At 36.3% G+C, this 68,187-nt stretch overlaps 9 protein-coding genes, 1 non-coding gene and 2 pseudogenes across 15 annotated transcripts in view; 9 read left to right on the top strand and 3 right to left on the bottom strand.

The window, feature by feature from the left end:
- The window catches only part of LOC103959910, a 4,607-nt gene extending 3,155 nt beyond the window's left edge, over positions 1–1,452 (top strand). The window contains exon 5 of the mRNA XM_009372288.3: positions 661–1,452. Within this exon, the coding sequence (XP_009370563.2) occupies positions 661–990 (330 nt within the window). The 3' untranslated portion in view covers positions 991–1,452. The remainder of the gene's footprint in view (positions 1–660) is intronic.
- A 4,124-nt stretch (positions 1,453–5,576) lies between these two features.
- LOC103959950 (protein TPX2) lies at positions 5,577–8,435 on the top strand. 2 transcript variants are annotated; one of them, XM_048574483.1, is made up of 7 exons: positions 5,577–5,666; positions 5,839–5,898; positions 7,111–7,140; positions 7,323–7,409; positions 7,502–7,561; positions 7,659–7,753; positions 8,099–8,435. In XM_048574483.1, the coding sequence occupies exons 1-7, from the start codon at positions 5,634–5,636 to the stop codon at positions 8,217–8,219; spliced, it is 486 nt and encodes a 161-aa protein (XP_048430440.1). In that variant the 5' UTR covers positions 5,577–5,633; the 3' UTR covers positions 8,220–8,435. The 2 variants fall into 2 exon arrangements, with proteins under 2 accessions (XP_048430440.1, XP_009370611.2); XM_009372336.3 differs by having other exon boundaries at positions 5,579–5,666; positions 7,311–7,409.
- A 9,394-nt stretch (positions 8,436–17,829) lies between these two features.
- On the top strand, positions 17,830–19,430 carry LOC103959911 (universal stress protein PHOS32). Its single transcript, XM_009372289.3, has 4 exons — positions 17,830–18,301; positions 18,439–18,548; positions 18,903–19,021; positions 19,149–19,430. The coding sequence occupies exons 1-4, from the start codon at positions 18,124–18,126 to the stop codon at positions 19,267–19,269; spliced, it is 528 nt and encodes a 175-aa protein (XP_009370564.2). The 5' UTR covers positions 17,830–18,123; the 3' UTR covers positions 19,270–19,430.
- A 1,407-nt stretch (positions 19,431–20,837) lies between these two features.
- Positions 20,838–20,923, top strand: LOC125472724 (annotated as a pseudogene).
- Positions 20,924–21,082: 159 nt separating this feature from the next.
- On the top strand, positions 21,083–21,186 carry LOC125472723. Its single transcript, XR_007254646.1, has one exon. It is a non-coding gene; the product is annotated as a small nucleolar RNA Z103 (small nucleolar RNA).
- Positions 21,187–23,096: 1,910 nt separating this feature from the next.
- Positions 23,097–30,809, top strand: LOC103959912 (aarF domain-containing protein kinase 1). Of its 2 annotated transcripts, none has more exons than XM_048574474.1 (16): positions 23,097–23,383; positions 23,468–23,551; positions 23,747–23,887; positions 24,006–24,076; positions 24,751–24,844; positions 25,975–26,052; positions 26,825–26,891; positions 27,095–27,180; positions 27,279–27,329; positions 28,311–28,358; positions 28,957–29,077; positions 29,177–29,357; positions 29,555–29,692; positions 29,855–29,967; positions 30,298–30,369; positions 30,470–30,809. In XM_048574474.1, exons 1-16 carry the CDS (start codon positions 23,213–23,215, stop codon positions 30,505–30,507), a joined length of 1,554 nt encoding a protein of 517 aa, XP_048430431.1. In that variant the 5' UTR covers positions 23,097–23,212; the 3' UTR covers positions 30,508–30,809. The 2 variants fall into 2 exon arrangements, with proteins under 2 accessions (XP_048430431.1, XP_009370565.2); XM_009372290.3 differs by having other exon boundaries at positions 23,099–23,383; positions 30,447–30,809.
- A 2,566-nt stretch (positions 30,810–33,375) lies between these two features.
- Positions 33,376–37,660, bottom strand: LOC103959913 (isocitrate dehydrogenase [NADP]). Its single transcript, XM_009372292.3, has 16 exons — positions 37,495–37,660; positions 36,688–36,731; positions 36,462–36,571; positions 36,097–36,134; positions 35,900–35,977; positions 35,746–35,799; positions 35,572–35,673; positions 35,345–35,436; positions 35,143–35,246; positions 34,946–35,014; positions 34,738–34,853; positions 34,608–34,642; positions 34,355–34,497; positions 34,130–34,252; positions 33,894–34,007; positions 33,376–33,644 (listed from the first exon to the last, which is right to left on the bottom strand). Exons 1-15 carry the CDS (start codon positions 37,541–37,543, stop codon positions 33,926–33,928), a joined length of 1,239 nt encoding a protein of 412 aa, XP_009370567.2. The 5' UTR covers positions 37,544–37,660; the 3' UTR covers positions 33,376–33,644; positions 33,894–33,925.
- A 3,672-nt stretch (positions 37,661–41,332) lies between these two features.
- On the top strand, positions 41,333–47,029 carry LOC103959914 (DNA repair protein recA homolog 1, chloroplastic-like). 4 transcript variants are annotated; one of them, XR_007254593.1, is made up of 14 exons: positions 41,333–41,604; positions 41,783–41,874; positions 41,950–42,025; positions 42,980–43,042; positions 43,148–43,277; positions 43,463–43,548; positions 43,630–43,755; positions 44,072–44,176; positions 44,316–44,372; positions 44,948–45,010; positions 45,090–45,166; positions 45,776–45,848; positions 45,998–46,118; positions 46,371–47,029. XR_007254593.1 is itself a non-coding variant. In XM_048574350.1 (13 exons), exons 1-13 carry the CDS (start codon positions 41,362–41,364, stop codon positions 46,476–46,478), a joined length of 1,299 nt encoding a protein of 432 aa, XP_048430307.1. In that variant the 5' UTR covers positions 41,333–41,361; the 3' UTR covers positions 46,479–47,029. The 4 variants fall into 4 exon arrangements, 1 of the variants encoding a protein (XP_048430307.1); XR_007254594.1 differs by lacking the exon at positions 45,998–46,118 and adding an exon at positions 45,377–45,453 and having other exon boundaries at positions 46,371–46,438; XR_007254595.1 differs by lacking the exon at positions 45,998–46,118 and having other exon boundaries at positions 45,090–45,192; positions 46,371–46,439.
- Positions 47,030–48,767: 1,738 nt separating this feature from the next.
- LOC103965640 lies at positions 48,768–50,778 on the bottom strand (annotated as a pseudogene).
- A 1,448-nt stretch (positions 50,779–52,226) lies between these two features.
- LOC103959951 (homeobox-leucine zipper protein HDG11-like) lies at positions 52,227–56,018 on the top strand. Its single transcript, XM_048574398.1, has 10 exons — positions 52,227–52,342; positions 52,839–52,956; positions 53,042–53,233; positions 53,350–53,799; positions 53,909–54,010; positions 54,103–54,309; positions 54,653–54,833; positions 54,995–55,263; positions 55,373–55,462; positions 55,647–56,018. The coding sequence occupies exons 1-10, from the start codon at positions 52,227–52,229 to the stop codon at positions 56,016–56,018; spliced, it is 2,097 nt and encodes a 698-aa protein (XP_048430355.1).
- Positions 56,019–58,061: 2,043 nt separating this feature from the next.
- On the top strand, positions 58,062–61,416 carry LOC103959953 (homeobox-leucine zipper protein HDG11-like). The gene is made up of 10 exons (XM_018650544.2): positions 58,062–58,183; positions 58,494–58,611; positions 58,719–58,910; positions 59,028–59,447; positions 59,554–59,655; positions 59,751–59,957; positions 60,244–60,424; positions 60,537–60,805; positions 60,881–60,970; positions 61,063–61,416. The coding sequence occupies exons 1-10, from the start codon at positions 58,062–58,064 to the stop codon at positions 61,414–61,416; spliced, it is 2,055 nt and encodes a 684-aa protein (XP_018506060.2).
- Positions 61,417–61,936: 520 nt separating this feature from the next.
- On the bottom strand, positions 61,937–67,729 carry LOC103959954 (UTP--glucose-1-phosphate uridylyltransferase). The gene is made up of 21 exons (XM_048574476.1): positions 67,549–67,729; positions 67,399–67,446; positions 67,161–67,252; positions 66,953–67,043; positions 66,545–66,605; positions 66,364–66,441; positions 66,234–66,284; positions 66,045–66,118; positions 65,368–65,440; positions 65,222–65,279; positions 65,033–65,079; positions 64,883–64,948; positions 64,131–64,163; positions 63,884–63,936; positions 63,736–63,811; positions 63,603–63,659; positions 63,394–63,477; positions 63,213–63,311; positions 63,018–63,122; positions 62,653–62,724; positions 61,937–62,550 (listed from the first exon to the last, which is right to left on the bottom strand). The coding sequence occupies exons 1-20, from the start codon at positions 67,605–67,607 to the stop codon at positions 62,653–62,655; spliced, it is 1,377 nt and encodes a 458-aa protein (XP_048430433.1). The 5' UTR covers positions 67,608–67,729; the 3' UTR covers positions 61,937–62,550.
- Between the last annotated feature and the right edge of the window lie 458 nt (positions 67,730–68,187).

Here is a 68,187-nt window from a genome sequence, read left to right as displayed (position 1 = left end):
TAAACTAAATTAAATATGCTTTTAGCTCAATGGCAATTCTTCAATTTCCACTGGAATGTCAAGAATATCAGCATTATGTTTATTCTCCAGCTCAAATCCCAAACTAACATGATTGATTAGCTATCTAGTAGTATTTATAAAATATCAGAAGGATCTTAATGCCCCCAAGTAGCTTGTGTCGTAAGGTTGTCTTTGGTTGTTGGAAAGGCAGCAAGAAGTAAAGGGAAAAAGGGTTAAGCTAGTGTCTTTGGTCTCTTTTTCTTAGTTTGAGCAGAGGTAACTGGAGGGACAAGATCAGAAGGAAAGAAGGGTTGTCTTCACTCTGACAATTCAATTTGCAATTGATATTGTCCCTTCATTTACTAAGGAAATCATCGCTCAATGCTTTCCATTTCTCTCCCGATAAGTTGTTTCCTCCCCCTTTGCGTTAGTGAACATTGTTCAAGTGCCAACACGTATGAATTGGTTAGATTGTCAGAATGTGTTATTCTCGGTAGTTTACGATTGCTAATTATGGATCTTTTGAGCGAGCATATGTGTGAAATTGTGAACCATGGTGTAAATTGAAATTTTGGGAGTTTATCTGTTTGCTATTGAATTGTAAATGCTTATATTTTATATGTTGAATAATTACTGATCAGTGATGTAAATACTCTTCAGAGAATGAAGGAAAGTTGTTCTGAGACCGTAACAACTGCCCCAAAAGTACAAAAACTAGAGAGGTTGCGGACCTTTGAAAAAGAACACAAAGATGCATTGGAAAGAGCTGTCAGTTTGAATGTGCCTCATGCTGTAACGCCCAACGAGGAAGCCCCCGCAGACCAAAAACCGGAGGAGGCTCTAGAGATTGAGAGTAAGAGTGAAGACCCTGCCGATACAAAGTCAAAGTCCACTGGTGGAAGGGCAAGTTGGGATGATGTGGTTGGAAAGCTTTTCAAGAAAGAGTCTGGGCATCTACTGCTAAAAAGAGATTCAAATCCCCCAGAATAGCAACATTCTTTTGTTCATGTAAAGTTTGCTCGATACAAACCAAGAAGGAGATGAAGATACAAGCCAACAGTAATCTATGGTTTAAAAATAGGTGATCCACTCCTATTGCACCGAGATTTTTAAAGATAAAGCCCTACACTTAAGAGCCATTCAACTTAATACCACCCAGGGTATTGGGCTTAGGTGGTTAATTTGGGACACCATCGGCGCATTGCTGGAGTTAGGAGTGGACACTTGCGGACCCGTAACACATTTGTTTCTGAGATTTTACTTTTCTCTGAGGTTTAGGTTCTTGTGAATCATTCATGAGCACGTTTCCCACCCGCTTTAGTATTTGTACATTTTATGGGTAAAAGAGTTGTGCATTACATACTACTACGGGTCCATTACCCATGGGAGAGAATTTGTCAATACAAAAAATACTCCCAACTCCTTGATAAACTTTATCTGGTCTTTCAGTTCCATCTATGCATCAATTTTCTTTTATTCAACAATCAAAAGCCAATGAAATATTCAAGGGAAATGATTTTTGCACTTCTCTTTTCTCCTCAGGTGTCCTTATTATCTAGTCTTAGGATGGACCAAAGAGGAACAGAGGGACAAAAACAAGGCGAGGAGTGCAAAACGAGAGTGAAATTCATAAACCATATTAAATCAATGACAAATTCAAGTATTGATAACTTTAGATAATACTTGCACTGAGGTTTTTGGTATAAATCCTTACGTATTTGTCGTGTTGTGTATGAGATAATATACAAGTTTGGAGACAACATCAATGTGATCAATAGTGAGTCACTCTTAACAAGTCTCACCTATATACATCATCTTATCCTGATGAGCCAATATCGCATAATACTCTTTATTAACAAAAAACACACAAAACTAGTGGCATTTTGACCGTACTTCTATTAAGGTAAAAGAAGGATCAGTAAAACAGGTGATCTTTTGCTTTTCACATAATTTTACCCTAATCTTTTGGTAAACCATGCAATGCTAATTTCACTATTAAGATAATTTCAGTGTGTTAGTTAATTAATTAATTAATTATTCTTGAGTAAATAAACGTTGGACATGGTGCCAATATTTGGGTCCATAAGTAGTATGTAAGAAGCTAATTAATCAAGGAAACCTAAACTTAAACTTTAAGCATGGATGAGATTTGTAGTTTAAATTTGGTGGATTGATGGATGGATGGATGGATCCATGACCTAACTAACTTAATGACATGTTACTTAACTACTCACTAACGAAAATCCAAAAGCTCTAATTGGGGTTTAACTTGCTAATGCAATCAAAGTAGGCATTCTGTCAGTGGTTGCTTAACGGCTCTAAGAAGAAATGCTTGAACGTGTTAACAACCTTTTGGTTACATTTGGTTTTTTGTGCTTTTGCTTTTTGAAAATCCAGTCACGTAAACCAACCCTGCACTGACTTTTATTGTTTGTTACTGTGCATGCAAAACGGTAATAATGTTCATGTAACGGTGTGTACACTGAGAGGTTAGTCAACTGGATAACTCGGGCATTTTTTCACATAATCATATACAACATATACATAGTTTATCTTATTAAACGAGGGTACTTACGTGGTCCACATATTAATTTTCTAACTGGTTAGCTTGAGTAATTGAGGATAGGTACAACAGCGGTTTAGGTCGGTATTCATCTTATATTCATTTTCATAATTATAAAAATTTTATGTAGTTATAACTACAAATTAATCGTAGCTAGGGCATTCCTCATAGGATATGCTTGCATTCTCTCATGCGAGGAGAAGCTCATTTTTCTACATGCAAATAACGTATTTTCACCTTAAATATTTTATAATTGAAACCGTTCAATTTCTTAAACTTCATTTTAAGATCATCCTCATCAAAAATCATTTGAATCAGAGATTGCTTAGTTATCTAAATGTATCAAATAAATGAACGGTTCATTGAATATGTTACTTGGTACTTAAACCATTGATGTCGCTGATATGTTTGAATGACTAAACGAATTCCGATTTAAAATATTTTTTGTAGGAATGATCTTCAGATGAATTTTAAGAAATTAACGGTTCAATTATGAAATTTCTACAATGAAAATGCGTTAATTGCAAACGGTGGAATGAGATAATCCCCAAAAAGAATGAAGTATTATCCTTCATCATAGTTATAGTTATAATCGCTGAGTAATAAATACCATCTGGACGGCTGTATTCATTTCAATAATAATTTTTTTAAATTTTCTCGTAATTAATGAAAAACATTTTGATCACATGATGTAAGCAGTATGTAAGCTATGATTAGAAAAATGAATCACGATCTAATCAACAATCTAACCATAAAACATCCACATTTTTTTTAAGAACAAAATTACTATTATTAAGAGGGAGGGAGAAACGAAGGATTCAAAACTATTACAATAATATAGGGGAGTGAGAGTTTTGAATGGACGTATGGGAAAAATCCAATACCCTATCTACTAGGATATTATACAACATTCAAAACATCCAATAAACAAAAAAATATAGGAGGTTCCGAGTTCGATACTTTGAGCTGATGAATCTGCTTAACTGTGACCACGAGCAAAATGAAATTCCTCATAACCTCTCTGGATCCGAACTTGCCACCAGTGTCTCCTTTTTTGAAAAAAAAAAAAAAAAAAAATCCTTGCTTAAAGTTAAAACTTTTTTGTTAAAGAACAAATAGTCAATAAATATTTGATAATATAAATCCATATAACATTTTAGAAAATATAGAACATTGCCGTTATTGGTACCCTATCCACATAAGTATATCCAAACATGCTTCGAAAAGTTGCAGTTGCCCCCACATTTATCCTTGAAGCCAAGTATTTATATCCTAATCTTTCTGGTAACTGCGGGGATTGAATTTTGCGGATAAAATTGTCATCCCCAGTTCAGAGGTCTCTCAAATAAGCATATTTGAGAGATACTTTTATCATATCTTTTAACAATCAAGATTGTCTATATTGTATTAATCATTCATAGATCATTCTTATAAAAAATTAAAAAAAAAAATTCGAAACTATTAAGACATTCAATTATAGTGAAGAAAATAGATGAATGTGGTGCTTCCAAGAAACACAAAAAAACAAAAAAAAAAAAAAAAAAAAAAAAAAAGAATCCAATGGTCATACAATTTTCGATTTGGTTAATTTTTGTAAAGATGAACTTCGAGGGAAGACTTAAAGGATAGTCAGTTCAGATTATTAAAATACAATGGGGATGGAAGCTTCACTAATACGCACACACAGGAGCATTGGAGTTAAATCGTTAATAACCTAATAAGATGATAAATGCTAGTGTGGACTCACTCCAAAATATTTCTCCTGATCTGAATCATTATTTTTATGCATATATTAATTAAAGATCGTTCTTGGGAAAATTCACTCCAATCGAAAATTATTTAGTTATTAAACCGCCAAATAAAGAGACCAAATAATGAGACGAACGTAGTGTTGTTATCTACATAACAAAATTCAATGGCTGAACGATTTCCAATTTGGATGTATAATTGCAAGAATGTATGACCTATCATAATATTAAATTGTGAAGCGGATCCAAATGAGTGATTAGTAAGTAATTAGTTAGTTTTTGAGCACTCTTTTGTGTGTATCTAAACTACATATTAATAAAATCCTATTTGTCAACTAAAAGATGGTGAAAAGACTATTCAGTCTTCTATCATAACAAAAAAATTAAAGGCAGTAACGTAATTTCACATAATAAAATTTGGCTGTTTTTTATTTAAGCCTCACATACATGTGATTTTAACATCTCTAATTTTAAAAAATAAAAAAAAACCTGTCTCCCGCTTCACGTTCTCTCTCACTCTTTTCCTCTCTCCTTCAATTTTAAAAACAAAAATAATTTCACACACATTTTGTGTGTGGGCATATATATATTAAGTAAAAAAAAATGCTCACATTCTTTCTAGAGCTAGCGATGCGAATGAGTCATCTATATTTTAGGTAATTTTTCAATAGTCATCCCTAAAAGTAACATGATCAATGATAGAAATTCAACAGCAACATAACAATAGTATATTTCTCAATACATGTACGCATGTAGTTTATATATATTATATGTCGATCTCATAATTTTTTGAACACTTGGTCACTATATATTCAGTTAATTTAGGGTTTCGACGTTGAGGTTTGAACAAGACTCGTATACATGTAGTATGTGAGTTTTCAATCACTGAGTCCTATATAATATCAGTTTCGACTCTCTACTGCTAACCTATTAAAGTATTACTCACTACTCATACAATTTATAATATAGAAAAGTTGGTTTAAAAGTCAGTTTATAACCTGAGAACTAATTTAAAATTTTAGTATTAGCACATAATGATGTGAATCGAAGGCAGACTTTTTGGATTTATATTTGTACTAGTTAAAATTTAACCAAGATGAGATTTGAAAGAACTTAAACTTAATAGGGTTTGACAATAATTTGGTACCAGAGAATGATGACAAAGCATGTAAAGTCTTGATGTTGCAACCGAAACAAAGCACTTAAAACAAGCACCAATCTCCCGACAATATTCTATCCAACCCTTATATATATACTCATCTCATGGAGCAATAAGCACCCACAGTTTTTTTCATTTGAGCTCATATCATCTATTTATATTTATGGAGAAGGCACACTCCAAATCTACTCTTAAGGTGAGGGTGCTTCCTAATCATGTCATTAATTTCTTAAATTAGTTTGTTCCTCTTTAATTTCCATGCTCATGAGTGTAATGATAGCTATACACACACACACACGCACACACACACACATATATATCTCTTTCATATTTCTCAGCTTCCCTTCTTCTGTTTTTTTCCAATGAAGTTTGTGAAGAGTGCTTCACAGTCTACAACAGGTTCATGGAGCTCGAATTCTGAAGGAGCGGTGAGATCAGACATATCCACTTCAATATATGAAAACCATATATTTTCTGCCAAGTTAATTAGCATGTGAACATAGTAATTAGTGAAGTTAATATATATGGGGTTAACTAAGTGTTAACAGACTTTATATTATTGTAATTAATCTGGAGAGGTGATGAACATACCTTGGATCGATTAAGGTGGTGAACATAAATGTTCTCATTAATCTCACCATATATGATCTGAGGCCAATTGGTTGTGAACTCAGTCTAGCCTCTTCCTAAAATTAAACTCGAAGCTACTAATTTTATCAACTTATAGGAAAAAAAAAAAAAAAATCTAGTATCTCAATATCCTTTTTTTTCTTTCATTTAGTCTCCGATCTTTTACCTTTTAGTTTTCATCAAATTTTATTTTTCCTTCCTCCTTAATTCCTTGGTTCCTGATTTTTTCTTTTCACAGTCGTGTCTTAGTATTACTTTTTCTTTCTATCATTTAGAACCATATTAAACAAATATTTAGCTTGTAAACCAAGTACTGTACTGAAGACTTCTTTATAAAGTTATCTATGACACTCCAAAAATTCATTTTGCAACTATATTTTGTTTAAAATATAAAAAGCATGAAAAAATGATTTTTTTTATAGTTCCAAAAACGACACCCATGATTTATAGTCTTTTGATAATTGTTTAAACATATAAGTGGCAACACGATATATGTTTCTTTATTCATTTATGAAAATAAATGGAGGAATATATAAGTAAAAGTGCATCTTCAAGGCATTCTAAAGGTGATTCCGTACAATATATCCCTTTGCCATATTAAGTCAGAGGTACGTGATCAGGTCTAGGAAATTATATCCTTCTATGGAAAATTAAAGTTAAGTGGCAAATGAGAGTGTATTAGTTGGTATACATATACTTTACTAATGAAGTTAATGCTAATCATTTGAGTAAACTGGCATGAGGATGGAAAGTGCTTTCCCTTCATACACACTCCATCTTTTACTTATGAGGTTAATGTATATCGTTATTAAAAATGAAAAATCATTGCTAGTTAGTAAAAGCTACATCTATTTTTAGTAAAATTTATCATTTCACATAAATTAACACTATGCTTTCTTGGATTCTTTGCATTACTATATGGACCTTCATGAAGTTGGTAATTAGTCCGGATCATACATAATTACCATATGTATCATTGCCACTAATAGCCTATCTTTCTTAATTTACAGCCAAAAGATGAATTCAAGGACAAATCAAAGGTAAATAAGTAATGTATGAGGTTGTTTTTTATTTTTTTTATTTTTTATAACTTTTAGTGCATTACCATTCGCTGGAGTACAGTAGAATTTTCATCATCTTCCCCCCCCCCCGGGCGCCCGCGGGGGCGTGCGATCTCATGTTAATCATTGTTGTTTATATAATTAACTAGTTTTGTCAAAAGTCTCCAACAAGGGAAAATACCAAAGCTCAAGAAGTTAAACTTCACACTAAAGAAAGAGCTACCAAACGAGCAATGTTCAACTACATGGTGAGTCGTCGTTTTTTCTGTTTGTTCAAATATTTAATTCAGCCTCTATCGGAACTGTTGTTTACCATCAATTAATGGATATATAAATACAGGTTGCAACCAAGCTGAGTATCTTGGAGCACCAGAGAAAACAAGAAGAGAGGTTGCAGAAGGTATATATACACATATATATATGTATACATATAAAAATATTTGAGAAACAATAATATAATTCTTATGGAAGAGTGCTGTAATAAATTAATTGAGCAGATGATAGAAGAGGAAGAGATTCGCTTACTGAGAAAGGAGATGGTTCCAAGGGCTCAGTTGATGCCTCTTTTCGATAGACCTTTCATTCCACAAAGGTAATAACTTAATTTGTGAGTCTAAAACACTTATCACGTGATGTAATATGAGTGAAGATTTATATATTTCATTTTAAAAGTATATATTAATAAAAAATAAATACATGTTAATTTTGAATAAAATTGTAACACCAAGTAGTTTGAATATATTGAAAAATTGCTCCCCAGCTAAATGATTCAGCCTACCCAAAACTTTGGTGGCTGGGTGCCTGGGGGTCCATGGCTGTTAAGAACAATTTGGTCTGCCAATAATCATTCAGATAAATGTACAAAAGATTACCATATGCCTTCGCTTTTTTCTTTGCTTCTTTCTTTTCTTCTTGCTTTAATCTTCTTGTATTGCAGATCAAGCAGGCCCTTGACGATTCCTAGGGAACCAAGTTTCCGCAAGTACTTAAGCTGCAACCCTGGCAGTCAACTCTACAATTTCCAACCGACAACTCGAGCTACGAATCCCATCAAGTAGACCATAATCCTGATATATATATATATATATATATATATATAAATGTAATGCTTCATGCATGATGTATACTGTGAGAAACGCCTTTGTTTCACATCATTTTCTTGCGTAGTTACTAAAATCCCAAAGTTGGATAGCTGTTTAGTTGATCACCCTCAAAGGGGAATTGTTAGTGATGATTCTCCACAGTTTAGAAAATAAAGACAATGCATTTCCTTTTGCTTTTCTGTCCTAGTCTATTTTGTCACACCCATTGTGGCCCGTGCATGTGGTTTACAAACAACAAAAATTGTCACTTAATTGACATGACAAAACTAACATGCATGCAAAAGATGGTTCATATGGAATGTGTTTGTACCATATTTGATTAATCCTTAAACTACGAAGCACCGGTCAATTTCATATCTTTAAGGACCCACTGAAGAGTTCATGTTGAGGCACCCCTACCGAAGCACAAGAGTTTTCCTCCACCCATGAGGTCAATCACAATACGACATGTGTCAACGTCAGAATAAAGCTCCTAGAGTCCCACATCGACCGTGGACGAAACTTGGAGACTCTCCTTAACTATAAAAGAAGACCACTCTCCTACAATTATGGGGGAATGCTATTACTGTGCTTAAACTCATCATTAGAACTCACTAATGATAATTATGCTTGAACCCATGTTTTGTGTAAATCTTTCACTATTAATGAAAACTCCTTTACTATGTGGACATAGCCAAATTTAGGGTGAACCATGTACATCTTGTGTTTGCTTCCCCATCTCTAGCTCTTTACATATCATCATCACTAGGTGACCGGAGCAATCATGCCAAGGTCACAAACTTGACACTTTACGTTGTTTCAAAGTCTCACTAATTTTGTGCATCAACAAAATGTTAAAGAGACGAAGATCTATGAGCTTGAAATCTCAAGGCTTTCTCTAGCTAGAGGACTTGTGTTTCCTGAAAGTGACATGAAAAAAACCGATTTAAATCATTGGATAGATCATACGAGTCAAGGGCGGACCTGCCACAAGGGCTATATGGGACGTATCCCAACCAGCTTGTGTGTTTTGCTGTACAAAACTAGTAATCTCATACATGCTATGCATAATATGAAAGATAGAGGAAGCTAGGAGAAGTAGGTGGAAGAATTTTATTTTATTTTTAAATCAGTACAATTATTTTTATGGGATTTTTTAGTTTAAATATCTTAAGAAATTTTTAGCCAAAATATTATATTTTAGTTTATGTACTAATGGAAAAGTCAACCAGAAATATTATCTTTTCTTTTGATGTCGGATATCTAGGCAACTTTGGAGGTGGTTAGCATGTCAATTTGATACGTCTTTGCTTCCTTTAGGTTCTTTGGTTGTTTTTTTTTTTGGGATGTCTATGTCTGTAAACCCTTTTTTCAAACAGTTGCACAATCTATGGATTTTTGCAAGTCTTTATACTATTTCAACTATTTGGAAGGCTCGAAATTTAGGGTTGTCCAATCTATTTTCATCGTCTTTGCATGTCTATTAATTTGGCAATTGTTCATGGTGGGCAATTTATTCATGGTTATTCTCAGGGTTTTGACACTCGAATCATTTGGGGATCCGACCTATCCCTCGTAAGGCACCTACTATTCTTCTTGTCCTTTGGTCTCCCCATTGGTTTCCTTGGGTTAAGCTTGATACAGATGGTTTGTCTAAAGGAAATCCTGGTCCTGCTGCATTGTGGAGGAGTTTTCAGGAATTGCCATTGTTGTTTTCTTGGAGGTTTCAGTCAATGGATTGGTCATCGCAACTCTTTTTTTGCATAGTTATCAGCAATTATTATTGGTGTAGAGTTTGCGTATCAGCGGGGTTAGCATTGTCTTTGGTTGGAAAGTGATAGTTCTAGTGTTATTTCTTCTCTTCAAACGTCTAATTTTGATCCTCCTTGGCCTTTTTGTACGCAATGATCTATTTGTTTAGATCACATTTGGAAAATGACTTTTTACGCATCTCACATATATCGCAAAGGAAATCTTGTTGCGGACAATTTTGCTAATTAACATGGGCTTGTCTTCTCCATCTATAACATGTCATGATTCTCCTTCGATGGTGGCTCATGCTACTTTGTTTTCAAACTATGTTGGTTTGCCTGGTTACTGCTTCTCAAATTAATGTGCATGTCAGCATCCAAGTTTGTCTCACTCTTTTTTTTGTGCATGTCGGCATCCAAGTTTGTCTCACTCTTTTTTTTTTCTTCTCCTAACCCCCTCCTTTTTCTTTGTTTCATTCTTGTTTTTGTTTCTAGAAGGGTAAGGTTTATGTCCCCCTTTTTTTTTGTGTATACCTTTTTGTTGTCTTTGTTTTTTGAGGGTAAGGTTTATATCCCCCCTTGACTAGGGGTAACTTATTTTTTTCGTTATCAATAAAAATTCCCTCGTACCATTGACGTTTCTCAAAAGAAAAAAAAAATATATCTATATATATACAAACACTAATAATTCAAAATAATTACATGATTGTCACTCCATCCCAACTTTTTTCGGCCACCGGTGATCTATTAGCCAATTTTTTTGGGCGACTAGCCACTTCATTTCATAGATAAATGATTTCAAAAATGTCTTCAATAGAGTATGAACCCAAAATCTCAAAATGAAAGTAACAACTACACCAATAAATACCACTTGTGATATTTATTACCTTAACTAATATTTATACCAAATAAACGTATGATGCAATTTGTTTGCTGAATATAGTCAACTCTCAGGTCACTGTCTAACATTGACTTCCAAAAGATCACTTAAGTGTAAAAGTCCTTTATTTTTTGGTGCATATACATGTGAAAAGCAAGAATTTGTACCCCTACACCAAACAACCACCTGTGATATGAACACCTTCATGAAGAAATAATATGAAATGAAAGGATGTTGTTAATTTGGTAAGTTGACATTGTTTCACTTGTGATGTCACGGCCCACTGGTTCAATTCTCCCAAGTGAGATGTTCATATACAAGCTACCACCGATGCTGGTATCCGCAAATAAAAATGTCTTGTGTTGACGGTTGGTGAAAAAAAAAAAAAGGGGCCAAATTTCGGACGACCAGAAAAATAATTGGCGACCGTTCAGTGAACTTTCCGACGACTGTGCTGGTGGTTTATGGGTTATGTCCAACGAGGGAAAATGTGAATGTATTAATGCTTATCAATGTCTTGGCCCATAGAATGTGGCTTAACCCAATTAGAATGGGTTGTGCTTGGTAGTTTTCCTTAAAATTGATATTTTTTCATCAAATTAATGTGCAACTTGGTATTAAATCTTAATTTACCTGTATTAAAATGAAAATAATATAAATATAAATATGAAATAAATTTTCTATTGAATATAAATAAATTTCATAAAAATCTATGTGCGTGTTCAAATGCTAGCCATCTATACAGTAAAACCTTTATAAATCATAAAGTTAGGGACATGTTATATGTAAGCCACCATCGATGTTGGTGACTGAAAGTAAAAATGTCTTGTGTTAACGGTTGGTGGAAAAAAATATTCGGCTAAATTTCGAACGACTAAAAAATTTTTGGTGACCGTTCGATGAAACTTTCTAGTGATTGTGTTGGTGGTCAATGGGTCATGTTCAACGGGGGGGAAAATGTGACTATATTTATGCTTATCAATGTCTTGGGCCACAAAGTGTGGCTTAATCCAAATAGAATGGGTTGTGGTAGGGGTGGGTAAATGGGTATAAGAGCTGCGGGTCGGAGCGGGTACGGGCCGGTTCCCAGAATAAACGGGGCAAGGCGGGCTCGGCCCTTTTCATTTACAGGGCAAGCCGAGTCCAGATAAGTAGAAAAAAAGGTACTCGAATCGAGCCGTTTCTAATTATAATGAACAGCCGAGATTGAATGATAACCTATCATCCAATCTTAACCATTGGTTTCTACCCGAGTCCAAGGTTCCAGAATTCAGTTCACTTTCTTTGTCTCAGCTGCCTCTCTATCTCCCACGGTCTCTCCTCCTCGAACCTTCTTCTTCTTCTTCTTCTTCTTCAAGTTCTTAATCTTAGCTGGGTTTTCCACAAATCATGCATTTTTAGTTTTAGCCCAAAACCCTAATCTGGGTTTTGCTAATTTTCTCTGCATTTTCACTGCAAAGACTGTACTTGTGAGAGCGTCATTTTCTCGACGCCAAGGAGGTAAAGGCTTTCGTCGAGGATAGGTTTGGGTTTCGATCTCTACATATCCTTGTTGTGCTTGCATAATTGAACCAAACGGAAAACAATTTTGGTTTTGATGATGTTCTGTTTGGGAAATTTCTACCAATTCGAGGCGTGCATGAGTCGAAAAGGGATTCGATTTTTGGGTTTTAGTTTTCTGGATATATGGAAAATTAACCCAGAAACAGATAAATCTCAGTTTTGGTTTTTTGGTTTTCGAGTTGCAACGATAAGGAAATGGACGATCCTTTCCACTCTGCTTATGCTCTGCCTTCTCTCATTCCTCCCCGATCAAGGTACACCTAAGGTTTTTGCATCTCTCAATTAGTTGAATTGTGAACGATGCATTGTTATGAGTAAATGTTTCTGAATTCAAAGTTTGTAACGGAGATTTGATATTGATTAGGGTTTTTTGGCGATCTGTGTTTGTTCAGGTTGGAAATTACAGGCCAATACAGAGGCTAATTCCGACGAGCTCGTGAAGGTTGAGGAGCAGATCGGCGCTGTTCCAAAACTGAAAAAAAAATAAATAAATAAATAAAAGTCATTGGACTCATGGACCTAGGGGTGGGCATGGTTCAATTCAGTGCGGCACGGTTTCAAACAGTTCGGTTCTTAAGAAAAAAACGTACCGTTTAAAATTTATACCTATCTACGCATAAGATAGTGTCATTTTTCAATTTTCTTACAATACATGAATCTATGAACCCATGTCCACAAACAGTACATTGAGTGAGGATATTTTGATAATCTATTTTCATCTAAAATTGGGATACTGTCTGCAGCAAATGCACAGCTCCTAATATCAAATAAGTTTTTTGTCATGAGACAAACTTTTAACCACGTATCAACCATATAATGGACGAAACAAACTAAAAATTGTCAGGCACTAGTTTATGGGGTGTGTGTGGGTGTGTGCGAGAGAGAGAGAGAGCGAGAACTGTTGACAGCAAGCCATTCATTTAAATCTTCTCCAGTTGGAAGCATTCTCTTAGGTTGCCGCTGCCAAGTGTACTAGCGTCAATATGTTTTCTAAGCTGAGCACCCTTGCTCCCTAAAATCAAATAAGTGCAATTATGAGAAGCCAAAAACTTGCAGCAAATGCACAACTCCTACAATCAGTGCATTGAGTGATGAGTGATGAATGATGATATTTTAATGTGGTTGAGTTCATACTAAATATATGAATTCTAACAAATAATCAATTAAAACATGACATCTAATATGGACATTTCATTAAACGTTTATTAATATTTGTGGTGCGGTTTTCAAAAGCCAAAACCAAACCGTTTTCTACATTGCGGTTTGGTTTCAAAACCGAAATTATTTCAAAACTGCAAAACCGAACCGTTCGGTGCGGTCCAATTTGGTTTATGTTTCGGTTCCAAGTGCCCACCCCTACATGGACCCGTCCCGAACCAGCCCATTTGAAATGGGTCAGGTTAGGTCTGGTTCCCAAACTCAAAATCCTTCTACCTGGCCTGGCCCGTTACTTAAATCAAATAGGACTGGGTTCTTCAAATTTAGGCCCAACCAGGCTCGTACCCAGCCCTAGGTTGTGGGGTTATGCTTGGTAGTTTTCCTTAAAAATTGATATTTTTCTTCTTCTTAAAACTCATGTTCAACTTGGTATTTAATCTTAATTTACCTTTATTAAAATGAAATAATTTCATAAAAATCAATGTGTGTGTTGAGATGCTAGCCATCTATACTATTGCTGTAAAACCATTACAAAATCTTAAAGTTTGGACTAAACCAATTTTGTAACTTTATGGAGGTTATTACTTAATAAAGATTTAGTTAAAAACATTATTCATTGACTTATTTACCCTTAATGAATGTTGTATTTCTGGATTCCTTGGGCGCTAAGTATTTTATTTCTTGCTCAAATTTATCCACAAGCTCAAAGACATGACATCAATTCTAAAAATTAAAGCATTATCCTAAACAACTTTTGAGAAATATTATAGTTTTTATCCTAAATTTTTATCTGTGATATTGCATATTTTTGTACTCATTGACAATTATTATGTGGAGACGTGTTTCCTTAACATGAGACTAAGAAAAATTATAACTTATTATTGTGGAGTCTATCTTATACATAACTGGTCTCAAGTTGGGACTAGAATTTTTTATATGACTGGAGGTTTTATAAAGTATAACTTTTAGGAAGGTTTTACTGTGTCAAGAGAAAGGTTGTTTCCAAATTGGATCCAAATCCTTGTTCAAGACTTTTGAGTTTTGATAAATTCTATCTAAATTTACACTAAAATAAAAGATAAATTAATCATCTAAGGGAGTTATTTAGCAAAAGGTCAGTGGAATCTTTACTAATTAGTCATAAGTCCATGAAGCATGTCACATGTGCTTAGGCTATTTAGAAAATAACTATTCTACCTTTCTCTTACTTCAATTTATTGTTTTCCTTCTCTCCTCTTCACTCTCTTTTCCTTATCTACTCCATTCTCTTTTGGCTTTCTCTCACGTCTCTCTCTCCCATTCTTTCCTTACTTTCTCCCGTCATTCTCTCCTCCCCTCTCTCCCATCTTCTCTCCAATGAAGAGGAAGAGGTCGTTGGCGACAACGAGTAGCACCGGATCCCAACACCTCAGTTGATCCGCAACCATGACATTGTGATTGACACGATTCCTTCCAGAACCTTCAATGACCTTCACGAGATCGTGAAGTGGATGGTGGCTGCGGGGTCTGGGAAGGAGTAGTCCACTACTACAAAACTGGCTTATTGTGTCGAAGACTGGTGGCTGTTTTATACAATATATTGTCGGATAAGAAATTTCCGACAGCCTTTTTATATGATGTCGGATGATAAAGCATCACTGTTGCTTATAACCGACATAAACTAAAAATGTCAAATAGCACCGCCCTTTAACATGTTTCCATTGGATAGTTTTTAATGCTTTTAAATAATGGTGTTGGATGAAATGAGAATAGTGACGCTTTTAACCGATATAAAAATTAGTGTCGGTTAAAAAACTATTTCTGACGCTTTCTATCTAACAGGATGTGTTTTAATTTTCAATCTTCCCGCTTGTTTAGCACGCGAAATTGGTGGTATCGGTTGTAACTGACGGGATTGGACAGAGTGATGTCAATTGGTGCAGAGTGGTGTCGGTTTAACCGACACGCTTGCAGGTTGTGTCAGATATTCATTACTGCAGTTTTGTCGGTTTTCAGAGTTGGTGTCGGTTTTTTCCGATGTTATGTACAATTACTAGCGGTTTTATCAGACAGGAATATCAAATACCCTACTTCAAAACCCTCGCGCATCTCTTTCTCCTTCACTATTCCTGCGCCGCTGCACCTCCCTTCTCTTTCCCCTTCCCCGCTGTACTTCCCTCCTCTTTCCCCTTCCCCGATGCACTCATCATCCCATTTTATCTTTCCTTTTTGTGGGATTAATTCGTGGAGTTCTGGTAGAAGTGGGGTTAGAATCTGCTCTGAATGTTTAGTTTGGATAAGAAAATCTTTGGAGAAATTGGGTTTTTTGTGATGTTGGTTTTGTGAAAATTGGAGAAAAGTTGAGTGAAACTTGATGAAGTGTCGGAATATTGATTTGGGGTGATGTGGATTTTGTGATTAAAGTGGAAGAGATGGTTGGAATGGGGAATTCTGGAATTATTTGAGGGTTGCAGCATGAGTTGCAGAGTGAGGAGCGGCGGAAGGGAAGAGAGGGAGCGTGAGCAAGCGGTTTTGAGGGACTATGTAGAGGCTGTTGAGCCGAAGTTGAGCACGCAGAATGGTTTGATTGCTGCCCAGCAGCTGACAATCGACGAGAATTTGCTGGTGGACCCGAAATTGTTGTTTATCGGGGTGAAATTTGGTGAGGGAGCGCATGGGAAGGTTTATGAAGGAAGGTCAGTCTCAATTCCCTTTCAATCAACTCTTACGCTCAAACTTGGTTGCTCTTAACTTTCCTTGCTTTGTATGGTTAAAAAATGTAATGTACTTCTTCGAGTTTAATTCACTGTCGATTAACGTTTTATTTGGATGAATGCAAGCCATGATTATTAGCTGAACAGTTTTATTTGTAAATTTGGGAGAGCTACTAATTTTGGTGTCATCAGATGAATTAGGTTGTGCCATTGTGGTATTGCACGGAATGTTTATGAGTGGTCTGTGTGCTTTGACTGCTTTCATGTTGGTTTCAGTGGAATTCTTAATTAGGTTGTGCCATTGTTAATTATTATTTTATTTAATAAAAAACTGAAATAGGGTTTTTATATTTTTATTATTATTAATGGTTAGTGGTGTCGGTTATGGGCGACATCAAACTGCTGAATTCGACAGCCTTTCTCAGTATATAATGTCGTCTGTATCCGACGTAAGTTTCAATGTCACTTTTATCCGACACTACTATCCTTTTATTTTATTTTATATAGCTTTCCTTTTTCTTGGCGGAAAGGGAACTAATCGACAACAAAAGCCTTTTCATGATGCTAGCAATGGTGTCGGTTCTTTTATCCGACATTACATGAGTTTATGTTGGATTTTTCCAAAACATCCGACATATATGAGTTTTTCTTGTCGCTTTTTAAAATGACACTACTGGGTACTTTTGTAGTAGTGGTCACACATCGGTTGCTGAAGAGATTTTCTAGAAGAAAGCTTGTTGAGGCTAGGGATATAGATATTAAACATAAGTACTATCGATGAGGTTTAGAAGGAACTGAGCGGTTAATCAAATATGGAAAAGTCGTGCTTCGAACTTTAGGCCCTTTTTGCTATTTAATTTTGTTATTGAATTTGTATTTAGAATGGTGGAAGGTAATGCTTGTATCTCTTGCAAACTTGAAGAAAATCCATACGAAAATGGTGCAAGGTAATGCTTGTATCTCTTGGAAACTTGAAGAAAATCCATAGGAAAATAGATTTACAAAAATAAACACTGTATTACAGAGTATGAGTCCAAATGTAAAAGCAGAATAAAAAAACAGACACTACATTGCAATAGTTTGAACCAAATGTAAAAGTAGAACAACAAACAAAGTACTGCATCGCATTGTCTGAATCCAAATGTAAAAGCAAAACAAAAAATAGAGACTACAACTCATAATCTGAATCCAAATGTAGAAGATAAATTAGAAAGAAATGGAAAAAAAAAATTTCTTCCGCGGCTCAGTCATTGTTATACTTTAGAAGTCACAATAAATTAAAAGAATTGTTATTGGTACTCCACAATTCTCATTTTGCACTTTAAATTTTTTATATGTGGAAAGAAAAATACACTTGTGAGGAGTGTAAAATGAAAATTTTACAGCGCAAGTTATAGTTCCATGAATTAAAAATGTGACAAATGACAATTAAAAGTAGGTATATTTTTTTTTTTACAAGAGTATGCATGTTACATGAACTTGTTAGAAACGCCATAGGAAAAGTATATATAAAAGTATCTGCAAATTGGGCATCAGGTAAAGTATTTTCCATGAATACTAAAAGAACGAATCTATGCGTGTTAACTAAAGCAACAAATCCGCGGGCGCACATCGACTAAATGATATTAATGTACGTTAGAACAAGTTGCAGGAGAATTTATGCTAAAATTTTCTGTCTATTTTCCTATTAATTAATATTCTGTAGACTGTATCATCCACAGCAAAAGATCAATGCCCAAGTATTATAGATAAGCCGGATTAACTCGAAGAAAGAAAGGTTAATTAGAGAGAGAGAGAGAGAGAGAGATCTAGAGAGAGAACGGAAGTTGAGATCGATGGGGAAGGCAGGCAGTGTAGGAGTTGGAATGGATTATTCAGCAACAAGCAAATTAGCACTAAGATGGGCAGTCGATAATCTGATCGAACAAGGAGATCGCATCGTATTAATCCACGTTGAGCCAACCACAGCAGCTACCACAAGCAGGAAGCAGCTGTTTGAGAACACTGGATCACGTACGCATGTCTCACTCTCTCTCAACATATATATACTTGTTAATTATCATTAGTTACCTTAGTCATTTAAATTGATGAATTACATATAATTTCTTTTGTTTTTTTTGTTTTTTTGTTTTTTGTGTTTTTTATTGCAGCTTTGATACCTCTGGAAGAACTTGTGGAGACTAATGTCTCAAAGCAGTATGGACTTACAAATGATCCAGAGGTGCTTGATATTCTTGACAAAGTGTCAAAAACTAAAGGGGTATGATAATTTGTTATATATTAATCTCATCTCTAGTTTAATTATTTTGTATGTATACATAGAAGTATAGACTAATAGATACGATTTGCACAACTGCACAGAAAGATGGTAGAACGGTCATGATATATATGTAGTTATCTATCTAGCGATTATCTGGTAATGAATATCGATCTACAGAAGTCTAGTATACTATCAATACGATCAATATAATATTGATATTAATATTGTATATCATACACTGTAGATTGGTAGTCGCCACTCTTCACAAATTAGTTTGCGTGCGTAGAGACATGAATTATTAGATTATAAATTAGAGTATAATTAATTTGTGTGTTGATTCGATATTGTGTATAGGCTAAGGCTGTGGCAAAGGTGTACTGGGGGGATCCAAGAGAAAAGTTGTGTGATGCGGTGCAAGATCTCAAGCTTGATTCGCTTGTCGTTGGAAGCAGGGGCTTAGGCCCTATCAAAAGGTGATCATTATTCGACTAATATTTCCTCATAAAAACATAAAAGAAACGAGAGAAAATAAGAGTTTTTGTGTTTGATTAAATATTTTTCCTGCAAAATGGTTGATTAATATGTGCGATGAATTTGCAGGGTGTTGCTGGGCAGTGTAAGCATCTATGTGGTGACAAATGCTTCATGTCCGGTTACAGTTGTCAAGAGCTCACGCAATCATCCAAACCATAAAAGCTCAAAGAAGCTATCTTTCAAATGATAACTAGTACTTTGAATTATAATGTGTTGAAATTAAAGGAATCAGGCCTTGGGTATATTGTGGGTTTCCATTTTTTTTCTTTTTCTAATTAGGGTGGTATTATCTGCATATAAATTTTTATCTCTTCCACACCTCTTGTTAATTTATATCCTTTGAACTTAGTCGATTCATTAGATCTAACAGTCGGATATTGAGAGGCGGTGTGTGAGAGGTAAAAATAGCTGTGTAGATAACACAATCCTTCTAATTATTATTATTATACTGCAGGCTTTGGTTTGATGGGTATTTGTATGGTTGTTGAAACTTATTGTCATTGATGTAATATGTGCTGTTTGGCAAAGATATTCTTTGTATTTTGGTAAAAGCAAAGATATTCAATTGAATACTTTAATATCTATGGGAAAGTAAAATATCTTGGCCAATAGAAATATTTTGTGTATACAACTTATCAAATATAATTAATTTGTCTTTGATGGAATATGTAGATCGCTAGTCAAATTATAATGGGTTAATGAGCCACATTCTTTAAGAAAGTCCTGGAAGCCCATGTCAATAGGCCCCGGGCTCAATTTATTACAAACAGTCCAAGTCGATTGCCACGAGACTTATGCGCAAATCATCGTAATATGTAATGGGTGTGTAGGTATCACCATCCTTCTAATTATTATTATTATTTTTTATTACCATATGGAATGTGATTCTGCAGGCTTTGGTTTGATGGGTATTTGCACGGTTGTTGAAACTTATTATCATTGATATAATATGTGCTGTTTGGCAACGATATTATTTGTTTTTTTGGTAAAAGCAAAGATAATCAGTTTAATACTTTAATATTTATGGGAAGGTATAAAATCTCGACCAATAGAAACATTTTGTGTATATAAAGTATCAAATATGATTACTTTACCTTTGACGGAATATATAGAGCATTAGTCAAATTATAACGGGCTAATGAGCCACATTCTTTAAGAAAGTCCTAGAAGCCCATGTCAATAGGCCCTGACCCCAATTTATTGCAAACAGTCCGAGTCGATCACCATGCGACTTATGCGCAGTTCACCTTAATATGTAATGGATTTGCTTATTAGTTTTTACCCTGAGAAGACTCTTCGAAGCATATTTTAAAAAAAAAATCCAATGGATGATAACAAACAGTGCCTTATGTTTTATATTCTGAAAAAACCAAATTGATGGGCTTTGTTCGAAACTAGAGTTCATGGGCTTACCTCTAATATTGGGCCTTAGGGTAACTATCACGCTACGGCGCCGTATTGTCATTACTTGAACCGCGCCTAAAATACCCAATGAAATTAGGGTTTCCAAGCGCAGGACGAGTGCCTATATAATTGAATCGCCTCCATGACCCTCCTACTCTATCTCCTCTCCTCCCCAACGCTTCACCTTCTTCGTCACGGTGTCTGATTATTTTTAGGGTTTTAATCCGGGGCTACATAGCCGTTCTTTTTCTGTCAACGGTAGATTTTATTCGGCTCTCTGTTTTTTATTTTCTGTGGTTTTGTTATGTGTTGTTTGAAATTAGGGTTTATGTTTTTGGAGGTGGATTTGGGATTGAAGTGATGCTACTTTCCCCATATGATCGAAGCTGATTCAAACTTGCGCTATTTTTAATTTCCAAGCCAGAACTCTGATCTTTCTCAAATCCCCAAAATCCACCATCTTTATTTATTTTTGGTTTATTAATTTTATTTTAAAAAAATTTCTTCAGGGTGTTTGAATTTTGTGTTTTTGTTTTTATATTTCAATGTTTATGTGTTTTAATTTTGGGTTTTTAGAAAAAGAAAAAGAAAGAAAGATGGAAGTGATGATTATTTCCCCAAATGATCGAAGCTGAAATAACTGAGCGAATTATATCTCTGTATTACACAGAGACCACCAAGCCAGGTGTATCTGATCCATCTTTCTGCACCATATATCAAAAAAAAATATTTATGATTTTTATATACCTTTTGGGTTTCATATGCTGATACATTATGAATTAGAATCATATATTTATTCTGTTCGGCTTCCACCACCGCCGCGGTTAATTCACTATTTGAGCTCTTTTGTGAGCGGCGGGTGGAAGCCGGACGTGGCATAATGCTTCTTTACGGAACTCCCATGCACCATAACCAGTTATTTCAGAATTTATTTGGGACGTTCAGATGTGTACATATACGAAAAACATTCAAAGACAATGCGGGAACAAATTGCAATGACAAATTTTTAACTCGCCACCCACAAAAACCAATGTAAGTTCTTGAATTGCGCTTGAAATTGGATCGAATTTGGGATTTTAGGGTTTGCGATGAGAGCGCTTGTAATCGATTAGTCCCGTATGAAAACAGAACAACTTGTATGGGGTTTAACATCGCAATGATCACGTGAGTTATTGACAAGGAACGTCATGTGACGATGTCCTGTGTAATACAAAACCTTCTCATGAAGCAGGGTGGTTGGCCAGGGGCTAGCTGTTGAGTAAGTGGACCATTGCCCATCCCTTGGATTGCTGAACATGGTTTGGACGATACTGGACCATGTCGAACATGGTTGGTGTCAAATAAAAGGCAAATTAAGAAAATTAAAGCCAACCTACTCTCTTCCTATCATAGTTTTGGCGCTGTTGTGAGTGCTTTAACATATGCATGCTTACGAGCGATGAAATCTTGTGGTGTACTTGCTCTAAAAGCGTTTGTTTATACTCGATATTACACTATTGGCCCATACATTTTAATGATCAATGGGGCGCTGATATGAAAAAATCAAGTTACTCATCAAACAGTTGGAGGAAGAGAATTGGTGTCCACGGCAATTCTAACTTTTGGAATGCTGAGAAATATGAGAAATTTTCATCAATTTTCTTCGGCTCTTCGCATGCTTCCGCCAGTCCCATTGAAACTATGGTTTTTGGTATTGGTTGATCTAGAACGAGAGGGAGATGGAGTTTTAGATTAAGAAAGTTGTGTATTCACACGGAAAGAGTATTATTATTTACAGATTTTTGAGTTTTATTTAGAAGTTTTCGTATATGTGAGTTTATGTCTAAAGTTTAAGACTTGTAGCGGTCCAACTCTTAAAAGACACTAAAACATTTTGGTTATAATGATGATTGTAGCTTCTTTGCGCCCTAATTACAGGGATTTGGATCCCATCCAGATCCAAATTGTGGGGATCCTATGAAATCTTCATATCCTAACCGTTTATCATATATCGTGCGGTCATAAATCATTTTAAATTAAACATAAATAGTAACTAACAAAAATTGACCGTACGATGTACAATAAACGGTTGTGATGTGAGGATCCTTAGGATCCCCACAAAGGGAATCCAGAGAGGATCCTCATCCTAAAAACAGTTCTAACTTTAACATGTTTGTCATATCATCAATTTTACAGATAATTAAATGGTCAAACAAACTGAATTCTTTTTTAAAAAATCTACTATTATTTTGTGAAAAAAAAAGAAGAAAAAAAACTAATGAAAAGAGTTTGAAAATTTTGAGTTTTAATCAAAATGATAAAAAAGTGTTCTAAGTGAATACTAGAAATGTCATTTTCGTTAAAAATGAATAGTTTCAAAAGTGTTTCGTTAAAACTCCAAAAAAATATCCAAACTAGTACCTAATCTAAACTTACTCCAAAGTCTTTTGAATTCTAAATAGAATTTACACCAAATTGATCTACTATAAAATTAAATAAATAAAAAAAAATAACAACAACAACAATTTACGTAAACAAATTCATCATAACTATAACGTTTCTATTTAATAATATAATGATATGTGCACCGGAAACCGCTTCAATATAATTCACAAGAGAATTTTCACCTTTTAGATTGATCCTGAACTTGATTTCCGTTAGTCCGTGTCGGTCACGTGGACATCTTTGCGGGTTTTTAATGGTTGAATAGCTGCGAGTCCAGAAACAAATTAAAAGTCTCAGAAGAAATGCGGAGGGCCAAAACCACTGTCCTCCTCGTCGCTGCAACTGGCCTCACCTTCCACGCCTTCAACTCCGATTTCCTCCCATCCTCCTCCGCCGATTTCCTCCCATCCTTCCCCGAACAACTCCGCACACCAATTCACGGCGTCGTTCGGTCTTCCCGCGCAATCTCCACCGTTTGTTTCTTCCCTCTCTCACATTCTCCAGTTTATTTGTCTATCAATTGCATTTTGTTAGTAATATGTTTCCGGAAATTGCAGATTGCGTTGACCGCCGTTGACTACAAGCTCACTTTGCGCGGAATCCCAGCGGACTCCGATGAGTACCGTCAGAAGCTATCCCAGGTTGGTGTTTTAATTTGCTTTTCTTTTCATATGAATGTTTAACTAATTTGCAGAAGAATTGGAATTTTAATCAAATTGTTAAATTAATTTGCAGAAGAAATAGAATTTTATGTTTGCTTGTAGCCTGATAAGTGAGAATCATATGAAAGTGGTTCACTTCAGTTGTATTGTATGTCTTATGATGATGGCATTTAGGTTCATAGTCGTTCCGCTTCGAGAATTCGGAAGCTGTGTGAGGCCAATAGAGGGTTTTATGTGAAAGCCGGTCAATTTGTGGCCGCTCTGCGGCAGGTTCCGAAAGAGTACTCATCAACCCTTTCCTCATTGCAGGATCAGGTATGAATGAACAATGTGGTTGTATCTATATTTTGATGTGTATACTTTTATTGTTGTATAGTTGGAAATTAATCTAACCCTTATGAAATGGTAACTATCTGGTAACTCATTGGCTTAGGCAGTTCCTTGTCATTTCAAAGCCATTAAAGAAGTGCTGATCCGCAATCTGGGACACAAGCTGTCAGAAGTGTAAGTACTTAATTGCGTTGCAAGTATTACATCACATTGCAGTAGTGGGAACCCAGATAAAATCACAAAATTAAAATATAAAGAAAACGTAAACTCTTAAGACGGGTTCTTAATTACAGGTGAGTTTTTCTGTAACGTAAGGGATTATGAAGGATAGATATAAACTTTGGCATTATATTGGGGTTTCTTAGTTTGTAAACGGGGGAAGATGGAGGGTAAATGGCATATGGTTTCTTCCTTATTTGTTTTACCTCATTTGTTATAGCATGTTTGCTGCTGCCATTTTCCTGGTTTGTATATTTATTTAAAAATTACTGCACCTTCCTTCTGTGATTCTTCAATGGAACTCTAAACTTGAATATAAAAACGCCAGGATGTATGATTTTGGGATCGCAATGTTTGATGAACCACAATATTTGTCCTCAAGTCATACATCATGGCCCTTTTTTTATCTTTTTGTTACTGTTACTCCTTTTTCCTAACTTAGTGAACCGCAATATTTGTCTTATTGTTACTCCTTTTTCTCTCCCAACTGCTTATCAAGCATTGTCCTGGTCATTTTTTTTTGTAACATGTGCCTAAAAACCTTTTTTGTCTTAATGTGTTGCTCCATGGAACTCTGTAATTCAATGTTGAAAATGCAATTATTTTACTGACTTTGGCATTTACCTCAGGTTTCTGTCACTTGATGAGCTTCCCATAGCTGCTGCATCTATTGCTCAAGTACACAAGGGAGTTCTTAAGGATCATCAAGAAGTAGCAATTAAGGTTGGTGAGCAGAGTAACTTCTGTTTTAGTAGTTCACATTTAGTTTCAAAACAAATTAACTTGTAAATGTAATTGGTTAATAGACCAGTAACTCTTCTTTGAAACTCTTATGCAGTGCTATCCTTAGTTTAAATTTGAATTCATTAGGAGAATATAAAAAACAGAAGGAATGTGTCTTGAGAATTCTGGATGGAACTTGTTAATTCTCAGGAAGCGAGAAAAGCTTGGTGGGTGGTTTGACCAAATTCCTGAAGTTTTAGTTCCTTTAGATATTCAAACTTCCTTGAAGCGTGGGAATATAACTTCCATCTCTAACGCTAACATATGCGATTATCATTTAGTCGAATTACTTATATAACACCCAAATTTCATGGATTTTACCAATATAAGATCATGACTTTATGATATCCCTTTTGGCATTTCCTATACAACACACTTTGAGCACAAGTCTAAAACTAACCAAGTTGAGATATAAACTATCCACCTAGAAGAAAAAAAAAGAAAAAAAAGAAACACTAAACTTGCAAAGACACCAAAATACCAAATAACAAGGACACAAAAGTCGGCTGTACAGTAAGTTTAACTCATTAGTGTCAAAAGTGGAAAGCAAGGTAGGGAAGCTAATTGCGATGGAAGGACAGGTCAAATAAACTCTTTCAATCTTTTTTTTAGGGTAGTAAACTCTTTCAATCTTGAAATGCTTTGACAGCATGCCAGAAATATTGAATCTTGCTTGTGAACAGTAAAACATAATCATCGTCAAGAAACAAGTATCCCATGACAATATACTCTCACCCTGAACTAGCCAAAACAAGGACAAGATGGAAAAAATGGTTGGACAATAGCTTAAATTTTATTTTTAAGGAGGAAACTTCTTGGAGGCAAAACAAAGATGAGAAGTGATTTAAGTTTACAACAGTTTCACAAAAAGATTATTTACCTGAATTTCAGGACAGCTGATAAACTTATCCATTCCTCAACCATTTCTTATACTTGAAAAAATGAACATGTGCTTGTCTTTTCTGTGATCACTACTACTTTTTTTTTTACATCTGAAGTTTTTCCTTCTCAAGAAAACAGATTTATATGGCTGCAATGATTATTAATTTGTTTTGTCATTTGGATGATAGGTGCAGTACCCAGGTCTGGAGCAGCACATGAAAATAGATACGGCAACCATGTATTTCCTTTCAAAATCCCTTACATGGGTACACACTGAATCTCATGACACTTTTGAATTCATATTTTCTTGCAGATTGATATAGTGTAGTTGCAGTGATTTTGTAGGTCCTAAAAAGTCGTTCAAGTTTCTAAATAGTAATACTTGACAGAGATGTGATTTGTGGACTTTCTGTGAAATTGTAGCCAATCAAGCACCTTATGCTTGTTCCAGGATTGTTATTCCTTGACCTTCAATTTTGGAGTTGACACTTTGCATGTTTAAACAAACCAGTTTTGCAGGCCAAGCCAAACTAATTTGTTTGATCCCTTGAGTGTGTAGGCTTATTTGCAGCCTTAGGTTTTATGATATTATGCTTAGTGCTATGTTCTGTTATCAATGTATGTCCCAAAATGTGCTTAATTATTAGTTCTTGAGTTGGATCTGTGTATAATGTATACTATGTAAATTCATTTATGTATGTATGTGAGTTTCCACTTTCCGTACATGTAGTATTGATTTGAAGCATTTTTATTTCTTTTAACAATAAATTTAGAATTATATTCTTAGAAAATAAAAGAAAGCCCATTTGCCCTCCTAGTTCTTTCTTTTGGTGTAACTTGGAAAGTAACATTGTGGATATTTTTCTTTTGCTAATGTTCTTACAAGGGGAAATAACTCAATAAGTATATTATCAGGAATAGTGAATTTCAAAAGAAAATGAGTTTGTAATTATGAAACAAACACAATGATTTCCTCGTTGTAATTATGAAACAGACATCCCCAGTTACTTAATGACCTTTCTCTTTTCCATTTCACAGTTTTTCCCGGAATACAGATTTGACTGGCTGGTATCAGAGTTCGTGCATGCTATATCTCTCGAACTTGGTGAGTTGTAGAATGACATCAATAATTAGACAACTGCCATTGGATTAGACTTCATTGATTGCCTACTATTTAAATACTATAATGAGTCTTACTCAAGGAGGGAGCACCGTAGCTATTTTCTTCATAGCATTTTATTTCTTCTCTAATCGTTGTTGAATATACTCTGGACAAAGATGGTTTTCTCCTTTCTGACGGTTGCACAGACTTTATTCAGGAGGCTAGGAATTCTGAGACAACTGCCACTAACTTTGCAAACAACAAATGGGTCAAGATTCCTCGTATATTTTGGGTAATATAGCTGGGATACTCCTCTTTAATATTTATTGGGCCATCTGAAATATCTTTCATTTGTGAATACAACAAGCTGACCACCATATATGTATCCAGGACTTGACCACTACTCAAGTGCTGACAATGGAATTCTGTACAGGACAAAAGGTATAGCCTTTTGAACTTTCTTATGTAGTATGCATCTAGGTATGGTTGTCAGATTCCGGAGTTTATCAAATTTGTTGACAATTTCCAGTTCTCTCTAATTTCTGAAACTTTTTTAGAAATAAATGGTTGGTTAGATAATATTGCTGGAAAAAGATTGAAATTTTCTCTCAATCGCCATGGGACAGCCCAGAGCACTGGTTAACGTAGAGCTTGCATTCTATGATATGTTATATTGAGGCTAAACCAAGTGAGAAAAAAAAGAAGTTGATATGGGGTTTATTTTTTAAATTGTGCCGATAAAGATTCGTTCTGATGCCTCTGAAGTTGCTGAAACTGCAGTGATCTTACTGCAGAAAATCAAATAATGGAATAAAACAATGTAGACTTTAGGCTTCAAAACCAAGACCATAAGTTGTGTTGTACATATAGACATGTTCTCAAACACTTCTGCATTGAATTGAATGCATTTTGTCAATATTTTTGGGCTACTAGTACTAGCTCTCTTAATTCTAACAAGACTCGAGGCTCCAAAATAAAAAAGTGTAAAACGAAATTAAAAGCCCTTAAACTATCATGAATCCTTCGAGCAAATTTTGTTTATGTTCTTTTGGCTAGTCAAAAGTTTAGGGGGAGGGGAGGCTACCCCATCCCAGGGCCAGGGCATACCACAAGCCTCCAATTGCAAGAAGGATGACTCCAGTCACTTAAAATTTTATTGAAGTCAAAGAAAAGTATAACAGTTAATTTTTAATAATATTGTTAATGACAGTAACTAGCCTAAAAAGCCATAAGAAGGACGATGAGCAGATCTTATTATGAATTTGAATCACTTTTTGGTATGGTTTTCATTATTCGTTTTTGTTTTGTAAGTCTGCCTTTCATGATATTTTTAATGAACTTGAACTTGCTGCCTGTATCATTATATCATATTCTGATAACTGTGCTGCTAATTCCGCTAACAATAAGTTCTTTAGAGCTCAGGTTGATGATGTACAGTTTCTGAAGGAAAGGAGAATAAACCCAATGAAGGTTAGTTTTCAGGTTGAGATGCTGATTTTCTGTGTATTGTAATGCCAGCACAAACAAAAACTCTGAACTCCATTATATGTTTTAAAATTCAATTTGAGCTCAGCCTATCTGATATTAGGCTGTTTAAATCATCTGAACTGGAGCTTTTTTGGTGGCTGGCTTTATAGGCGGTTGAGGCAGCAGTCTTCTATGCTTTTATCTACGCATATAACTAAATCTGATGGCCAAGATTAAACAGCAATAGCGAATGAGAATGAGCCAAGTCAAAATACGGTCGGGCATGCTAGAATGTGATTTTGTAATCCAACTGGGCTTCAGAAACTCTAGTTTATGCTAAAAATCTTATTTAAAGTGTGTGCATGTGTGTGCATTGTCACGTAAGGTCATACATTTGCATGCATAGACATTAATGAAGCCTTGTGTAGTTACGATAATGTTTCGTCAAGTGCTTCTCTTTAGTTTGTGTGTGCTAGGCGAAAGTATGGTGGAAGTGTCAGGTCGCTCTTCCTGTTTTCTTTTCTTGTTTGAATTGTCTGAAAGGTCTTAACGGTAAAGCCAAGTGCAGTTAGGAAAACGACTCTTAATATTTGTATTGTAGGTAGCAGAAGTATTGTTGGAAGCGTTTGCTGAAATGATTTTTATCCATGGTTTCCTGCATGGAGATCCACACCCTGGTAACATATTAGTTTCACCAGAAGGTCCCAATGGTTTTTCTTTGGGTATGTGCTGAAAATAAGACGTACGTAGTTGTTTCAGTTAAAATTGTTATTATTTTTGGAGTTTCAATATGATTTACTGTTCATAAATTTGCAATGCAGTTCTTCTAGACCATGGAATATACAAACAATTAGATGAAGGATTCAGGTTGGACTACTGTCAACTCTGGAAGGCTTTAATTCTTCTAGACTCTAAAAAATTGCATCATTTGGGTGAAAGGTTTGGTGTTGGGAAGTATTCTAGGTACTTTCCTGTCATTTTTACGGGAAGAACTATTGACAGGTGATTTTTTTTCCTGTTACTTTTGTCAGTGACGAGCCAATTCTGCTCCCAAGAAATTTATAAGGATTTCCGCTTGATGCTGAATCTATATTTTCTTTTCCCTTTTAATATCATTAATATATCCCTCAATAAAGCATTTATGATTACGCTAACAAACTTCAATATTGAGCTAATTGCACTTTTACCGTGTCTTGCAGTAAATCGGCTCTTGGGAAGACAATGTCAGTTGAAGAAAAAAGTAATCTAAAGCAAGAGTTGAAGTCCCTAACGATGGAGGACATATCTTCATTTATGGAATCCTTGCCATCTGACTTCCTCACAATATTGCGTACTGAGTAAGTAGAAGAATGAAACCTTTCCAGATTTGAAAACTTCTGATGTACCTTGCTTTCATTTTGCCTCTATCTTTATCTCCATATCCAGTGTGCTACTGGGTTCTGCCGTTACGAATTTGTTTGTTCAAATCCCTTATTGCTGTATTTTATCTCCCTATCCAGTGGGCTACTTAGGTCCATCGTTAGCAAGTTGGGTGCTCCACAAAGAGTGAGATTACTAGCCTATGGAAAATGTGCATTATATGGTCTTTCTCCAAAGCTGAATCCTGAATCTGGTAAATTTTGCATATCGTACGATTTGTACTTTGACAATTGCATTTCATTTTAACTTTTTCGGGGGCACTTTTAAGTTTTAGCGTTAAGATGGAAACTCGGTTGCTGGCGTAGAACTGAATTCTAATCAGTTGAAGGAAAGCTCTTTGAAAAATAACAAATTTTGTTCAAATACAAATACTGAACTTCAACTTGGGAATTTTAAACACACATGCGTCATGTTAACTATTTATTCTGAACATTTCATGCATAGTCCACTATTCTAGACCACGATTCTAGAGCGAGTTTCCGACCATATCATCCTCTCATTCTGATTTCTGATTTGCTTTCAGATTTTTCTGTGAAAGTGAAGTTATCGCGATTGAAGGCAAAAGTGAGCTACCTTTGGTTAAGGCTTATTCTCGGTAAGAACATTTACTCATCCAATGCTAACAATCTAGTCAAGAAAATCGAAATGACTCGAATACTGATCAAATTTCAGCGGTAATCGAGCTCCGTTTGCAGTTGGGAAAGGTCAAGCTTCTTCTGCACACTTTGTATGAAAAGATGGGTGGTGCTATGAGGAGAATTTTGCTTGTTTCCTCTTGATAGTGTAATTTGAACCTAAATATGTTCTCATGGTTCCAACTTTTCTGTTAAGACTTGAGCGAGCGGACGCATTGCCTCCTTGTACAGGAATTTTTTTAATTTTTTCGTTCTTATATTATTTGCCTTTTTTTTTGTTTTTGGCTTCTTTTGGCATACCCGTTTGGTGTGCATCTGATGATTTTGATATAATGATATGTTTACACATTAAGGGAGAGACAATAAATTGCTTACGAACTCGTCATTTTCGATATTCTAACTTAAAACCTCTCAATTATAAGTGAAGAGGAATATCAATTGGTCGTAGTATATCTGATTATTTGTATTGAAATTTCCATCTGCCCGAAAATTAGGTTAGAGGGGAAATGTGTGGAGAAATGAAAGAATTATGTGCTTGAAAAAGAAGATTATTTGAAATTGTTTTTCTCTAAATTTGTCTAAAACTGAAAACAGACATTTAATAAACGGGTGTTACCAAATGGAAAAGAGAGTACTATTAAGCTGAGAACTAATTGAAAGATATAAGTTCGAATTTACACTCATCCCCATTGAACGAAAAGGAGGATGCTTGGTGATCACAGGTACCGTTTGGTACGTGGGACGGGACGGAACAGAGTGGGACAAGGCGTTCCGTCCCACGTTTGGTGCGCCTAAAACGGGTGGAACGAGCTGTTCCACGGGACGAGTTTTGGGTGAATTTTCGTTCCACCTCACCCCCCTGGAACGACTCGTTCCACATCCGTGGAACACAAAATTATAACCACTCCGTCTCCTTCTTCTTCCTCCTTGTTTCCATCCGAGGGCATCTTTGCTCCCGCTCCGTTCCGTTCCGTCCTGTCTCGTCCCGTCCCGTCCCATCCCGTTCCGTCCTGTCCCGTCTGCATACCAAACGATACCACAATGATTAAGGGCTAATTAGATAACATCTTTTCTTTTAATTTGGTACAGCCAAACCATAACTTAGTTGGTGAATCAAAGCCACCTACTTTTCTTTTATTGTTATATAACGATATTGAGGATATGAGGAGTTCAAATCTTCTGCAACAAAATTTTTTGTGACTTATATTATTTGTTGATACTTGTCTATTTATTTATATTTCACTTAACAATGTGAATTTTTCAAATTATTTATTAATAAAAAAAAAATAAAAAACTAAAGATAAATTAAGTTAAAAAGCCATATGTCACCCAAGTAGAAAGGCAAAAGAGGTCACAAAAGATTTTGGATGCAGAAAATTTAAACTCAAATATGATTCAAGCTAAACTTCACCCCTCTCATTTCCATACTCTCCTCATGCCCTCTTGTGATGTGTGGTCACGGTTAAGCCACGTCAACATTTTATATTAATTTTTTATAGAAATAATAAAACAAAAATTAACAGGAATATAAAATGTTGACATGACTTAACCGTAACCACACAAACAGGAGGACATGAGGAAAGTATGGAAATGGGACGGCAGACAATCCACCTCCAAACTTCACACCAAGTCTGCATAATTAGTGAAGAATAACACTATATTGTAATTAAGGCAACTAAGAATTTAATCATGAAAAGATGTGGCAGTTGTGATTGATGAGTTACTGTGATTGACTATATATCTAGGGAACTGTTATTAACACTTTAAAAATCATATTCTACACTTCTCATAAGTGTATTTTTCTTTCTAATTATAAAAAGTTTGGAGTGTCAAATGAGATTTTTAAAGTGCTAATAACAACTCTATATATCTCAGCCAACTAACTGTCTGTGACAGGTGTCTTGAGTCATCATGTGACTTGCTTTTTTTTATTATTTTATTATTTTTATTTTTTTTAATTTTAAATAGATAAATAAATAAAAGTATCAGATTCGTAGGGTATCCCTTCGTAGAGAAAAGATCAGAGACTACTATCTCCATCAAGAATAATGTGAATTCGAATGAAACCTCCTCAAAATAAATATCATCATAAGCAGGGTAGGTGCGGTTGATTTTAACCTCACAATAAACGGGCACGGGTTCAACAACCTCAACTAACACTAGCATTAAACCTCAACTCATTTTTATATATTTATATATGAATAATGCGGAAGATCAAATTCATAAACTAAATTTGTAAACCAAATAATGTATCACCAATAAGAAATAAACATGTTAATCAACACTTAAGTAATAATCCAATCATCGACTTTCATATCATTTAGTTTACAAATTTGGTCTTCCTAGCATTGCTCTTTATAAATTCTACAATAGTCTAAGTGAGTTTGATACCTATACGTAAGAAAGGCACCATGAGTTTAATTTGTACTACACTATTGTCATCCTGTGAGTTTGATACGAATGAGTTTTATATATTTATGTAAGACCCATCTACTTTCTATTTTTCTCTATTTTATGATTTAGTTACATATTCTCTCTTGTTATTTATCGTATAGATTTTAACACTCGTAAGTGCAGTCGAACTAAGATTATAACAATCACTTTCATAGCACTAAAACTTTCCGACCTATTATAGGAGTTTGATTCCTATATTATTGACGCTATATTTACCACAACCGGCGTATCAGTGAGGAGACGGTTTCAGCATATCAACCGGGATGTACATCACCCGCATATCAGCCAAGATGTACCTCACTGTGATCATCCATACAAAAGTACTGGTCAAAGCATATGTCAAGTTATCGACGTATCCTTGGCGGATAGAGATCAATGGGTACGAACCATTGGCCATTATTCTTTGAAATGCATTTGCCAATACTTATATCAAGACTCGAGATAGAACCCAAGAACGAAGAACATTAACCGGACACGACAGTCCGGTTTACGGACTTCAGACACTGTCCAAAGACGAACCAAAGAAAGATTATTCTGCAGTTAAACTATGAAAAATGTTAAAGCTGCCGAAGCTTAGCAACTGATGAAGAGGAAAGAACATGCAAATCGGTAAGAGTCGAGAATCCAAATAGTGCACAAGAAACTGATGAGTCAACATCTCTAACATAACACCAGAGGGGAAAGTCCACCGCTTGTCTTCCCTTTTCCGCCTCCCTGCCTTCCCCATTTTCCGCCCTCAATTATTTCTTTCATAATACAGAAGTCCACAGTTGCCTGGTCCCTGAAACACAAATTAGAATCCATTAACTTCAAAAAATGAAAGAAAATGTTTGCACTAAATGAAAAAACTACTTCAATAAAACCAAAAAACGACGAGGGTAATAATAATTTATCAAGAAAACATTGGAAACGCAGGGAAATGAAGCAAGAAATTTAGATTGTGTATTAAAAATTCCCCTACAAACAGGCATTAGGTGACGTTACTTTCAATAAGACTATGATTATGATGTTAAGAAACGGCGGAACTCACCTCCAATGCAAGTCTGAAAAATGCAGTGCTTCCTAGCAAGCAAGCTTAGCTTTCAGTTCGTTGGCCACAGCATCAATGAACTCTTCAGTGTTCAAGTAGTGGTTCCTAGCCAGCCTGCAGCACACGTAAGCATGTTATAAGTAAAATCACTGCTCATATAGAGGCACAGGAAAACACAACTCACATGGGCACAGAGACATAAATTATGAAGATAAAATAATCTATTAGACACTTACTTGGATCCGTGAAGAATTAGTGCAAGATCCTTGGTCATTTTCCCCGATTCCACAGTCCCAATACAAGCTTCTTCGAGTTTTTGAGTGAACTCCAAAAGTCTTGCATTGTCATCCAAATTAGCCCTATTACAGACACACATTTAAATTCAGATTTAATAACCTTTTCACGGAACCCTAAGATATCAAAAAGGAGCGCTAACGTGGAAAACAATCTTTCTAATATACCTGTGTGCAAGCCCTCTTGTCCAAGCAAAGATGGAAGCAATGCTGTTTGTACTCGTTTCGCCTCCCTTCTGGTGAACCCTGTAGTGCCGAGTAACTGTACCATGGGCAGCTTCGGCTTCAATAGTTTTTCCATCTGGGCACACCTGTACCCATGAAATACTCCAGTAAGGGAAGGACAAGGATTCACATGACAAAATAGGGAGCGAGGGATGGAGGGATAAGTGCAAATACACATGAAACAGGTATAACATACCAGTACGGATGTCATCAATCCAAGAGATCCAAACCCTGCAATAGAACCACAAGTTAAAAACTGTAAAATCTCAGTATGCAAATCATTGACGAGACGAGACAAAAATTAGCTAAAGGGCAGTTGTACGAACCTTGAGCTAACATATCACTTTGCACATCTCCATCATAATTCTTGCATGCCCAAACATACCCACCATCACTTTTAAGTGCATAAGCCACCATATCATCAATGAGACGATGCTCATACCTTTAAATCCAATAATATAGTCAATAAAACAACACCATCTGACCTCAGGATATAAGACAAAATTGCCACATTTTTCAGTCCTGACTCCTTACCATATGCCAGCAGCTTCAAACTTTGATTTCCAGTTAGCTTCATAAACTTCTTGAAATATGTCCTTGAATCTTATATCATGAACAAACAAAAATATAGATTGTTCAGAGAATAAGTACACATGTTAAATCCTAATTTTTTTTCTTTGTCGATACAAATGTGAAATACTTAAAAACAAGGAAATTAAGAATCTGCGTACCTTCCATCGTACTTCTTCAGAATAGTATTTTTTGTGCTAAGATAAAGAGGCCACTTTTTCTCATAAGCAGTGGTCATGGAAGCCTCTGCAAAAGCACGGATGGACTGCATACCCAAGACAGATATACAATAAAAGGAACACAGTCACTCACAGCAATCTAGAAATTCTTTCAACAGAAACACGAAAGGATTAACAAATAAACCTCATCGGTGTTGTACATGGCCAATGCTACTCCCCCCTCCCCTGTAAAGTCATACACGTCTAGCTCTGTCTTCTCATCCTTTCCTTCTGGCACTGCAAGCATTTATCAAGTAAAAACAAAGGAGTTTAAGAACTATCATTTATCAAGAGAAACTTTGTACATATAATCCTACTAATCTACAGTGAGGTACACAAATCTAACACTATCAAGCAAAGATAAATGTTTACCAAACACCAATTTTAGTTTCCCCGGTCCTTTAATGACTGCATCAGTTGCTCGATACTGATCACCAAAAGCATGTCTTCCAATGCATATCGGCCTTGTCCAGCCTGAAAAATAGAAATAATAAGCATAGTTCTAGTCCTACGAAAATATAGAATCACCATATGACATTATTATACCTGGGATAAGGCGAGGGATGTTTTTGCAAAGAATTGGTTCTCTGAAAACAGTACCTGTACAAAAAAAAAAAAAAACAATCAGCCATTGTAATTGCCAAAAAAAAAAAAAAAAATTGTTCAAAAGATGAGAATGGAAAGTTGCCAGTTCACTAACCATTCAAAATATTCCTAATAGTCCCATTGGGACTCCTCCACATACTCTTCAAGCTAAACTCCTTCATACGAGCTTCATCTGTCAATTATGACAACAATATCATGAACTTTGTCAATCTCTCAGTGAAGACTGAAATAATTAATACAGGATCTAGAGTTCGAAAACAAATGCATGTATAATTCTTCTGTAGTGTATACCTGGAGTAATAGTCGCACACTTGATTGCTACATTGTACCTAAAATACCGAGTGTTAGAGATGCAAAATGAATAGCAAAATAAAATTTCCAAACAAAACGATACTCTAGGCACTCATTATTCTTCTGTTTTTGCCTGGTAAAACATATGCAGACACATGACAAGCATTGAATGCTCTCACCCTCTACCTCGTATTTTATAATGCATAGGAAGGAGGTGTTCATAAGGACAACAGTGTGCCATAAACAACTTTGTTTACAGCCTAATTACAATCCTGACTCACCAATACCAATTTAAAGATAGAAATAATGAATTCAGAAACAAATAGCAATCCTAATAACTTTAAGCAGAGATGCAATAAACGTACTTCAGAGTAGCCTCAGCACTTTCAACAGTAACCTTGTCATCAGTGGCATCACGATGAGGAAGGCCAAGGTCAAAGTACTTGATGTCCAATTCCACAAATGGTAAGATAAGCTGCAGATACAACAAAGAGAAAGAATCGTGTACGCAATCACCATCTTGATCAGAACAGTACGTAGTTATACAAAAAATAGCATAGGTGAAACACTTAAAGAGTATGATGTAGATACCTTGTCCTTAATGGATTTCCAGAAAACTCTTGTCATTTCATCTCCTGAAACCACATATCAAAAGACACAGAATATGAGAAAGAGTAAGGTCAAATTTCTTCGAATCTTCAACCCACGTACACAAGCGTATTAGTTTTGTAAAGTTAGATTTAAATGAAATCAACAAGTGTTCCATGCAGTGTGAGTATGAGTGTGTCGTGCATTACGAGTTCTTCACACTTTCATGAGTTGAGAATAATTTCTTCGAGTCTTTGAAACTTTTAACATATTTTCTTTACGAAAAACACTTGAAGTCTGAATCATTTATGCATCATCATAGTTCAATTCTTAAAGGCTAAAACAATTACAGAATCTGCTAATATATAGATCAAACAAAATTTAATCTATAATACAGATAAAAATTCAGCAAACAACCCTCCTAATTGAAATCAAGATTATTTTTTGTACAAATCAAATAACAAGTTAGAGCCGATTTTTTCAATTTCATGTTTTTGGGGGAAAAACAAATCATTTCTGGCAAATGGGTTTTCTTTCTGTAGCCTAAAACCAAAAGGGTTTTCGTTCTACCAACTTTTCAATGAATAAAAAATGGAAAACAAAGGTTTACAAAAATAAAAGGCACCACCTTTCCGGAAGACAAGCAAATATACATTTTGGGGACGTAAAAAATTCAGCTCAAAAAGTGATCAACCAGAACCAGAACGAAACGAAACAGAATCAGCAGATCAATCAGTTCAGATGATCGGCGACGGAAACAAACAGATCGGAGGAAATACAATATACATATAGATGGAAGGGAAATCTCACCGTCCATCTCGACGATGGGGTTGGCAACCTTGATCTTCTGGAAAGCCATTGCTGCTTCTGTTCGTCCGGGGGTGGTTGATTGGAGTTGGAAGGGTAGATATGTAGATAGGAAGGGAATGGAATGGGATCGGCGACTCTTTAAAGTCACAGAGTCGCTCGCTGAGAGAGAGAAAGTGCTTTTTTATTTTGCAAAGTCTTTGAAAGTGAAAGGCAGGCAAAACACGAAACGATGAAGCGTACGACACTCTCTCTTGTTCTTGTATTTATAGTGGGAGTTGTGAACCAATACTCAACTTGGAACTTCTGTTTCTGTTTTTTCTTATTTATTATTATTTTTAATTCTTTTGGTGATTGGTGATTGGTCATTGGGCTGATCCACCTACCGGCTTTGCTTACCTACTATACCACAAAATTTAAAGTTATTTTTAAAAGGAATTTTAACGAAAAATTCTCAGTATTTTTTATTTTAACGAAAAATTATATTTTTATATTAAAAAATTAATTCTAATACTATTCATTTTACCTTTTATTTTGTTATTTTCAAGTTCTTTTCATTAGTTTTTATTTTTTAAAATGATTGAAAACACTTTTAATGAAAATGATTTTGAAACTAATTATTAATAAAAATTCAAATGGATCTGAAAAAACAAGTGATTCCTGTAAGAATTACAAGTACGTGCTTCTTTCAAAATGCATTTAAAATATTTTCAAAACTCAAAATCAATTTTACTAAAAATCCTTTCAGTTATTTTAAAATTTCTTTCAAACAATCTCTTTAAAATTAAGAAAATAATAATAATTAATTAAATTAGGATAATAATAATAATAATAATAATTGGAGCAGCAATCATACACTGTACTTTCTATTTTATATTCAAAAGGGATATTTAGGAAAGGGATCCTTTCTTGATCCCTTTCATCGAGGCTACAAATTCAGAATTTTGAAATTTGATCTAATGATTATAAATCGAGGTTCACTTTAAAAGTTATAATAATTGTAGTCATTGGATCAAATTTCAAAGGTACGAATTTGTGGCCTTGGTGAACCTGGTGGAAGGAATTAGAAGAGGATCCCCTCCCGGGTATTTATTAGGTATATCTGAAATCACATATGCATCATAATTCAAGAATGATTTAAGGTCAACGTCAACAAAAAGAGATCAAATCTTCTGCATCTAAATATGGTTGCCGCCTCTCTATGACTTCTCTAATAACCCGACACATGTCTGTTTACTTAATTATACTATTGATAGTGTATTAACTTTCCGTTATCTCCTAAACTTGAAAAAAAAATGCCAATGATCACCAAAAATCATCCACCCTCCAAACCTTCTTCCCTACCAATCAGACACCCCCAATTTCATCGGAAATAGCCATTACTCGATTGGCCAACGCCGTTGTCCTCAGTTCATCGCCTCCGTTTCAGCATGACATCCAAGAGTGCCATATGCTGCTACAAGGCTGGGAATGCAAAAGTTATTGAAATTAAAAATAAATGTTCAATAGCAAAACAAGTTAAGTTGATGGGTTAGTTTAATAAGAAATAAGTCTTACCACTCGATTTTGTTGGTACCATCCAACTGAATCCAATTCAATCGTTTACTTATTCAATTTAAGTGAATTGAATATTATTCTATAAAAATATAACAAAGTTTAACTCTGCAAATCATAAAACATAACTTGTAGGTACGCCTCCTGAACTTCATTTCAATTTCAATTTATTCTCTGAAACTTACATTTCGCTACTTTAATTATCGGAACAATTTCATGTTGCATATCACCCAAAAATGTAGTTGTTTTTACAGAAAATTAATAAAGACAAATGGAGTTAAACAGCAGAAGCTTGCACTTCAAATGGTTACAGTTTCTTTGGGAATGTATATGCTTTCCATGTCTCATTGTAGTTCTAGTCCACCGGTCATCATCCTGGAACAATGCTTTCGAAATAGAGCAGCACGGCTGGCTACTGTATTCTCGGTAATCTTCTTCGTCATCCCAGCTGTGCTGCGAGCATGAACGTTTGATTCCTGTCTTTGGCTGTCATCACATGAACCTCTATGATCGATCCTTCCTTTTGAACAGCTTTCGAAGGGGATTTGACTTTGGTTTGATACTTTCTTTGGTGACATACAACTTACAAGCCTAGTACCTGGTCGACAAAACCTACAAAATGCGTCCAGACTCATGCAAAATCCATTTCCAAAACGCCCTCCTACCTACATGCTACGGCCAAGCTCATGCCTCTGGAAACCGCTTTGCATTTGCATTTGAGAAGAGCCAAGCAACAAAAAGAGACGCCATAAGTTTCTCTTTATCAACTCCATACTCCCACGCCACCAACTCGATACTCTTATTACTAGCTACAACCAAAATTCACCAAGCCTCAATTTACATACTACAAATCAAATCCATGCTTTTAAAATGACAGAAATCATATTTTTATTAAAGCGCTTTTGAAACCAATTCTTAATAAAAATACGAGTGAATACAAAAAAAACATTTGCAATAAGTACACAACTGATACTTCTTTCAAAAGAGAAAGACTTGGCTCCTCAAGGATTAAGGAGGAACTCCTCATTAAAATACCATGTGGTCTATTTGTGCATATGGTCGGAACCTTTTATATTATAAATAACTATGTATACTGTAAAGATCATCTCTACAAAAACATCAATTAAAACTAAGATCGTCTAGTGTTCGAACAGTAAAAAACAGACTGATTGGAGTATTACAAACTGTCTATCTATTTCTTGACAAAATGATCTTAGTTTTAATTCAATTTTTTTGCAAAGATGATCTTTACAGAGTGATTTATAATATTAACAGCTTCAATAATAAAGTACTTTGACCTTAAGGAGCCAAGCTCTTCTATCACATCCCGGGCCCGCTCCACCACCGTAGCACGATATTGTCCGCTTTGGGCTTACCATTCCCTCACGGTTTTGTTTTTGGGAACTCACGAGCAACTTTCCAATGGGTCATCCATCATGGGATTGCTCTCACGCGCTACTCGCTTAACTTCGGAGTTCCCATGGAACCCAAAGCCAGTGAGCTCTCAAAAGGTCTCGTGCTAGGTAGAGATGAGAATATACATTTAAGGATCACTCCCTTGGGCGATGTGGGATGTCACAATCCACCCCCTTTAGGGGCCCGACGTCCTCGTCGACACACACGCAGCCAGGGTTAGGCTCTGATACCAATTGTCACATCCCGCCCCGGGGCGGACCACATCCCGGGCCCGCTCCACCACCGTAGCACAATATTGTTCACTTTGGGCCCCGACCACGCCCTCACGATTTTGTTTTTGGGAACTCACACGAGAACTTTCCAATGGGTCACCCAGGGAATGCTCTCGCACGCTACTCGCTTAACTTCAGAGTTCCTATGGAACCCGAAGCCAGTGAGCTCCCAAAAAGCCTCGTGCTAGGTAGGGATGGGAATATACATTTAAGGATCACTCCCCTGGGCAATGTGAGATGTCACATCTTCTCATTTCAAAATGCACTTCAAGTGCTTTTGGAAATCACAAACACTTTTATCAAAAACGTTTTTAATCATTTTAAAAGATATTATCATATTAAGACTTTATGTCACGGGTTAGAATCTTCACCTTAGGGTTACATTGTTGCTGGAGGAGACAAATGTCATTAACAAAAATAATGTCTTGGGTGTCCAATGACAATATGGAGGGTGAATTACATAACCCAACCCAACCCACAGAAAATGTTCACGCTGGGGCAGGGCCTTGCCGCCCTTCCCATCTCTTGATATTATCTCTCATTTTTCACTATGCACTTTTTTTTTTTTTTTTTTGAACGCCCACTATGCACTATTAGTTTCGGGTTGTCAGAGGTTTTAGACTTGGTAATGGTTTTAGCATTCACAGGCAGCAGCGGAAGAAGCATGAGATACTCGCTCACTTTCTCAAACCCACACTCGCACTCGCACTCGCACTGCTTACCTTCTCCTCTGCTATTCCAGTCCTCTCTCCCGCAGCGCTTCAACCTACACTCCATGGCGGTGAAGTCAATCAAAAGGGTTCGTTGTGAGCTCCAAGCCAAAGTCAATGGCGCTCTTTCCGCAGACTCCGACCCTCGTTTCGTCGACCGGGTATGGTTTCGAAAACCCTTTGCGCGTTTTCGCCTCTATCTTCGTTTTTGCTTCCCAAAAGCAGAAAAGTGCTTTTGAAGAGGCATCAGTGATTACCCACAAACGCGAATGCAGAAAGACTAAAACTTTGAGCTAAAAGTAGATAAAACTCTGATTACCAAAGTGCTTTTTATTTCAGCAAAAAGCACTGGAAGCAGCCATGAATGATATAAATAGCTCATTTGGGAAGGGAAGTGTTACAAGATTAGGAAGTGCTGGTGGAGCCTTGGTGTATGTGCTTCTTATCTCCTTGTCATATCATATCAGTGCTAATGTAGATTATCTAATACTCTGTTGGTTTTGCAGTGAAACTTTTCCCAGTGGCTGCTTGACATTAGACCTTGCCTTAGGTGGTGGCCTTCCAAAAGGGAGAATTGTGGAGGTATGTCCCCATTGTATGCTTTCATGCTTGCTAAGTTACACTTGCATCCGGTCGGGATTGGAATTTAATGCTGTCCTTCATGCTGTTCTACGTGTGGAGAGGTTTTGTTAAGCCCAAAGACCAATTTCTAATTTTCCTTCCCTTTGCTTTTCATGATCGAAGACGGGTTTGTTTCATTAGAAAAATTGATTAGCTAACTGCTGTGCGAGATGTTTACTTGATAATTTGATATAGAATATCTGGTAATGTTCTTGTCAAACTAGTATGCCCCTGCAGTTACTGGATTCACAATTGTAATCAATATGGTATGTAATGCAGACCATAGAAACCTGGAAATTTGGGATCCTGTGAAAGGATTCAAGGAAACGAACAACTGTAGACAGAAAATCTGGAGTGAGGAAAGAACTAGACAATCAACGAGAGCAGAATTAATTACTAGTAGGTCCTATACTTATGACTTTAGCACTGTAAAACCAATCAAAGAGAAGTAAACAGCTCAAAGAATACATTCATAAGTCAAGTTTTAAAATTTTGTTTTATTTTTATTTTTATTTTTATTTTTGTGTAAGAGCCAAAAAGATGTTTAATTTATCGACAAGTGCAACCATCATGATTACTTGTAGTTTTTAATAAAGACACAATCACCCAATAAACTGCTCTTCTTTAGTTAGCAAAGTTTATTTCAACTATTAAAGCATATAGTGGTTCGTCCATATTGCTTAAGCACTAGTGCAGCTCAATACTTTGGCATGATATGCGGTGGGTGAACTTGACATACTACTTAAGCTTTATGGTCATGTGGAAATTTCTCCTAATGACTTTCATTTTGTTAGACTAATTGGAGTAGTGTAATTAGTGGGCTTCCTGTCGTCCCAAGGAAGTAGTTTAGCTCCTTCCTTATTTGGATCAGTAGTTCCTGCACAAAGTGCTGATTTATCTTTGTATTGTTTCTAGATATTTGGACCAGAAAGCAGTGGAAAGACCACTCTAGCACTCCATGCAATTGCAGAGGTGCAGGTATAGTTTTCTCAACTTTCGTCTGGAATCTTTAGTTTCTGGTTACTGAATACTGGCTTCTTTCTTCTCTGGACCAACATGTAGCTTTTTGATGGTAATATGCAGAAACTTGGGGGAAATGCTATGCTTGTTGATGCAGAACATGCTTTTGATCCAGCATATTCAAAAGCACTGGGTGTAGATGTAGAAAATCTGATTGTCTGTCAGCCTGATCATGGAGAAATGGCACTTGAGAGTAATATTTCTTTTCTGTCTGCATGTTTGTGGGGATTTTTTTTCTTTCTTTTTCTTCTGGAAAATGATTGTTTGTGGGAAATTATGCCATTATCTTGAACTTATTCAGTCTGTCAATAGCAGGATGCATAATATTAATACATATAGTATATTCTTGATATAATAGTTTGATTTCTGTCATCTCAGTTGCAGATCGTATGTGCAGATCTGGTGCCATCGATCTTATCTGTGTTGATTCTGTCTCAGCTCTCACTCCACGAGCAGAGATTGAAGTAACCTTCTCTTTATCTTGTAGTTATAAATTTTAGATATGCAATTTCACATATCTCACTTTCTGATCTTGCTACGTATAGGGTGAGATAGGGATGCAGCAAATGGGTTTGCAAGCACGTCTTATGAGCCAAGCTTTGCGCAAAATGTCAGGAAATGCGTCCAAAGCTGGATGTACTCTAATATTTTTGAATCAAATAAGATATAAGGTAGTTTCAATTAATTTTGTTTATATCTTCTCTTTTGTGGATGGTACATACTTGAATTCATTGAAACAAGATTGAGTGCATATGTCTAAGGAACTGAGTTTGAGCATTAAAGTTTTGACATATTTATGATGACATATATCTGGATCCATTGCAATAAATGATATTGAGTACCTTGGTCTAAGAAGCTGAGCCTGCGTCAATCATTTTTCTAATGTATATGATTGTAATTGTTTCTCAGTTTTTATTAGTTGTTATTTCCCTAATCACAATTATTTCACTTCCAGAAACTAATAGATTAATTCCTTCATTTTGCAAGATCGGTGTATATTATGGGAATCCAGAAGTGACATCTGGAGGAATTGCATTAAAATTCTTTGCCTCAGTTCGGCTTGAAATACGTTCTACAGGGAAGATAAAGTCTGTAAGCACAATAGCCACTTTTTTTTTCATTTCATAATAGTGATTTGATAGATTAATATAATATATATTTATTTGTGTAAATCATCAAATAGAGTTTGATCTATATTGTTTCTCATAGAACATACTTCTGTACTGAGTAGGTAAAGGGAGATGAAGAAATTGGGGTTCGGGTTCGTGTAAGAGTGCAAAAGAGTAAGGTAACTTTCAGTACATCAGAATCACTTCTGCATTTGTAAGGCTTGTGCACCATGCATGGAAGGAACACTTCTATTGTTAACTTAATGATGAAGTTGTTATTGCAGTTTTACTAGAACTTCAGAACTGGTTTAAAGTATGAAAATGTGACAGTTTCTTATATATTTGGTCTAATTTCTCAGATTTTTTTTATTTTATTTATTTATTTATTTTATTTGTACCGAATCTACGCTGTGCTTGAAGTTCAGCCTGTGACCATGAAAATATATGAAACAGTCAACAAACCAAATGTACACTAGAATATCTAGCTAAGGTCAGAGTTTTCTGTCAAAAGCCATTTATCCCATTTGATTTTTCAGATACAATGGGAAATGTTAGACTGCATTGGCTAAATGATTTTGTTATCATATTTGCATACATTTTAAAAAGACTTTTGTTGACCGCCTCCTGAGTCCCAAGTTTTGATAGGATATTATAAATATGGGCTGTCACTTTATCGTTCCATCGTTTAATTTTCACTACTTTATTACGTTTCTGATTAATGTGGTGAAAAGATCCTTATCCTAAGTTGTTGTAGGTTTCAAGACCATACAAACAAGCTGAATTTGAAATTGTATTTGGAGAGGGAGTTAGTAAATTGGTCAGTATTGCAACATATTTGATTTTCCCCACTCAGAAGGTTGAAAACACACTCTATTTTGACTCATTCTCTCTTTCAGGGTTGCATCTTGGATTGCGCTGAAGCTATGGATGTAGTAGTGAGGAAGAGTTCTTGGTATAGTTATGGGGACCACAGGTCTGTACTTGAACATCCATTTTCAGGTTATAATTCTTAAATTTGTAGTTATATGTTGAGCGTTCTTAGTCTAGTTTGGATACTAGATCGAATAGGACTCTTCTTCAAAATACTATTCATATTAGGAAAGAAAAGAGTGTAAACCAATGAACCAGTAGCGTTTGATTGATAAACTTGAGTGTTTTGTTTAAGGAAAACATGCTTTTATAGGTTTTACTGGGTCCTAGGTGCAACGGTGAGGCAGAGGGTGTGGCCTTTTTTGATTTGTGTTTATGCACTAGACACAGGTAATTTTTTTTTATTTAAAAAAACTTTCCTTTTTGTTTCCGAAATAACTTTGATCAACCAACACTAGATGGCTAGATGTTTTACAAATGAGCTGCCTCAAAATTTTGGATAACTCCTTTGTGAGATGAAAGGTGGAGATTTGCTTCCTCTGTGCTAACTTTAGGCTTTTATTCTTCTAACTTCTTTTTGTTCCTGTTATGACCTGGTTTAGTTTCTTTCAAATAACTCAAGAATTCTCCTGTTTATAACCGTTACTCTCTCTCTATCTCAACTATAAAACTGTTGCAGTTAACGACTGGCTTTTATTTCTTATATCAAAAGGTTAGGACAAGGAAGAGACAAAGCATTGCAGTACTTAAGAGAGAACCCTCTTCTTCTTGATGAAATAGAGAAGGTGGTCTTTCTGATTTCTAATATTAACTGAAACTTGATGCTATACTCCAGATTTTTTACTTAATCAATACATTGTTTCTGGTTGTGTATTTCGAGTGGTCAAGTAACCTGCATTGTTTGGACGGTATACTTTGCTTCGTTTTCGTTCAGTATGTGCAAGGAATAAAATGAAAATGTGGTTATCATATGCCGTCAATACTGTGAATTATGAATTTATGAACATACCATGATGGTCGAGTTCAACATTTTAATGGATGTAACAAGACAAGAGGCAAGTCCTATCCCTAATTCATCATACTATGTTTTCAAATAGTCACGAAAATTTATTGAGGAAAGTTGGTGCTATTATCTGTTTTGAGGGGAACTAGGGGTAAATGTATAAAACCTCAATGTTCATACGTTTTAATGAAATATTTCAATGTCGTCTTTTAGTGAATTTCATAGTTATCTTTGAAGGTGGGATATGAAATGGAGTGCGCTGTCTTTTGGGAAGAAACTGAACAGTTCTGAAATGTACATGCAGATAGTTCGCTCCATGATGATAGATGGAACCGGACAAGTAGGCTCATTTCAGACAAGTAACTTGCCAATTCCCCAACACGATGAAGATGATTTCGAAGATATCCAATGAGGAGAAAAGGGATTCGTTGTCACTGTTTTCTGTTCTGGATCAAGGTAAAAGAAGTTTCAGATATTGCAAAGGAACAGCACCAGTTTGCTCCACTCGCTCCGCATCAAATGCAAGACCGGGGATTTTGACAAGTTGACATCAGTTTCTGCCTGACCCTGATTCAGTTCCAGACCAAAAATGTTGGCAGACATAAAGGAAGTATACTCCTTTTGTAATTTTGTGAGAACATAAATTTATGGGGTAGGAGATGTGGGTCGGGCGATGGGGGTCGTCTTTCAAACTAACAGGCTTATTTGCCAATTTGAGTTGTTATTTCGTTGGTTTGATATCATTCATCAAGTATTTGCTTTCATGTTCACATAAAGCATGCGTTTGATAGATGACATGACAGATGTAGACTCCACATATTTTCTTACATAGTTGTCAAATTTGTCACGTCATTATTTAACGGTAAATTGACAGAAAATCTAATGTAGGTCTGAAATTTCAATGGATTTGTAAGTTGATGTATGACATTACAATATTTAAAAGATAAGGTTTGAGTTGTTGTATGACCTAAGGTTGAGGTGGTAAAATGTAATTTACTCCATCTTTTTTCTTGCATAATCATTTTCAAACTTTCGATTTCCTTGACGCCGAATTAGGTATTGGTAATGACTCAAATCGTCATAAAACTGTCAAAGTATACAGTTCATCGAGTTCCAACGTTTCCATTAGCATTTGGATCCAGTCCTGGCTGCTCGAATAAATATTGTTTGTGTCGAGGGATCAAGATAATTTAAGTGATCCCTTAAACAAAATTCCCAATAGCAATTTAGCATTTGAATCGAGGTTCGACACTGATGAATAAATTTGTTTGATATAAAAATAAGCTCGGTAAATGATAGTAGTGGACTGTTCGCTACTTGCATGAGTTAATATAAGCAAGAAAGTTGCAGGTTCAACCCCCTCTCCCCCTCATGCAAGTAGTGGACTGTCCCGTGTCTAGGTTGATATGGCCTTTCTTTTTAACCTACTACATCTCGGGTTCAACCCTCTCTCTCCCTCCTCTCTTAGCATAACTTAAAAGTCGTAGCATCGAACAACTTTCAACACAAAACAATTTGATTAGTGCTAAACAGCGGCTAACAGTTTTAGTTGTCTAACCTCGATTGCTAAATGATGAAGCTGCTTATAACTTATTAGTGAGTGCGAGTTAGGGCTGGTTTGGTATTGCTGTGCTTTGAAAAAAAGCTGCTGTGAGAATAAGCGGCTGTGCTGTGAGAATAAGCGGCTGTGAAATAAAGCCAGCAAAGTGTTTGGTAAACTTTTTTGTAAAAGTGCTTTTGGAAACAAAAAGTAGTATCATAGTGTTTGGTAAACTTTTTTGTAAAACAGCTGTGACTGTGTGAAATGACCAAAAAGGGTATATTACTAGATGTGCTATTAATTTAATTTTCTTAACAAATAAAAGTGAATTACTAAATATATTTTATTTTTAGAAGAAAAATATTTATAAACTTTATCTTAAATATTAATTAGTATGACAAACTACTTTAATAGAAATATTTTAGAGTGAATAGCTAGGATTCATTAGTACAATATTGTTAATGTACTTGAAAGTAGTCTAATTAGATGCATTCATCAAACTTGTTGCTATTCTATTTCTTAATGCTTCTATCTCATGTGATCCTTCAACTTGATAATTTTGATATTCATCATCATCATCATCACTACTATCGCTTTCTTCACAAAAGTCCCTGGGGTCATCAAAATGACGATCACGTTCAGAATACCTCCGTATGTAGTTATGAAGAGCCATTGTAGCAATGACAATCTTCACTTGCTTATTGAACGGGTAATTAGGCATATCCCTTAAAATTGCCCATCTTTTCTTCCACACACCAAAAGTTCGTTCAATGATGCTCCTAAGAGAAGAATGCCTGTGGTTGAATACCTCTTTGTGACCCGTTGGTTCGGCACCCCTACGAAACCACATGGGTGCAAAACACGATTGTCCTTTCTCCTTTAGGGCTAAGAATTGAACTCTTACCCTAGATATGATGAGATTCAATTGCTCCCTTGCTGGACAAAGCCCAAGGCAGCAGCATTCTAGCTCAATTTTTTAGTGGAATCACCTTAATCTCCTTCTCTTCTCCAAAACACGGCAATATAAAGACATGAAAGAGAACCCGGCTCGTACGCCGGGCTCAAGAGGACGGTTGCCCTAGGAAAGGGCCTTGAGCCTCAAATTGAATCATCCAAAACGCAGTCAAGAAAATGGCCTGAGGCCACTAACAAAGTCTCAAATCGCACAAAACTACTAATGTTGTTCAACTTATAGAATAGCTCATGGCTTTGAAGGTTCGGTGCAAGTTCACCGTGAACTCAAGGGTTTAACAAGAGCGGACAATGATCAACAAATCCGCAGTTACAACTTCAATCGTTCAACTACTAAGCAAACTTTGGACTAATCGTGACCCAGATGAGCATAGGATTTTAGGCTCCACAAGCTTTCAGAAAGCTAGCTCCCATTTTCACCAAGATATTTACATAGCTAGCCTTCCATTTATTTCACCGGGCATTTTCCCTCCGGCGCACGTAACGGGTTCTATCATTGTACCTTGGTCTGTCCTGAGCTCTTGACGGCTGTGGCTCCACCCTCCTCTGCCTTTCAGGCGACCTTTGAACAATTTCTCCATTCACAAACAACTCAGCTGCATTAAAGAAAGTTACAATCATGAGTTACAAGAATAGGTTGCATTTAGAAGTTTGAAAATAATTGAGAGAGAATGAACAAATTGCAGAACAAGCATCCATTTAAATGTTAACTAAACAAACTTCTAAAAACGATGTCTTTCCAATTTTTGAAAAATTAATGTTAGTCAATAACCAACATATTGGAGGCTGCAACTTCATAAACACAAACCCAAAGAAAGATGAATGGCATCAAAATTGCACGACACTAAAAAAATCTTATAGAATGTTTCATCTCCACTGATCTGCATTTCCACATAGTATAAGAAGTACAGGAGAGTCGAGAGAGACATTTGATATAAGTCCATTAGGATTCAAAGTTAAATAATGCCTATATGGCCTATTTAACTTCTCCAAGATGGATGACGAATCTTGAAAAGAATGCAGGCGAACTGTAACCTATAGTAACCTATACAAATAAAAAAGGAAAACAGATAGTCTTCCATCATTCAATTGGATAGTTGAAAAAGTAAAACTACAGCTTTGAGCTCAAAACCGACACCATGTCTCTTCAAGCAACTTCTATGTTGAAATGTGGGTGCATGCGGATTAAAATTAGAACACACGAGATCTGAAATCACAGTGCTTAAACTTTAGATCCTTAAACACTTACCACCATAGTCTTTGTATTCAGGATCAACATAAGAATCTGGAAGAATAAAAAGAACACCGGGCAAGCCTGATAACAAGAAAAGAATCATAAACATGCATAAACAGTATGCATAATCTACTAATTATACTTAGAAATTATAACATAGCTGCAATTTAACAGCACAAACCTTCAAGCTTATTTGAGGTCTCCTCATCAATCTCACAACCAAAACCGAAATAGCGGTGCCATTTCAGTGGGTGGACGGTCGCTGAAGTTGGAACCTGAGTTAAGGGGCGAGTAAGAACCACCAGAGCGGTTGACCCGGCAGCGGATTGGAGTGTAGCGGATGGTGGCGGTAGGGAATCGGACGGCGTGGGAGAGAGGGGCAAGGGATCGACGGCCGAGCACGAGGGATGGGATGGAGGGAGGTTGGGTGAGTCTGGAAGTGGAGAAGAGGCGTTTAGGTATGAGGAGAGAGATTGTGGGGTGCCGAGTGGTTACGGTGATGGTGGCGGCGGCCATGGCAATTGCTCGGACAAGGGTTTGAACCATTTTTGAGGGAGAGTTCAAAGCAAATTATCCCTGACATATACCCAAATCAGAATCAGAAGCAGACCTTTTTTGTTTCCTCCACAAACCCTAATTTTTTTCCCCAATTAATTTTTTCCACAAACCATATCACCCTTCCCCAATTAATTTTTCCCCACCCTCCATCCCCAATTGTTTTTCCCGACACCCATACCCTCATCCCTTTGCTCTTCCCACCCCTCTTTCCCTAATCTCCCCATCCCTAATTTGAAAAATCCAAACAAATAAATGAGAAGCTTACCTGGAGAAACCTGGAGAACGAGAGAACGAGTTCGCTAGTTTTTGGAACGACGGAACGAGAGAACGAGAGAACGAGAGAGAGCCTGAGGTTCGGGTTATGCGAGAGAGCTCTGAGGTGAAGAGCGTGCGAGAGAGTTCTGGAGAAAGGCGAGAGCGTCGGTGAAGGGAAAGCCGAGGGCAGTTTTGGGTTATGGTATATTTCATTAAACGTGGACACTGTTCACCCGTGTGTGGGTGAAAATAAGCTGCTTTTGGAAGCTGCAAATTGCAGCTTCTTGTCATCTCTTGGTTTTGGGCTTTTTTTCACCCTCAACTTTGAAACAAAGCTGCTTTTCAAAGTTTACCAAACACCAAAAATTTTCATAGCTTTTTTTCATAGTAGCTTTTTTTTTAAGCACCTCAATCCCAAACAGGCCCTTAGTACTTTGGATTCGGATTAGAGTTTTAATTTTAAGAATTACTGATGAAAATTAATAAGAAATTGATGAGCTTGATGTCTGAAGAAAGGAGGAGTACTTTGCTCCTTGGATTCGATTACGCTAAGAGAGGAATGAGGGAGATGACCGTTGCAACTCCACTCGCGTCTATTACATGAGTCAACTCACGTGTACATTTTAATCCACTAAGTTGCTATAACAGCGGGCATAAATCCAGCCTATGAGCTAGTTCTAATCCTAGCCGGCCATTACAATAAGAACAAAAACATGACGCACTGATAGGGAGCTCAAGGAACGGAGCAGTTCCTGCTTGGAAACGTTGCATGAAATAAATCAAAAACATGAACAAGAAGAAGAAGAAAAAACCTCAATTCCGTAGCGTAGAAGAAATCTCTACAAAGCTTATGTCTCAACCCGTCATCCACTCAGAAAATTACTTTTTTATCAGTTGTTATACACAACCATGTTTCTATCTTTGTCATTGCGTCTTTATAACGTGACACACTAGCATGTATATTTGGCGGCTCCCTAAACGGTTTCAGAATATATATAACCTTGATTGACGCGTGTTTTTCGGCACATATGTAACTAGTAATTCATAAGAAAATGATAATTTTGGGAAATATATTGAGTGAAACTATGAAATTTAATGATGTTTATCCTTAAAAAAAAAGAGAAGAAACAAAGAATCCGTTTCTCCATAAAGGTTAAACTTGTTCATAATGGTGGTCTGAGGGGATCTGAATGTGCAGCCAAGACTCTACTGTCTTCACCATTTGGCGGGAAAGTTAGGAAAGTAATGTGTCTTCTATATTTGTTTGAAATACCTTCTGCACTTTTGGTAATTTGCTTCAGAGAGCACAGAGCCCCATCGATTCTCATGGATCTCATCTTCTAATTTAGCAGTGAATTGGGCTTAGTTCATTACTCATTAGGTAATTTGTGTCAATTTGGTATTAATTTCATATCCTTATTTGGATTTGACCAGCCTAAGAAATTCATGTATTTTATCTGTATATGGTTTGGATGGCATCAGTAAATTAATTTTCACACTATATATGTGTATGTATATGTTTGGGTGTGTATCTCATCTTTGCTCTCAGAAAGAAAAGCTTTTGCTTTGTGTGATTTTGTGTGTGCTTAGTGTGGCAGAGAATGGAGCTTCAGGGAAATGGTGGAGCTTCAGGTGATGGACGTGAAGCATCGAATTCCCGCAGAGGCAACAAGAATTATTATCGTCATACTACGGAGCAGATACAACGACTCGAAGAGTAAGAAACAACCTCCAATTAATTTATCTTCTGAATGTTGTTGAATGACCAATACATGATTGTTCTTTACGTCGATATCATCTGATCTGTTCCTCTGAAAACCAAAAAAGAAGAAATACTTACGTCGATATCATCTTTTTCATGAATCAAATGCTTCGAAATCAGTTAGTTAGGGACTTTTCTTTTTCAAGCAGCCATAAAATTTGCTACAGATCCCAGATCAATGCTTGTTTGAAAGGTCTTGGACTTGTTTTGTATATTTTAATTTTTCATACATAGACTATTCTGCAAGTAATTCTTTGCCTTGTACCTTTTGCTTCAAGCTGCCAAAAGTTGTAATTGACTGCATATTGTTCTTTTATGGTTAACAGTTCAATCATCCATTGAATTTTGATGTTTTTGGACAGTAGATATTACGCCTTGATCTTTGTTTTTCTCCAATTTGAGGTGGTTTTTTCTCTGCAAAAATTAAAACACGGGGCTCTCTTGGATGTAGATTTTTCAAGTGCTGCTCTCACCCGGATGACAACCAACGTCAACAGCTGAGCCGGGAGTTAGGGCTTGAGCCAAGACAAATCAAGTTCTGGTTCCAAAACAAAAGAACGCAGACCCAGGTTTTCCATTTTTCCTACTTTAACGACTTGGATGTTTAGTTCTTATATTTTATATTGCATATGTCACATGCTTGGTAATTTTTAGGCTCAAAATGAGAGCGCAGACAACGCTGTTCTTCGTAAAGACAATGAAAGGATTCAATGGGAAAACTATGCAATCATAAAGGCCTTAAAGACTGTCCTTTGCCCAACTTGCGGTGGTCCACCGTTTGGAGAAGAAGCTCGGCAGCTAAGTCTGCAGAGACTTCAGCTGGAAAATGCCTATTTGAAAGAAGAGGCAAGTATTTGGAATGTACATAATCTCTCATCCGTAGATTCAATCATTCTTAAAGATCTCTGTTAATTATTGTTCATTATGTTTATATATGGATTCGCTTTAATGATGTCTTACAGCATGATAAGGTAGCCAGCCTTCTTTCCAAATACATAGGGAAACCACCATCACAAATTGAATCGCTGGCGTCTGTAGTTGGATCAACGCTGGATTTATCACTAGGCTATTCCACCAACCCAGGGATTATCGGAAGTCCACCCCTTAATCTCAATCTTACCAGTCCTGCATTAGCTTACCAAATACAAGAAATCCCTGAAAGGGAAAAGACACTCATGGCGGACATTGCTGCCAGTGCTATGGAAGAACTGGTCTCACTTTTTCAGATTGGCGAGCCTTTGTGGGTCAAATCCACAGCTGATGGGCGATATTTTCTCAACGGTGACAACTATGATAAGTTATTTCCTAAAGCCAATCAATTCAAAACCTCTGGTGCATGTGTCGAGTCTTCGAAAGATTCAGGAGTAGTGGCCATTAATGCAGCAACCTTGGTTGACATGTTCTTAGACTCTGTTAGTTCTATAACTCATTCTTTCATTATTTCCCAATATATACTGAGAAAGTAATATTACACTGCTGGAATGAGCAAACAAGGTCAAGAAAAACGTTTTATTTTTGCAGAATAAATGGGAAGAACTCTTTCCCACAATCCTTACGAAAGCAAAGACAATTGAAGTACTTGAAAGTGGAATGATGAAAAACCGGAATGGTTGCCTACTGCTGGTACATATGAAAGCCAATGCGTTGTTGAGTTAATTAATTATTTTCCTATAGTTTGTCACAAATACTTATACGAATCAATTTCTTTAATGCAGATGTATGAACAAATGCACATTCTCTCACCTTTGGTGGCGCCACGGGATTTCTACTTTCTTCGTTATTGTCAGCAGATTGAGAGAGGCACATGGGTCATTGTTGATGTTTCCCACAACTTCCCCAAAGGAAGTTCTTCAAATCAATCACTATCTTGGAGGCTTCCTTCGGGCTGTATGATCAAAGATATTTCATGCGGCTGCTCCAGGGTGAGTAGCTTCATCTCTTTAGCATAAGCATTTATAATTGGATCTGCAGGCTTACTATTACTGAGATTACGTTTGTCAAGCCAACGGGAAAAACCAAGAGAATACCTCACATTTCCAATTTCTTTAGTTTAATACATTTTCTACGACCTTGCTCTTGTCATGCAGCAACATTTATACTTTCCCATCAATTATCAATGTTGTTCAGGTTCCGTCGACATCACAATTAATTACTTTTCACAATCGCTATCTTCATGACATTACATGCTTCATCCGATACACATTCTTATATGATATTCCTAATTTTAAAGAATTGTTTCATATATATTGACTGCAATAATCGTAGGTAACTTGGATTGAGCATGTGGCGGTTGATAACAAGACACACGCTCATCGGCTCTACAGAGATCTTGTATGTAGAAATGTTGCATATGGAGCTGAGAGATGGATCGTTACTCTTAAGAGGATGTGTGAGAGATTGGATTGCTTGATGGTCGAAGTTGAATCTACTTGTGAGTTTGGAGGAGGCAAGTCTTCCTTAATTCCCTGTTAGAAAATAATACATTGATATTTGCCAAAATGGAAAAGAAAACTCTCTAATGTTAAGTAATCCCTTATAGTTCCCTTTTTTGTCCGGATCATTTTTTAACGCTTTTGGATTTTGATGAGCCTTATTTCTATTGTTTAGTGGTTACTTCGTCCGAAGGCAAGAGGAGTGTAATGAAGCTCTCTCAGAGAATGGTGAAGAACTTCTGTGGAATGCTGAGCATGGCAGGTAAACTTGACTTCCCTCAGTCGTCCGAAGTGAACAGTAGTGGGGTTCGAGTCTCTGTTCGTAAGAGCACAGAACTAGGACAGCCCCATGGCATGATTGTCAGCATTGCTACTTCTCTTTGGCTTCCACTACCGTCCCAAACCGTCTTTAGCTTCTTCAGAGATGACAGAAATAGAGTTCAGGTTTCTAACTAACAAAAAGATCCCTTGTCATTTTGTTTTTATCTTCATTCCAAATAATTAGAGGTTGAAATGTGATATGATTGATACCTTAATTTGATTTCTCTTTCAGTGGGATGTTCTGTCAAATGGAAATCCAGTGCATGAGATTGCGAACATTCCAACCGGAACGCATCCCGGAAACTGTATATCTGTCATTCGGGTAGTTTCATTTCCTTCTTCCATTTTTTCTTCTTTCCGAAATATATTATCCCGGAAATATGGGGAAACAAAAGTTGAACTGATGCTACTTCAATTGCTAGAAGGATGAGAAATATATTTTTACCTATGCTTTTGGCTTTATAAAGAGTTCAGTTTGATTTATTTCAATGGTTTCTGTGGAGCAGCCTTTCACCCCTACCGAGAATAACATGCTGATGCTTCAAGAGAGCTACACAGACCCTTTGGGATCCTTATTCGTATATGCTCCGGTCGACATGCCAGCTCTTAACGTAGCAGTAAGTGGCGAGGACTCTTCCAACATACCTATCCTCCCATCGGGGTTTGTGATATCGGGCGATGGCCGTGCTGAAACAACCGGGGATTCAGGACATTCCAGGGCAGGTGGTTCACTTCTTACAGTGGCTTTCCAGATATTGGTTTCCACGCCCTCAACTTCAAAGCAGATGAACATGGAGTCGGTGGCAATTGTCAACGCTCTCATCAGTTCCACAGTTCAAAAAATCAAAGTTGCTCTCAACTGCTCGAGCTTGGATTAACCTATTTGCGGTGGAATTGTAATTCTTATGCTAAGAATAAAACTAGTTTCGTTGGAGAAGGTTGTGAATTCCATCTTTTTGACTGTTTTAAGACTCCGTTTGAATTTCTTGTTGAATAATTGGCTATATATAAGCTCCTATTTTAGTTATTTTTTTGTTTAAGGCTGCTATTTTAGTTATTTTTTTGCTTAAGCTTGTAGGTGGTGTGGTCATCTAATGCATATTGACCGTAAGGTACATAATTTTTGTTGCTTGAGCTACAAGCCCGTTACAATTCGCCGCATACAAGGCTGCAACTCTAACCAAGAAAATTTCAAATCAAACCGTTTCCATTTTCAGAATATTTTGAACCTTTTGTATCGAAATTTCTTTTAAAACTTCTTAATTAAGTAGTTTCTAAAATCGTTTTCTAGCCTTACAGCAACAAAGAGCATGACTAGAGTAGAGATGCTTTTATTTAACAGTCACCAAAGGACATAGCAATTTTAAGTAGAGGGATAGAGTTAGTGGGTGAGACCATTAGTTGTTAAGGGGAATGGAAATCGATTGGGATTGAACATGCACCAAGATGCATATGCATGATTGCTTTTCGCTATTGCGATAAAGCTCCATCTGCAACAAAGCAACAAGTTTGACAATAACGGTCAGTTTGGGATTGCTGTGTTTTATTATTTTTTACTATGTTTAAGAGTAATTATTATAAAATAAAGTTGTTGAGCGTTTGTTAAACCGTTCTTGTAAAAAGTGTCGTGAATATAAAAAAAAGTATAAAAATGTTTGGTAAATTTTAATGTAAAAGTGATATAATTGTACACAATGATAAAATGGACACGATAATGGGGGTGTTGGTCACATGGACGGTGGAGGGGGTAGTGGTTGTGTTGGTAACGATGACGATAATGGCAACAATGGGTATGATGGTGGTTCCATTAATGGGGTGTGATGGTTGGGGTGTAGGGGAAATAATGGTGATAGGAGTAGTGGCAGCGACAGTGGTGGTGGTTGTGGTGGCAGTGGTGGTTGTGGTGTTGGTTGTTGTGGTTTTAGTGATAGTTACGATTGCGGTGGTGGTGTTAGTGACGATTGTGGTAGTCGTGACAGTGGCAACAATGGTTGTGATAATGGTTGTGGCTGTGTAAGGTAAGTGTTTGTAGTGGTAATGGCGGTGGTCATTTGTTCTTTGACGGGATAAATTGTGTTGAAGGATAACTATGTCATTTTTTATAAATTGTGTGGAAACTTAATACTCTATCAACTAGGATATTAGACTACATGAAAAAATATTGAGATAACACGAGTAGAACTTTCAAATGTAATGATGTTTATCCATGCAAAAATGAATTGCATGTGGTCCTATTCTAGCAGATGGTGTTGGGGTTTTACCCGTGCATCTCGAGTTCGATAATCTCTCTTTTTTCTAAATTAATATAATAGTTTCGAATCATTCCTTCTACTTTAATAATATAAATATTTAAAAAAATCCATGCAAAAATGAAAAGAAAAGATGAATTCATTTCTCACACAAAAAGGTCTTGTTCATGATTAATGCAGTCTCAGAGGAATGCGAGCATGTATCCAAGACTTTTAGTAGCTCCGCCATTTGGCAGGGAAGTTGGGAAAGTAATGTGAATTCTATATTTTGTTTGCAGCACCTTCATTTTCCGTTTTAGCTGGTACTTGGTGTAGTTAATTACTAATTAAATACTCCAATGTGAAACAAAAATAAATTCAAAAATTTAAGTCACACAAATTAATAAAGAAGAAAATCTAGGACAACCGAGAACCATAAAATCCAAATAAGCATAGATTTCTCTTTCTTAATTGGGTTCATTTGGTATTAATTTGGTGTCCTCATTCGAACTTAACATAAATAGATATATACATTTTTATTAATTTGTATATTGTTTGGATGAAATATATGAACTAAATATCTTACTATATATATATGTCTGTGTGTTTGGGTTGTCTTCCTATATCTCTTTTACGGTCTAAGAAAGAAAAACATTTATCTTGTGTGACTGTGTTTGCTTAGTGTGGTAGAGAATGGAGCTCCCGAGAAATTCAAATTATCAATCTTCCGGTGATGGACATGAAGCATCGAGTTCCCGCAAGGGGAACAAGAAGCGTCAACGCCATACTTCTGAGCAGATACAACGACTTGAAGAGTAAGAACTAACCTATAATTAATTTATTTACTTTTTCCTCAACTTTATTATGTTCATGTTCTAAATCTTCAATGACCAAAAACATGCACGATTGGTAAAAAAATACAAATGGATATATATTTCTTTCTTCCTCCATTGAGTATCAAATTAGATCATTTTCCTTAAAAACAGTTACGAACTAGTTTGATGAATTTATATGGGATGTTGTTTAATCACTGATAATCTCTGTATGAACTTGGTTGAATTTGATTTATGAGCTCTTAACCCCTCACCGGAATCACTAACTAAAAGAAGGTTATGTCGGGTGCAGATTTTTCATCAACTGCACCCATCCAGATGAGAATGACCGTAAACAGCTATGTAGGGAACTGGGGCTGGAGCCAAATCAAATCATGTTTTGGTTTCAAAACAAAAGAACCCAAATCAAGGTTCTCTAGCTTTCTCTATTCAAACAATCTTTACCAATTTGTTTTTCATCTCTCTTACTTTATAATGAATCTGTTCCCCTCGATTTTCATTACATGGTATTTCTCAGGCGCAAACTGAGAGAGCAGAAACCACTGCTCTCCGACAGTTGAATGAAAATATTCGACGTGAAAACTTTGCAATGAAAGAAACCTTAAAGAATGTCGTTTGTCCAACCTGTGATGGTCTACTGATTTCAGGAGAAGAGCAACAACTCAGTTTGCAGAGACTTCAACTGGAGAATTCTTATTTGAAACAAGAGGTAAATATTTGAAATATAAACTATTTCTATCACAACAATTTACCATTCTATCACATCTTTGCTGTACATGTTTCTTCACTACAATGATGTCTGATTAGGCTTATATTTTTTATGCAGCATGATAAGTTAGCCAACCTTCTACCCAAGTATAATGCGACACCTGTAGTTGGATCATCGCTAAATTTATCGCCAGGATGTTCCATGAACCAAGTGATAGCCAGACCACCTCTTAATCTCAGTCCTACGAATCCCGCATTAGCATACCAATTAAAAGAAAATGCCGAAATGGAAAAGGCACTCATGAAATACATTGCAGACAGTGCCATGGAAGAACTGGTCAAGCTTTTCCAGATCGAAAAGCCCATATGGATCAAATCCCCAACTAATGGCAGATATCTCCTCAACCGTGATAACTATGATAAGATGTTTCCAAAAGCCAAACACTTCAAAAACTCTCGTGCTCGGGTCGAGTCTTCGAAAGATTCAGGAGTTGTGCACATAAGTGCAGCACACTTGATTGACATGTTTTTAGATTCCGTAAGTTCTATAACTCGTATTTTCATTATTTATTATATATACTGACGAACTAAACTTAAAATTAATGATGCAAAGAAGTTTAAGGAAAACCAACTTGGTTTTGTAGAACAAATGGGAAGAACTCTTTCCAACAATCGTAACAACAGCAAAGACAATTGAAGTACTCGAAACTGGAATGTCAGGAAATCGGAATGGTTGCTTGCAGCTGGTACATAAAAAGCAATTGTTTGGGTTAAGTTAATTAATTATTTACCTATGCATTTTATCACTCCGATTCATACATTTCAAATTTCTTTAATGCAGATGTATGAACAAATACACATTCTCTCGCCTTTGGTGCTGCCACGGGCTTTCTACTTTCTTCGCCATTGTCAACAAACTGAGCCAGGAACTTGGGTCATCGCTGATGTCTCATATAACTCCGCAAAAGGGAGTTTTGCAAGACAGCCTCAATCTTGGAGGCTACCATCTGGATGCATGATAGAAGACATGCATAACGGATACGCCAAGGTTTGCTTCATCTCTTTAACCATATAATTAGGTCTACATGATAAACTAGTACTGAGATATGCTTGTTAATCTAATGGGGAAAAGCCAAGAGAATACCTAGAGCTGTATATACTTTAGCATCAATTATCAATGGTTAATTACATATAAAACATATCAACAGCAGATAGTACACGATTATTATTTTCATGGCATTTCATGCTTCATAAAAAAACATTCATGTACAATAATTCTGGTTTGTTTATAGTTGGTAGAATCGTTTTTAAAGTATTAAGTTGGAAAATAATAGATTACTTGGATTGAGCATATGGAGGTTGACGACAAGACACAAACTCATCGGCTCTATAGAGATCTAATTTGTAGTAGTGTTGCATATGGAGCTGAGAGATGGATTGTTACTCTTCAAAGGATGTGTGAGAGATTCGATTGTTTGATGGACGATGTTGGTTCTACTTGTGTGTTTGGAGGAGGTAAGTATCATCAATCACCTCCTATGTTATTCAAAACTAGAAAATAATAATACAAAGATGGCAAGAGGAGCCTAATTTTGAATTTTGATGAAACATGTTTTCCATTGTTTAGTGGTTACTTTGCCTGAAGGCAAGAAGAGCCTAATGAAGCTTTCCCAAAGGATGGTGAAGAACTTTTGCGGAATGTTGAGCATGGAGGGAAAACTTGACTTCCCCCAATTGTCAGAAGTTGACAGCAGTGGGATTCGAGTCTCTGTTCATAAAAGCGCAGAAATTGGACAACCACATGGCACGATCGTCAGTATTGCTACTTCTCTCTGGCTTCCTTTGTCGTCGCAAACTATCTTTAACTTCTTCAGAGATGAGAAAACAAGAATTCAGGTTTATATCTTGATTTATCAATAATTAAAGGTTGAAATGTGACCTTACGAATTCCTAATTTGATTTTTCTCTCAGTGGGATGTTCTCTCTCATGGAAATCCAGTGCATGAGATTGCCTACATTTCAACTGGAACTCATCCCGAAAACCATATATCCATCATTCGGGTAAAACATTTCAGTCTTATGATGTTTATTTTAACAATTTTCATTTCAACAAAGTTTAGTTTAATTGAATTAATGGTTTGTGTATTGAGCAGCCTTTCATCCCGACGGAGGACAACATGTTGATGCTTCAAGAGTGCCACATAGACCCTCTTGGATCCTTTATCATATACGCTCCGGTTGACATACAAACTCTCAATGTAGCAATAAGTGGGGAAGACTCATCGAACATAGCTATACTCCCATCGGGGTTCTTGATATCCGGCGATGGTCATCCTGAGATGGGGGATGCATGTGGTTCACTTGTTACAGTGGCTTTCCACATATTGGTTTCCAGCCCCACAACTTCAGAGCAGATGAACATGGAGTTAGTGGCAACTGTAAATACTCTTATCAGTTCCACCGTTAAAAAAATTAAAGTTGCCCTCAAATGTTCTGGCTTGGATTAACACATGCTAGGAACAAAACTAGTCTCATAAGACTAAGAAATTTAATTTTCTGACTGTTTTAAGACTCGTTTTGAAAGTTCATTTGGATATATCAACCGGTATTTTTGTACGGAAAGATCTTTTTTTCTCCAAAATTTGTTTGCTAAGGTTGCTATTTTGTTTTTATTTTCCTCCAAAGCAATATTGGTGATGAGATAAATGAAAATCGTGCATAATTTTGAACGTGGAGTAAATGCTTTTAACTACTCGAGCTACAACTCTGTATAATTGCTAATGATAATTTTTTCAAAAATCAAATCAATGATACCGCCCCGCTATATAATTCTTAGGGATACGCAAAAAACAAACAATTCACACAAACAAAGAAATTGCATTTACTTGGCCTTTCCCCATTAGCTTGACAAGCATGTACTCAGTACTACTTGGCATTGAGATCTAATTACATGGTTGAAGAGACGAACTCACCGTGGAGTATCCCTTACGCATGTCTTCAATCATACACACAGATAGAAGGCTCCAAGTTCGACTTTGACAAGCAAACTCTCTCTTTTACGAAGTTATATGAAACAGCCGTGATCACCGATCTTGAAGTAACGCTTTGAGTTATCAACCCTAGTAAACATAACTCAGGCTTACGTAACTTAAAACATCAGCAAAAGTATGATTAGGAACTCTTATTTTATTAATATAGGTAAGGTGCAAAAATATTAAACTTGTCGTGCATCTATATTACAATGCTCAAATCTCGAGATTTATACATGGATTAAAGAATGGTGGGCGTTTACCAAAAAAATAAAAGAATGGTGGGCTAAACACACACCTTTTCCGTTACCAAATTTGTGCAAGACAGGAAAGAACAATTTCTCTTCAATGATACATAACACTGTGTTACAAAAAATAAACGATTGAGAATGAAAATAGAAAAATAAAACTAAAGTTTTATTCCTTCCTTCAAAAACCATAGAGCTTAACATGGTAACCTGCAAACTCTACCAAACTCCTGTAGCAAAAATTCAAAAAGCTTTTATTTCGCCATCGGAGTAAACAAGCATGGCACAACCATCCCGCCCTCGACTCCAACTTTAGCACGCTCTCCTGATGCGTAATGTGGAGATCCTCAGAGCCATTGATATCCTGCACCAAGAGTTAGAGTACACAATTATCACGTATAAAACAGCGACGACCATCAATATATTTTGTAACATACGATGGTCTAGATTCATTTTCTTGTTTTACCTATTCTCTAAGCGTGATGTTATCAGGAATGTTTAACATCTCTTCAGAGCTTACTGAGCAATGTACGTTCCCCTACATTAAGTAAAAAAACAACGGCAGACAACGTTAGTAAGACTATACAGAACAATAGTAGATAATGTGTTTGGCGAAACACAGCAACAGGAGTTCAAAGGTTTCTGAAACAAATGAAAAGAGATAAATGAGCACGGGATGGTTAATAATCGATATTGCAGTCTTTTAGTAAGGGAGATAAGACGCGGTTAATTTATGCCATCAACAAGCAACCAAAATTTAGATATCAATATCTCACACAAACATCGAAAGACAAGAAGCCGGTGATTGAAATTTTTGCTCTAAGTGCGTACCTTGAGTTTAATGCCAGAACCAAACCATATGTCACCATCAACCCGAAGGCCATCACACTCAAGGAGGCTGGGGATTGACTTGAATCGACTCAAGAAATCGTCAACCTATACGGAAAGAAAATTATCACATTTATCATCAGGTAGTAGGAACGATAAAGAAAAAGGCAATAGATCATCACTATATTAAATATCCACCTTCTTAAATTCAGGCCCCAATTGAATAACAGGATTTTGTGGATCTCTTCTCAATTTGTTCCGGATAACGAAGCCATCTCTTACGTTATAAAGGTCAGACTGTAAAAGAAGATAAATACGTTAGACAAGCCTCGAGTCATTGTGAAAGATTCAAGATCTAGTAGCGGGAAGAGAAGGCTACCTTGACAAGAAGCAAATCAGAAGTTGCCTTCACAGGAAGGAATCGAGCTCTTGGTACATTGATACCAATAGCATTATCAAAGAACTGGTCGTAGGAACAGATCATTAAAATTAGTAATTAAATTGTTAAAACATCAATCTCTACAGAAATATAGCATCAAGCTTTAACTTTTGATAACGTACTAAGATGAGTATTAAAGATTTAAGTACCTTGATTGCTGCACCAGCTGCGGTTTCTAGCTGAAGAACTTTGACCCCATCCACTTCCTATAAACAAATCTAAGCATCAGAAAACCGGAACCTCGGAACAACCAAGCTTCATATGAAAAAAATATATATATACCTTTGGGTTTGGGATAATTTCCATCTTAAGTGCATCAGCATCCACTAGCCTTTTAATTGCATTCAAGTTCACCCACCTGAATGGTACTTTTGTTGGCACACAATCGTATTCCATGAGCGTTTACAAGATTTGGGGTAACATTACTTACAAATTATTCGTGTTGAAAATTTTGAACTTCTCTATTGACTTGAATTCATCGACCTGTTTCAAAGAAAACACCCCAAATCATCAACTATAAACTGTACAAAAAATTTAATTTCACTAGATCCTGGGCCACTATAAAAGTGGGAATTCTGGCTACATTTTACGTGGCTGCTATCAGCAGTGAGAACAAGATGACAGCTAAATATTAAAGCAGGGGGTTGGAGGAGTGAAATAATAGAAACAAGACTTACATGTTCTTCAGGGACTTGAGCAATTTCCAGGAGCTGTACAAGCACATCAGATAAGAGAAAAATGGTCACGCATTGAAAAAGTTATCGAGGATTTTGCTTCATGCAGGAAAGAGAAGCATTAACATTGAATTCATGCCGTTGTTAAGAAGAAATAGATTAACCAGGAGAATCAGCTGGGTGGCCGATTTGGTTTTCCTTTGACATACATTTACTCAAAAGAAAGGAAAAAACCGGGGAACTGGCCTCTTCAACCTTGAACTAGGTCAACGAGCTCAAGGTTCTTGAGATCCAGCCAGTTCAAGTAGTGTTTTTCAATTTGACCTTGTTTATGGGTAGTAAGTTCGAAACCAAACCCTATATGTGAAATATATATATATATATATATATAGGTCATTTACTATTAAATCACAGCAATGTCAGCTGTCCTATAGTCACAATTTAATATATACCACCTCTTTATTTCAACCAACTACTTTAGAAATGATATGAATTTACTAAGACGACTAAACTTCGTATATTTGAAAACAACGGCTAATTTAAAAAGAAGACGATAAAACACTAATTAAAAACCACAACCAAAAATATATTTGTCCAAAATAAAACAGTACTTCCTGAAATAAAAGTGGCTTGATAAAGCACACATTGAAGAGATGTGGAGTGCCCACCAAAGTTCAGAAAAAATACGAAGTTTTCAAGATATCATAACCTTGTAACTGACAGAAAAGTGCTAGCAATGGATAAAAATTTCATACCTGAACCTTTCCCTCATAAGAGATAAGAGTGCCACCCTTCACATCGGCCAATGTTTTTGGTGTCACCTGCACAAATAGGAAAGATATGTAGAAACAAGTTTAAAAGAGAAAAGGTACCGTAACTGACTAACTCTCGTAACCTTTTCATACCTCCATAATGTATTCGTTCTTGTTCTTGATCAAATGATGTAGAATTTCTGTTGCAAACAGTCAGGGATAACAACATCCAAAAGTACTTCTTTTCTCAAACAGTATTGCGGACGAGGCAATAATAAATCATACTAAGTAAAGAACTAGAGTCTACAAAGAGATGTGCGAATCAGACAAAAAATAGGATACTCAAGTCAACAATAGCACCCAAGTTGTCCGAGTTAGAAATAAACACATACTCCCTACCCTGCAAAATAGAGACGAATGCAGGAAAGAATTATACCTGGGCTATGAGAAAATAATAAAATGACCACAAACAGCATCAACAGACCGACCTGTGACAATAACAGATCAAGTTTCCCACTGTTCTTGAGGGATGGAAATACATCACCGTGGCCAGGAGGATACCTTCATGTGCATAAAATAATCGTGAGTAGAACGCGATGCAACTTTGCATGAAATTTCACTAGATAAAAATTGGTTCCACAAACTACAAAGTACAGGGCTGATGTGTTTTTTATCTAGATCTCTAAACCACAGTGCCAAGCCAACAGTCACTCCCATGCCTTATAGAATGTTAAGGAAAAAAGATTAAATTATACAAGTAGGAATTTAAGTATGCACACAAACAGATAAGAAAGCTAACCATATGACAAATAGCAGATGAAGATTAAAGGAGACCTTAAAAGTGTACACTTACAAATGTATGTCTGCATATGTCTCATGTATTTCAAATGTATGTATACCTATAAAAAGTGCTGCAGACCTACATCTGATGGAAGTTCAAAAGCATCCTACTTGTACAAGGAACATAGGGAATTTCCAGATCATACAATAAACAGGTGAGAATACAAGTTACAACAATGTAACCACATACCAAAAATTATCCTAATTAATAGGTCTAATATAAAGAGCAGTATATCAAATCGTTCTTTGGTCTCCATAGTAATAGCACCAAATCATAAAGAAAAACGAGTAATATCAAAGGAAGAGAAAAGGTGTAAGTTATTACCATCCATCCTTGCCAGTCTGTCCTTTGGATGGCAGTGGTGTAAAATCGTCAACAACCAGACGAGGATACTGACTCTGTACTCCAAAAAAAACATAAAGGAAAAGGTATAAGTTCATAGTTTTAAGTATTTAGTATACACAAGTATAAAGTAAAATAAGGTGATCAAGAATCAAGAAAGGTGCCACAGACCTGGTTAAAAGTATGAATCTGAACATTTGCCTTGGAGTACTTCTCTACAATCTAATGGAGACATGACCTAGTTAGTTCAGGGTAAATTTAAAGGACAAAAACAAAAAAATACAGCATTACATTCTCAAACCTTTTGTGTATCGTCATGAGTGTTGAATGAGTTCATCAAAAGCAAGGGAACACTGCTCCCAAATTTGTCATTGAGATGCTGCAAAAGAATTAGCAGGGTAAGTGGTATAAACACACACACACAAAGAAGAAGAAGAAGAAGAAGAAGAAGAAGAAGAAGAAGAAGAAGACAAAAAGATAACCTCAATCTGCATGACAATCAAGTCCAGAAATGTCAACCCATCTCGAACTTCAATGACAGACCTACATGACAATAAAAATGGACCTTGAATCATTGACGTTATGGAAACGAGATGAACAGTCAGCGTATATTACATTGTATGTAGCAGTATCCACTACACAATCCAAATCAGGCGGATCTAATTGAATCGTAAGAAATAAATTAAAACACGACATTTCTAATTAAATCTTTGACACGCAGCATTAAGAACCCCATTATCCAGCAGTAGAGCAGTTCATCTCGGAATTTTGAATTATTCCATACATTTCTGATAAGAAGAACTATTGCACTACTTAAGCAGTATAAGTGTATAACAATAAAGCAAAACAGCTCATATATTGCGTGATCACGGCGAGATTTAAATGCATACTTGGGACCGGTGCAACCCATAGTTGTTCCCAAGCCTCCATTAAGCTTAAGCACAACAAGTTTGTCCAAAAGCGCCTTGATCTCCGCAGTATCTGCATCGATCAAGAATCCGATAAATCATAACGATTTGCATCTTACATTTAAAAATGCACAATCGAAATCACTGATTAACCAAACAACAAAAAAACCATTATTAAGACAAAAATTACCTTTAGGAGCAGGTTCCAAGCCAGCATGAGGAACGACTACTTCGTCCGTAGGAGTCTCGATCTTACTCCAGTCCACATGCTGTGCTTCTCCACTGAAACATGCATAGTCAGATCACATTCCATCAAAGTGCCACTCAAGATACACATATTTGAGTGCCGAATTTCTCATCATTTTCTAATCAACCAAACAGAAAAATAAAAAAAACAAGAAAATTCAATTCGATTCGGTTCGGTTCACCTGACGGAGCGAGCGACGAGGTTGATGAATCCGTTCTTCTCATTCTCGCTGCAAAAGGGAAGAGCTAGATCAATCAAGCAAGCTCAGATAACGTAGAAATCATGAAAATCCAGAAAATTGGACTCCAACGGGAAACTCGACCGCCATTACCTGATTTGGCTCAGAGTAGCGACGTGAGATTTGAGCTTGTCGATGACACCGGTAGCCATTGGCGAAGCAGCGCGAGAGCTTCAAAATTCTTTGAGAGAGAGAGATCAAAGCGATACGTGCTGTGTGAACGTTGAGGAATGAGAGTTACAACGAGATTTGAAAATTTGCGGTCTGTATTTATAAGTGAGATATAGGCAATAAAAAAATAAATAAATAAACGTAAATAGTGGAAATTGGTAGTAATTTTTTGAAGGTTGGAACGAACATGCAGGCGAGCATAACGTTTTGGTTGTGCTTCGTCTAATCTCAGAAAATAGTGGCGCCTTTGTCCGGCAAAGGGGAAAGCGGACACCTCAATTCCCTTCCCCCACCGCACGAGTTTTGTATTGACGTCCGATCCGCATCTGACTAACTGTCTGAACGTCATTGCTTGTGTTAAATCCCTGAGGAATTTATTACTGTGACAAACACATCATCACGTTGCATTATAAATTTATGTGACGTTGCTAGGATTCATTGGATTACTATATGAAACTCTTGCGCATTACCCCATTACAGTTGTAAAATTAAACTCTTTTCCTCCTCTAATGAACTGGCTGCATAATATTGTGATTTTATTTCTTAATTTCTTTGTGTTTT

The sequence above is a fragment of a genome, unplaced genomic scaffold, assembly GCF_019419815.1.
Source record: "Pyrus x bretschneideri cultivar Hongxiangsu unplaced genomic scaffold, Pyrus_bretschneideri_v1 Contig71, whole genome shotgun sequence".
In the NCBI taxonomy this organism is placed as follows: Eukaryota; Viridiplantae; Streptophyta; class Magnoliopsida; order Rosales; family Rosaceae; genus Pyrus; species Pyrus x bretschneideri.
The sequence above is the reverse complement of the archived record's forward strand: the minus strand, read 5'-3'. Positions and strand labels throughout refer to the sequence as shown.

Bases quoted from the DNA above. Each gene is read 5' to 3' on its own strand.
- LOC103959953 (XM_018650544.2), top strand. From the start codon at position 58,062: ATGGAGCTCCCGAGAAATTCAAATTATCAATCTTCCGGTGATGGACAT. The intron at 58,184-58,493 runs GTAAGAACTAAC...TGTCGGGTGCAG, and splicing joins CAGATACAACGACTTGAAGA to ATTTTTCATCAACTGCACCC. The intron at 60,806-60,880 runs GTTTATATCTTG...TTTTTCTCTCAG, and splicing joins ATGAGAAAACAAGAATTCAG to TGGGATGTTCTCTCTCATGG.
- LOC103959951 (XM_048574398.1), top strand. From the start codon at position 52,227: ATGGAGCTTCAGGGAAATGGTGGAGCTTCAGGTGATGGACGTGAAGCA. The intron at 53,800-53,908 runs GTTAGTTCTATA...TTATTTTTGCAG, and splicing joins TTGACATGTTCTTAGACTCT to AATAAATGGGAAGAACTCTT. The intron at 54,310-54,652 runs GTGAGTAGCTTC...CAATAATCGTAG, and splicing joins TTTCATGCGGCTGCTCCAGG to GTAACTTGGATTGAGCATGT.
- LOC103959912 (XM_009372290.3), top strand. From the start codon at position 23,213: ATGCGGAGGGCCAAAACCACTGTCCTCCTCGTCGCTGCAACTGGCCTC. The intron at 24,077-24,750 runs GTAAGTACTTAA...CATTTACCTCAG, and splicing joins GGACACAAGCTGTCAGAAGT to GTTTCTGTCACTTGATGAGC. The intron at 26,053-26,824 runs GTACACACTGAA...TCCATTTCACAG, and splicing joins TTTCAAAATCCCTTACATGG to TTTTTCCCGGAATACAGATT.
- LOC103959950 (XM_009372336.3), top strand. From the start codon at position 5,634: ATGGAGAAGGCACACTCCAAATCTACTCTTAAG. The intron at 5,667-5,838 runs GTGAGGGTGCTT...TTTCCAATGAAG, and splicing joins ACTCCAAATCTACTCTTAAG to TTTGTGAAGAGTGCTTCACA. The intron at 5,899-7,110 runs GTGAGATCAGAC...CTTAATTTACAG, and splicing joins GCTCGAATTCTGAAGGAGCG to CCAAAAGATGAATTCAAGGA.
- LOC103959954 (XM_048574476.1), bottom strand. From the start codon at position 67,607: ATGGCTACCGGTGTCATCGACAAGCTCAAATCTCACGTCGCTACTCTG. The intron at 65,080-65,221 runs GTATCCTATTTT...TGTTTGCAACAG, and splicing joins GGGTGCTATTGTTGACTTGA to AAATTCTACATCATTTGATC. The intron at 63,478-63,602 runs GTACTTAAATCT...TCCTACGACCAG, and splicing joins CAGCTGGTGCAGCAATCAAG to TTCTTTGATAATGCTATTGG.
- LOC103959914 (XM_048574350.1), top strand. From the start codon at position 41,362: ATGGTTTTAGCATTCACAGGCAGCAGCGGAAGAAGCATGAGATACTCG. The intron at 43,549-43,629 runs GTAACCTTCTCT...TGCTACGTATAG, and splicing joins CTCCACGAGCAGAGATTGAA to GGTGAGATAGGGATGCAGCA. The intron at 44,177-44,315 runs GTAAGCACAATA...TGTACTGAGTAG, and splicing joins CTACAGGGAAGATAAAGTCT to GTAAAGGGAGATGAAGAAAT.
- LOC103959911 (XM_009372289.3), top strand. From the start codon at position 18,124: ATGGGGAAGGCAGGCAGTGTAGGAGTTGGAATGGATTATTCAGCAACA. The intron at 18,549-18,902 runs GTATGATAATTT...TATTGTGTATAG, and splicing joins AAGTGTCAAAAACTAAAGGG to GCTAAGGCTGTGGCAAAGGT. The intron at 19,022-19,148 runs GTGATCATTATT...ATGAATTTGCAG, and splicing joins GGCTTAGGCCCTATCAAAAG to GGTGTTGCTGGGCAGTGTAA.
- LOC103959913 (XM_009372292.3), bottom strand. From the start codon at position 37,543: ATGGCTTTCCAGAAGATCAAGGTTGCCAACCCCATCGTCGAGATGGAC. The intron at 36,135-36,461 runs GTACGTTTATTG...TCGGTATTTTAG, and splicing joins AGTGCTGAGGCTACTCTGAA to GTACAATGTAGCAATCAAGT. The intron at 35,015-35,142 runs GTACGCAGATTC...TCATGATATAAG, and splicing joins CTGAAGAAGTACGATGGAAG to ATTCAAGGACATATTTCAAG.